The 72,089-nt window shown below is 36.2% G+C and overlaps 1 pseudogene; it reads left to right on the top strand.

Moving 5' to 3' along the window:
* The first annotated feature begins 32,057 nt into the window (after window positions 1-32,057).
* LOC110208011 (small ribosomal subunit protein eS8 pseudogene) lies at window positions 32,058-57,397 on the top strand (annotated as a pseudogene).
* Window positions 57,398-72,089: the final 14,692 nt, after the last annotated feature.

Below are 72,089 nucleotides of genomic sequence, written 5' to 3'. Positions count from 1 at the left end.
TGATAGACCTCTGGAGAAAACTGAATGGGGATAGAAAGGAATATACTTTTTCTCAGCAGTACATGGCACATACACAAAAATTGACCATGTACTAGGGCATAAAAACCTCACAATCCAATGCAGAAAGGCAGAAATATTAAATGCATCCTTTTCAGATCATGATGCAATAAAAATTATATGTAATAAAGGGCCATGGAAAGATAGACTAAAAAATAATTGGAAACTAAATAATCTAATCCTAAAAAATGATTGGGTCAAACAACAAATCATAGAAACAATCAATAATTTCATTCAAGAGAATGACAATAATGAGACAACATACCAAAACCTATGGGATGCAGCGAAAGCAGTTCTTAGGGGAAGTTTTATATCTCTAAATGCTTACATAAATAAAATAGAAAAAGAGGAGATTAATGAATTGGGCATACAACTAAAAAAACTAGAAAAAGAACAAATTAAAAATCCTCAACTAAACACCAAATTAGAAATATTGAAAACCAAAGGAAAAATTAATAAAATTGAAATTAAGAAAACTATTGAACTAATAAATAAAACTAAGAGCTGGTTTTATGAAAAAACCAATAAAATAGATAACCTTTGGTTAATTTAATTAAAAAAAGAAAGAAGAAAACCAAATTACTAGTATCAAGAATGAAAAGGGTGAAGCTACCACCAAGGAAGAGGAAATTAAAACAATAATTAGGAATTATTTTGCCCAACTATATGCCAACAAATTTGACAATCTTAGTGAAATGGATACATATTTACAAAAATATAAATTGCCTAGATTACAAGAAGAGGAAGTAAAATACTTAAATAACCCCATCTCAGAAAAAGAAATTGAACAAGCCATTGATGAACTCCCTAGGAAAAAATCTCCAGGGCCAGATGGATTTACATGCGAATTCTATCAAACATTTAAAGAACAATTAATTCCAATACTATATAGACTATTTGGGAAAATAGGTGAAGAAGGAGTCTTACCAAATTCTTTTTATGATACAAATATGGTGTTGATACCTAAACCAGGAAGAGTCAAAATAGAGAAAGAAAATTATAGACCAATTTCTCTAATGAATATAGATGCAAAAATTTTAAACAAAATACTAGCAAGTAGATTGCAGCAACTTATCACAAGAATAATACACTATGACCAGGTAGGATTTATACCAGGAATGCAGGGTTGGTTCAATATTAGGAAAACTATCAGCATCATTGAGCATATCAACACAAAACCAACAGAAACCACATGATCATCTCAATAGATGCAGAAAAAGCTTTTGATAAAATACAACACCCATTCCTATTAAAAACACTAGAAAGCATAGGTATAAATGGAGTCTTCCTTAAAATAATAAATAGCATATATCTAAAACCTTCAGCAAGCATTATATGTAATGGGGACAGGCTAGAAGCATTTCCAATAAGATGGGGGTGAAACAAGGATGTCCATTATCACCACTGTTATTCAATATTGTACTGGAAACTTAGCTTTAGCAATAAGAGAAGAAAAAGAAATTGAAGGCATTAGAATAGGCAAAGAAGAAACAAAGCTATCACTCTTTGCAGATGACATGATGATATACTTAGAGAATCCTAGAGAATCAAGTAAAAAACTACTTGAAATAATAAACAACTTTAGCAAAGTTGCAGGCTATAAAATAAACCCACATAAATCATCAGCATTTCTATATATTACCAACAAAGCCCAACAGCAAGAGATAGAAAGAGAAATCCCATTTAAACTTACTGTAGACATTATAAAATATTTAGGAGTCTACCTCCCGAAACAAACCCAGGAACTCTATGAACACAATTACAAAACACTTTTCACACAAATAAAATCAGATCTAAATAATTGGAAAAACATCAGTTGCTCATGGGTAGGCCGAGCTAATATATAAAAATGACAATCCTACCTAAGCTAATTTACTTATTCAGTGCCATACCAATCAAACTACCAAAAATTATTTTATAGAGTTAGAAAAAATAATAACAAGATTCATTTGGAAAAACAAAAGGTCCAGAATATCAAAGGAACTAATGAAAAGAAATGCAGGGGAAGGTGGCCTAGCAATTCCAGATCTTAAATTGTATTATAAAGCAGCAATCATCAAAACTGCTTGGTACTGGCTAAGAAATAGGGAGGTGGATCAGTGGAATAGGTTAAATATGCAAGACACAGTAGTCAATGACTATAGTAATCTATTATTTGATAAACCCAAAGACCCCAGCTTCTGGGATAAGAACCCACTCTTTGAAAAAAACTGCTGGGAAAACTGGAAAAGAGTATGGCAGAAACTAGGCATAGACCCAAATCTCACACCATATACCAAAATAAAGTCAAAATGGGTTCATGACTTAGATATAAAGGCTGATACCATAAGTAAACTGGGAGAACAAGGAATAGTTTACCTATCAGATCTATGGAGAACAGAAGAATTCATGACCAAACAGGAGATAGAGAACATTATGAAAAGCAAAATGGATAATTTTGATTACATTAAATTGAAAAGTTTTTGCACAAACAAAGCCAATGCAACTAAGATTAGAAGGAAGGTAGAAAATTGGGAAAGAATTTTTACAACCAGTCTCTTGACAAAGGCCTCATTTCTAAAATATATAGAGAATTAAGACAAATTTATAAGAACACAAGCCATTCCCCAATTGATAAATGGTCAAAGGATATGAACAGACAGTTCTCAGATGAAGAAATTAAAGCCATCTATAGTCATATGAAAAAATGCTCTAAATCATTATTGATTAGAGAAATGCAAATCAAAACAACTCTGAGGTACCACATCACACCTATCAGATTGGCCAACATGACAAAACAGGAAAATGATAAATGTTGGAGAAGATGTGGGAAAATTGGAACACTAATACATTGTTGGTGGAGTTGTGAAATGATCCAACCATTTTGGAGAACAATTTGGAACTATGCCCAAAGGGCTACAAAAATGTGCATACCCTTTGATCCAGCAATAGCACTTCTAGGGCTATATCCCAAAGAGATCAAACAAATGGGAAAAGGACCCACATGTACAAAAATATTCATAGCAGCTCTTTTTGTGGTGGCAAAGAATTGGAAATTGAGAGGATGCCCATCAATTGGGGAATGGCTGAGCAAGTTGTGGTATATGAATGTAATGGAATACTATTGTTCTATAAGAAATGATGAACAGGCTGACTTCAGAAAAACCTGGAAAGACTTATATGGTCTGATGCTGAGTGAAGTGAGCAGAACCAAGAGGACTTTGTACACAATAACAGCCATTATGCAATGACTAAGATTGTTAAACTGAACCCTTCTCAGCATTATGAGGATCTAAGACATCTCCAGAGGCCTCGGATGGAAAATGCTGTCCACATCCAAAGAAAGAACTATGGAAGTCGAATGCTATCACTTATTTTTACCTTCTGTTGAATTTTGTTTCATCTTTCTGATAGTTCCTCCTATTGGTTTTAATTTTTACTTACAACTTCACAAATGTGAAAATATGTTTAATGGGTATGTAAATGTAAAGCCTATGTCAGATTGTGCGCCATCTTGGGGAGGGTGGGGGAGGAAAAGGGAGAAAAGATTTTCAACTCAAAAGCATATGAAAAAAAATTGAAAAAAAATTAAATTAAATTAAAAAATAAAAAAATAAAAAATAAATTAAAAAAATAGTCCAGAAATTTAACTGGACTACAGCATAAAAATGAATCAGCGACATTATGTGACAGCCAAAGAAGTTCATGCAATCTTAGACTCACTTAAAAGAGCTATAGCTTCTTTTGTTCAGTTGTTTCAGTCATGTCCTATTCTTCGTGATTCCATTTGGGGTTTTCTTGGCAAAGATGCTAGAGTGGTTTGCCGTTTCCATCTTCAGCTCATTTTGCAGATGAGGAACTGAGGCTGATGGGGTTGTCACTTGCCCAGGGTCACACAGCTAGTAACTATCAAAGGTTTGACTTGAGCTCAGGTCTTCCTGACTCCAGGCCCAGAACTCATTTCACTGTACAACCTAGTTGCCCATAGCTTCTAGGAATAGGTAAGGATTGTTCCACTGTAATATGTCCTTATCAGACCTCAAATGAAATAATGTATTTCGTTCTTGACAGCGGTCCAAGAAAGGTTGTATGGAGAGGTGTAGAGGAGGGCAAACGAGATGGTGAAGTTCATTTCATATGAAGTTTACTTGAAGGAAATGAGGAGGCTTAATCTGGAGAGAATACAAGGATAAGAGCTATCTTCAAGTTCCTGAATGCTTCTCATGAGGAAGAGTGATTAGGCTTGTTGCATTTAGCTCCAGAGGGCCAAAATAAGAACAATGGGTGAAAGTTGAAAAGATGCTGAATTTCACTTGATTTGAGGAAAGGCTTCATAATAATTAGAGCTGGCCCAAAATTGAATGGGATGTTTGGAAACTTCATTAGAGGTCTTCAGTCTAGATAATCACTTGTCTGGTATGTTTGGTATATGGATTGCATTAAATAACTGCTGAGATCCCGTCTGATTCTCAAATTCAATGTTTTTGTGGTAAAGGACTTTACTCAAAATAACTCCTGAGTGCAGGTATTATTATCTCCATTTGCCTCTAGGGCAACTGAGGTTCAAACTGATAAGTAGGTTGATCAGGGTCAAAAAAACTAAATGTCAGAGCCAGGACTAAAACACAAGTGAAAGAAATGATTATTTCTATCTTGTATTAATAACTAATTATTTAGTCAGAACCAAGGTTTTTTTTTCTTTGTATTTTCTATTTCTTCATCCAGAAATCAACCAGCATGGGAAATCTTTTTCAAAGATTTATGCAGGCCAACATCTAATAAGACAGTAAAAGAAATTCCACATTCAGATTAATGGGAGCACTCAGACTACTCTGGGAAAATGTTGATTCTCACTTTTGTCAGGCAGTTGATATGGAAATTGACAGGTTTCTTTGTGCAAGATTTCAGTGATACAAGTCATGTACCCCCAAGACCCTCATTGGAATACAGCCCATCCCTTCATTATAATATTCATTCTCTACACTGTTAAACAATAAGAGTTGATTGCCACCCTCAGGAACACCTGCTCTTCCAAGGACATATGTACTGTGAGCCCACCACTATAAGGGAATCTTTGTCATTTGAGAGAGCCACCAAGACCTCCTTTTATTAAAATATTGGCATTATTAATAAAACAACTAATTACTCAGAAATTATGTCTCTAGAACTTTTTAAATGTCACATAAGCCTACTCATTCTGAAACCAATGTTCTTGTCTCTACATTATATTCTTTCACATCTGGGAAAACAATTTGGTCAACAAATATTGTTAACTCCTAAAAGCCTTTCTCAGTATTATTTTCAACATATTCATTGGATTATAGTATCTTAAGTTTGAAGATGGAAGGGAACTTAGAGGCCTTCTAGTCCAACTCCTTAATTTTGAAGAAAAAGAAACTGCTGCTTAGGGAAGTTCAGTGATTTGCCCAACATCACATAAGTCATAATTGACAGATGCAAGGATTGATCATAGGACCCTGACTGCAAAGAGGCAGTTAGGAAGCACAGTAGGTAAAGTGCTAGGCCTGCTGTCAGGAAGATCTGAGCTCACTATCCAGATTCAGGTGCTTAGTATCTACATGACCCTGGGAAAGTCACTTCTAATCTTTGTCTGCCTCAGATTTCTGAACTGTAAAATGGGGATAATAATAACACCTACTTCCCAGTATTGGTGTTTGGTGTAAGGTTCAAATGAGATAATATTTGGAAAGCAGTTAGTATGGTGCTCAGAACAGACTAGGTGCTTAATGAATACTTGTTCTATTCTGCCCACCTCCTTTCCCCAAAGAGAGAATTTTTATCTTTATTTACAACATTGATTATCTTTATTCTCTTCATCCATAATATTTTTAGTCTTAACTATCACTTGTTGAGCCTGAGAATCAAAGAAATAAAAAGAATTACATAATAATATTAATACTGATATCAATATATTGAGTTATGGTAGAGAGTAGAAGTGGGAAGGAAGTACAGAAATCTCTTTTATTGATAAATTTGTTGGAAATACATTATCTGTGAGGCTGTTTTCTGATAGTGCAAAGGATCAGGTTTTCTTGGGACCAGAGTTCTCCCTGGAAAAATTATGAAGCAAATTAAGTTTCTTTATTGACATCTCATCTCCTATTCCATGCCCTTTCCCCCTTTTCAGTGACTTGTCTTTTCATTTATTCCTAATCCTTACAGTAATACTCCATTCTCTACTTAGAGATAAATTGATATAACAAACTAATCTACACTACCTTGTCACTAAATGTAACCTCTCTCAAAGAAAATTCCATTTTAAAATAGAAGATCTAGGGAGGCAATTAGTGAATCTTTTCAGTTATTCAGCATTACAATGGATCTATGATCTTATCCATGAAAGTAATCTTTCTGTCACTGTAAATTGTAGTCCATATGCTTCCAACTGACCCAATGAGATTTTTGTTCTTATTGTCCATAAATTCTACTTTGGAAATCTATTCAATGTGCTATGTCTTTTTAATATGTCAAAGGGTACCAGTCCAACCCCAGGGCTGTCCATTCATTATCCGATAGTCTTGTCACAATATGGTCCAATCTACTTTTTTTTTCATATATATATTCCCAATATATCTCTTTTTTTCCTTTTCTTTCTTTCTTTCTTTCTTTTTTTTGGGGGTGGCTAGGCAATGAGGTTAAGTGACTTGCCCAGGGTCACACAGCTAGTATGTGTTATGAGTATGAGGCCGGATTTAAACTCAGGTCCTCCTGAATCCAGGGCCAGTGCTGTATGCACTGTGCCACCTAGCTGTCCCTCAATATATCTCTTTTACAAAACTTCATGTGGGCCACACATCGTTGCAAATATGTTTCAGCCTATTTACAACCATTATGGCCTTTGTAATTACTCAGAATTTTGATTCTTTGGAGGTCATAATATTCCTAAATTTGCAGGCAAATAATATTTCTGCACATGCACACACACGTGCGCGCACACACACACACACACACACACACACACACGAATCATTTAAAGTTGTATATAATTTCCCAAATGTGATGCAGGCCCCTTTTTTTCCTTCCTATTCAATTCTGGATCCATCTGCAATACTTGTCCAATACATACACATTGTTTTACTAATTCAATAGATTGACAATTCACCCTGACATTGTAGAAAATAGGAATTCTTCATCTATGTGAATTTTACTTTATGAATTATTAAGGTATATTTAAAAGGTCATGGATCTCATTGAGGAGTCCATATGCATTGTATTATAGGGCTTAATGCACCCAATTCCACGTAGTCTTCAAACAAATATCTGGAGGATGTCAGCATATATAGGAACAACAACAATAACAGCAAACTTTGACAACTTTATTCCTTTCTGTTTTATGCCTTAAGTGATACGGTGAAACAGTGACTAAACAAAGTTATGTCTTTGGTTGCTTTTCACAGAGAATCATGTATGATTCAAATATATACGTGGAAGACAACTCACTATAAATGAGAATTTAAGTTTCTTTCTTTTCTTAATGTATCAAATGTGTTTTGTAGAATGAATAAGCAATAAACAAAGCAGAATCATATTATAGTTTCTACATTTTTATCAATGATTTAACCATGGGTGCATTGTTATAAAGACATAGCTAAAAATAATCTATTTTTATAGTTTTATCAAAGATACATGATACAAAGATACATGTATCAAAGATATATGGATTACTTATAAAAACTTTATAGAAAGATATGAAAAAGTAGATAGAAGGGCAAATAATTATTGAGATCCTCTCATTTTTTAATACCATGCATGATTTGTTTCCATTTATTTGGTATTTTGCTCTCTTTCAGGTATCTTTAAAATTGATTGCTTAGTACTTTCAGAATAGTTTTTCAGGCAGTATGCATTTTTTCACTTTTTTTTTCTTTTTGTAATATAAATTTATTTATTTTTAGTTTTCAACATTTACTTCAACAAGATTTTGAATTCCAAATTTTCACCCTATCTTGCACCACCACCCCAAGATGGCATGCATTCTGAATACCCCTTCCCCTAGTCTGCCCTCCCTTCTATCTCTCCACCCCCTTCTCTTATCCCCTTCCCCTTCTATTTTCCTGCAGTGCAGGATAGATTTCTGTACCTCATTTCCTGTATTTCTTATTTCTCAGTTGCATGTGGAAACATTTTTTAACATGTGCTTTTAAAACTTTGGGTTCCAAATTTTCTCCCTTCCTCCCACCCCACCCACCCTCATTGAAAAGGCAAGCAAGTCAATACAGGCCATACATGTGCAGTTATGCAAAACACTTCCATAGTAGACATGTTGTGAAAAACTAACTCTATTTCCTTTAATCCTATGCTACCCCCCATTTATTCTATTCTTTCTTTTGACCCTGTCCCTCCTCAGAAGTACTTCCTTCCCAATCTGCCCTTCTCTCTATCATCCCCCTGCTCTCTTGTCCCCTTCCTCCCCTATTTTCCTGTAGGGTAAGACAGATTTCCATACCCAATTGAGTGTGTATGTTATTCCCTCCTTAAGCCAAATCCTATGAGAATAAGATTCCCTCATTTCCTCTCACCTTCCCCTGTTTCCCCTCCACTGTAAGAACCTTTTCTTGTCTGTTTTGTGTGAGATAATGTACCCCATTCTACCTCTCCCTTTCTCCTTCTCCTAGTATAATCCTCTCTCACCCCTTAATTTTATTCTCCAGATATCACCCCTTCATCTTCAACTCCCTGTGCCCTATCTATCTATCTATCTATCTATCTATCTATCTATCTATCTATCTATCTATCTATCCATACACATATAATTTTTTCCCCTCCCACTACCCTAATACTGACAAAGGTCTCATGAGTTATAAATATCATCTTTCCATGCAGGAATGTAAACAGTTCAGCCTTAATAAGTCTCTTATGATTTCTCTTTCCTGTTTACCTCTTCATGTTCCACTTGAGTCTTGTATTTGAAAGTCAAATTTTCTATTCAGCTCTGGTCTTTTCATCAAGAATGCTTGAAAGTCCTCTATTTCACTGAATGACCATTTTTTCCCCTGAAGGATTATACTCAGTTTTGCTGGGTAGGTGATTCTTGGTTGTAATCCTATCTCCTTTGCCCTCTGGAATATTATATTCCATGCCCTGGTCCCTTAATGTAGAAGCTGCTAAATCTTGTGTTATCCTGATTGTGTTTCCACATACTTGAATTGTTTCTTTCTGGCTGCTTGTAATATTTTCTCCATGACCTGGGAACTCTGGAATTTGGCTACAATATTCCTAGGAGTTTTCCTTTGGGGATCTCTTTCAGGGGAGATCGGTGGATTCTTTCAATTTCTATTTTGCCCTCTGGTTCTAAAATATCAGGGCAGTTTTCCTTGATAATTTCTTGAAAGATGATGTCTAGGCTCTTTTTTGATCATGGCTTTCAGATAGTCCAATAATTTTTAAATTCTCTCTCCTGGATCTATTTTCCAGGTCAGTTGTTTTTCCAATGATATTTCACATTGTTTTCTAATTTTTCATTCTTTTGGATTTCTTCTACTGTGTCTTGATTTCTCATAAAGTCACTATCTTCCAATTGCTCTATTCTAATTTTTAAGGAAGTATTTTCTTCAGTAATCTTTTGGACTTCCTTTTCCATTTGGCCAATTTTCTTTTTAGGGCATTCTTCTCCTCATTGGCTTTTTGGACCTCTTTTGCCATTTGGGTTAGGCTATTTTTTAAGGTGTTATTTTCTTCAGTATTTTTTGGGTCTCCTTTAGCAAGCTGTTGACTTGTTTTTCATGATTTTCTTGCATCACTTCTCATTTCTCTTCCCAGTTTTTCCTCTACTTCCTTACTTGCTTCTCAAAATCCCTTTTGAGCTCTTCCAAGGCCTGGACTGATTCATATTTTTCTTGGAGGCTTTGGATGTGGAGCTTTGACTTTGTTGTCTTCTTCTGGTTGTATGTTTTGATCTTCTTTGTCACCAAAGTAAGATAATATAGTCTGACTCTTTTTGCAAGGTTTGCTCATGATCCCAGCCAATTTCTTGAATTTTAAACTCTTTGTTAAGGTAGAACTCTGCTTCCAATGTGGAGAATGCACTGTCTCAAGCTTCAGGGGTTTGTAAAGCTGTTTTCAGAGATACTTGTAGGGACCTGTAAATTTTCAGTTCTTCCAAGGTGGTATGATAAGGGGTGACATGTTTACTTCTTTCCTGGCCTGTGCTCTGGTCTTTGAGTGACTGGCCACAAGCAGTCTTTTCTCTCTTGGAACTGTGAGGAGGGTTTTACTCTCCATTGCCACAACAAGCTCCATGGTGCCAGCGCTCCTCCTCACTGCAGGACTGCCCCTCAGAACTGTGACCCAGATCCAAACACAGGCAAAGCAAGAGATTCCTGCATCAGCACTGACAAAGAGATCCCTGCAATCCCTCTCTGATCAGCCACTTGATTCCCCCTCAGTCTGTGGGCTCAAAGCTCAGGACACAGCCACTCCCCACCTCCCTGCGCCCTTCCCCCCCTGCCACTCCCTTGTTCTGCACTCTGTGCTCTGGAGCTGGCTCTGAGCTAGCTCTTCTCTCACTGAAAAAACAGACTTTCCCACTGACCTTCTAAGCTGTCTTTGGCGTTCGTGGATCGAGGAGTCTGGAAACCTCCTCAGCTGCCTGTGATTCATTCCTCTGAGGCCTGCTCCAGGTTTGCTGTGATCCGCGTGCCCACGCCAAACTGTGCTCCTCTTTCTGCCCAGCGCTATATGCCTTTCTGATCAACCATCCAGACTATCTTGGGCTGGAAATTTGTTTTACTCTGTCTTTTTATGGGTTCTTCTCCTTTAGAATTTGGTTAGACACATTTTTTTACAGGTATTTGGAGGGATTTGGGGAGAGCTCAAGCAAGTTACTGCTTTCATGCTGCCATCTTGGCTCCACCCCAGGCAGTATGCATTTTGTCTGTATGTATTTTTTCAGGTCAAGATATTTTTTCCCATTTAATCTTCTTTCATTTCCTTTCAACATGTTCATGTAGAAGATGGAATACTGAGCTGTAGAAGTCCAAATGTGGTAGATTCACTGCTGTCAAGTGAATATCATTTTTTATTGAAAATTGGCATAATTGTTATATTTTGTTTTTATTTGCTGTACTTCTTCCAGTTGCATCTACTATAGAATTTGCAATAAGTTATCTAAATGAAGATTTATACCAACAATTTTGCTCATATTTCCATACTCTACTTTATGCTGTTTTGTGAAGTAATATTGCTCATCATCCACCATTTTCTTCCCTAAAGCTTTGCAATGCAGTCTATTGTATAGACTTCTATTTTTACTTCCTGTCATATCTCTCTGATTGACAAATATATTATTAATAATATTTATTGTTAATAATAATGACCTTTTTTTTGCAAATACATTTTGTTGGTTAAACCCCTGTAGGAAGTGCTGATAATCAGAACTATTCTCTGTTCTTTTATCTATTTCTGATTTTTTCAATCAATTATTGAATAGCTTTTAGTCACCTACTATCTGCAATGAATTGTACTAAATGTTAGAGATACAATATAAAAAAGAAGTTCCTGCCTGCAAAGATCTTATAATATAGTGGAGGAAGACAAAATGTAAAAGGTACCTGCAAAGTAAAGGGGGGTGGAGAAGGAACCACATGCAAAAATATAATGTAGAGAAATGATGAATATTACTAACTTGATTGGTCAGGTTGGAGCTACTGTATTTAAATGCAGTTTCTACTTATCCTCTTTTGCCTTCCTTTTAATTTAATTTACATTTTTCCTTATAGTTCATAACCATTCATGTTCTGAGTGTGCATTTAAAAAACTTTTACAAATCTTGATTTGTAAATGAACCTATATCAGTAACAAGTTGATAACTGTATGTTAAGATGTAGTATTGTGCTGTTTTTTGTTTTTTTTCATTATTTTATTTGGAGCTCACCATATCTATGCCCTTCAACTCTCTTTGTGAAGTATTAATGATATTTGACTTGCTGGCTTTAAGCAATTGACAGGTCTTCAGTATCTTTCATTTTTTAACCAAACTGCAAACTTCATTTTCCAACTTTTCCCCCAATGATTCTCCCACATTGCCCACAATATTTTTGAAGTGAATCTGTCAGTCAATAAAAAAATTATTAAGCACTTACTATGTGCCATAAATTGTCATATGTGTGGAGTATATTAAAAGAGGCAAAAGACAGTCTCTGTCTTCAAGGCGCTCACAATCTCATGGAAGAGACAAATAAACTACATACATGGTGCATAGGAAATAATGGAGGAGAGGTGAGGAAAGTTTCCTCTAGCAAATAGGGTTTTAGTTGGGACTTAAAGGAAGCTAGGGAAGTGAGTAGACAGAAATGAGGGAGGAGAACATTTGTGGCATTAGGAAGAACCAGAGACTATTCCCAGATCCAAGAGATGATGTATTGTTTGTGAAACAGCACATAGGTCAGTGTCACTGGAATTAATATTAAATAGCAGAGATTAAGATGTAAAAAGACTGGAAAGGTAGGAGACTACGTTGTGAAAGGCTTTGAATGTCAAACAGAATATTTTGTATTTGGCTCTGGAGGGGATAGGGATCCTCTTGAGTTTACTGAGTAGAAGGATAATATGTCATATAGTACTTGAGCAAAATCACTTCACAGGCTGAATGGAGACTAGATTGGAGAAGGAAAAGGCATGAGGGAGGCAGACCCATCAGCAAGATATAGCAATAGTTTGGGTGTAAGGTGATGAATATTTGCACCAGAGTATTAGCAATTTCAAGAATGAAGGGGGCTTATTCCAGAAGTGTAACAAGGGTGAAATTGACAGGCCTTAACAATAGATTGGATATGGAGGAAGGAGGAAGAGAGGTTGTGAGGAATTGAAGATATCACCTAGGTTTTGAGCATGAAGGAATAAGAGGACTGTGTTGTCCTCTATGGTAATAGAAAAGGTAGAAGTTGGGGAAGGTTGGGGTGGGGGAAGATATTGAATTCCATTTTGCTTATGTTAAATTTAAGTTATCTGATAAAACGCAGTTTGAGAAGGCTGAAAGGCAATTAGAAATGTGAGGTTGACAGTGAGCAGAGAATTTTGGGCAGGATAGATAGACTTAATAATCATGAGCATAGAGATGGAAATTAAATTCATAGGAGCTTATGAGACCACTAAGTGAAGTAGTATAGAAGAAGAAGACAAAAGGGTCCTGAATAGAATCTATGCAACTGTTAGAAAAGAATTAGAAGGCATGACATTGATTATGATCCAACAAAGGATTATGAGGAGTGAAGATAGATAGGAGGAAAACCACGCGAGTGTAGTGCTGCTAAAACTTAGAAACAAGAGATTATCAAGGAAGAGAGGTTAATCAACACTGTTACAGACTACAGAAAGGTCAGTAAGAATGAGAATTAAGAAAATGCCATTAGATTTGGCAAGTTAGTATCACTGGTTACTTTGGGGTGAACCGTTTTAGTGGAATAATAAGCTGTATTATAAGGAGTTAAGAAAAAAGTGAGAGGAGTGAAAATGGAGACACCTTTTCTAGATGGTCTTTTCATGAAGTTTAGTCGCAAAGGGCAAAAGAGTTATAAGGCATTAGATAGGGGAGATGGAAGGATCAAGTGAGGGCATTTTTGGGATGTTTATAAGCAGTAAGAGTAAACAAGTAGATGGAAAGATTGAATATAAGTGATCTTTTGATTTACTTACAACTTCCTTATTTCTTTGAGTTTCATTTATAGAAATATCAACGTTGATATGGTTCAATTTCTCCAATAGTAAGTCAATTCAGGTGATGGCTGAGGGTCTTATATGGAAAATATGGAGAGATTAATTAATATTTTGGAAAGTATAAAAACTAGGTTCAATGTCTTTCCTCTCTCATTCTATTTTGCCAAAATCATGAAGTAGAAGGAAACTTCAAAAAGAACAGAGTGTATTTGGAATTTTTCTTTGCTTCATTTTTTTTTTATTATGCTGAGAATGAACAGACTGCACCCATAATTATATTAGAATGGGAAATTCCCAATGCAGAAACTCACCAACGCAAGTAAGCAACTAACTGTAGCTTAAAGTCACATAAAGTCACAAAATGTTGTCTATGGGACTACTGAGAGATTTGGTGACTGACTCATGTCTAAGTAGCTTCAATATGTCAGAGAAAGAACTTGATCCAAGGTCTTCCTGACTTCTAGGCCAGTTTTCTATCCATTAAAGCAAGAGTTCTTAAAATGTCTTTGTGTCATGGACCCCTGTATAAATCTGTTAAAGCCTATGAGCTCATTCTTAAAATAATATTTTTAAATATTTACATAAAATGAACAGGTAGGTGACACAGTGGATAGAATGCTGTTCCTGGGGTCAGGAAGATCTCATTTCAAATCTGACCTCAGAAACTTACTTAGCTGTGTGAACCTGAACAAGTCACTGAACTTATGTTTTTCTCATTTTCCTCATCTGTAAAATGTAGATGATAATAACATCTATCTCTCAGGATTGTTGTGAGGATCAAATGTAATAAAAATTATAAAGCACTTAGCAGAGTGACTGGCACATAGTAGGTGCTATATAAATTTTAGCTATTATTATAATTACTATTGTTATTACTACTACTATTATTATACTGTGTAAAATTTCAAAGGAAACAGATTATATTAAAAGTCATCTTTTTTTTTTGTCTTAAGTTAATGGACTGCAGGTTAAGAATACCTTAACTAGAGGACCATGTTTTTCTATTTAGGGCTGGAAGAGACTGGAGAGTCTATCAAATCCAAGCTCCTCATTTTACAAATAATAAAGCTGATACACAGAGAGATTAAGCAACTTTCTGAAATGCATGGTTATTAAATATCTATGGCAGGATATGAACCCAGGCTTTTCTGAATCTAAGTCCAGGGTCCTAGCCATTACACCACACTATCAGTCTTCATTTTCTGGGCCTCCAAAGCTAAAAACAAGTCACCATCTTCTGGTCAAGCTACTGTTAATGAGCTCCTGTTTATAAATAGGCTTGTCTTCAAATTTTAAGTATATCTTCCAGAGCTTTTACACTGTGGTGAATGAAGAAACAACTGCATACCACAATGAAGCATCATAGTAGAACTTTTGTGGATATAAATTTCTAATTCTAATATTTCAAGTGGTATAGCCCACTGACAGGGATTACAGATAGAGACATGCTGGTGTCCCTCCCATCCTAACACTTAGTGGTTGTATGCTATAACTATTTTGTTTTTGATTATTAAAGAATCAATATAAATTTCAATGAATGAAACTATTAAAATGAATTCTATTACCTGTTGTGTTAAGAAGAGACTGTCTTTGTAATGGTAAAAGTAAGTGAATGGGCCCTAGATGTATAGAGTGGCCTACCTGTGGCAAGAGACCTATCATCAAATGGAAGGGGGGACGCAGAATAGACATTTCTAGCTTCTCTTCTCACCCATCTCCAAGGGAAACATTTATTACTGCCAAGAGGGGAAACAGGAGGTTGGGGCCAGAGCCTGATACTCTCCTCTCCTCAGAGACATGGGTTATCAGGCAAAAGCATATCTATCTACTCACTTAAATATTGTCTTTCTAGAAGATATAATGGCAATACATCTAATGTTCTATCATTTTGTCATTGCTAGGAGGGGCAATAGCAACCCCAAGCTTTATAGCCAAGGCTTGAATCCTTCTCCCCCAAATATCACTTACATCTTGAACATAATGAACACAGTGAATAGCACATAGCATCTATCTGAATCATAGCAAAACAGAAATCAGATAAGGTATAAATAGGAGAATATATACCAGGTAGTATAGAATGAAGGAGTTCTGTCATCAGGAATGAGACACCTCAGCCCAACCAAGAGAAAATGTCCTGGACCAAATGGAAATTCTCTGATGTTTCTAGAATTAACAATCTAGGAATAGGGGCATAATGGAGACTACCTGTTCTGTCCAAGTCCTCCCCAATTCTTTTCCTTTAGTGACTTAGAGTGAAGTTGACCTCATATGTTCTCTCCCTTGACGCTGGTTACCAGGAGCCCCTGAGTAGTAAGTCCCCAAAAAGAAATTTTCACTTGAAGAGGCCTGAAAGAGAAGCTGAAAGGGGACTCTTACTTCAAGAGTTTCAAATGAGGACCATCAGAGAATCTTGCCAACTCATTCTACCTCTCATGCAGGGTAGGGCCTTTGTCTCTATCAATAAGGAGAGAGTGCCATAGCAGTGGGCTTTCGGACAGCTGTTATATCTTACGCTCTTGAATGCTTCCCCTCAATCTGCCTGAGGGTATAAACAAACACTTTTTTTTCTTTCAATCCCCAAATCATTGCATCATTTTAACTGCAAAAGGAATTGTAAAGGATGTATGGCCAACAATATGCAAAATAAAACATTCTTCCAACCCATAGGTGATACTGCTGCCCTGCATTCAACTCTAAGAGCACAGAGGAGGCTGAGGAAGAAGGCCAGACTGTTTTTCTCTGTTTTTAATTTAGCTGAAGAAAATAATCAATTCCTTAGCATCAGTTTATGTGGGAACATCAGTGACAGTCAAAACAAATCCTCTCACTGATTGTGAAGCATGAGGTCATTTATCTAGTACTGCTGAAGAGACAGCAAATTCAATTGTGCATTTGCAAGACAATTTTCTTTGAGTGCAAGTGAAGTAGGGAGCAATGAAGGCCATGTTTGGCCGGGTTAGGGTCTATTTGCTTCTCCTAGTCTCAGCATTTCTAAAAGAACTTGAAACTTTGGAGGCTAGAGTTCATTCACTCTTGGCAGAATACCACTTCCTGTTTCAACGAGAAAAGGCCCATAATGCTTCTTGGATGTCAAATGCTCTTACGCAACAGCACTTGATAAATTGAGTGTCAGTGAATGAGAAACACATGGAATAAGTTTCCATTAAAATCCACATGGGTTTAATAATTAAAGGGAAAAGTGCTTGACAAAACATGTTTTCTTGGGTTTTGCTGGGCTGAAAATATGTGAAAAGTGCTTCAAGACACTCATTGTGAACCTCAAATGTGGCTAAGATTACCTAAGCAGGCCAAGAGAAAAGCATGCTCATTGTCTCAGATTGTGCTCATAATCTTTGTTTCTCCACTGGACCACTGATACCCAGAAAAACATGGAGTCTAGGATGAGATGACCCATGCCTCAGGCACCATTTGTCCTCCTCAGAGGCCATTTGGTGTAACTGATATGTATCATAGATGAGATGATTGATGTGATTATACTCTCTCATTTCTCACACTTTAATAACAAACATAATTTCTCAAATCATATACACTTTAAATAATATGTGTAGTGGAGTAGAAAGATCATTAGAATGAGAATCAGGGGACCTTAGATCTAGAGCTTGGTGGGGCCCCCGATACCCTTTTGTCCAGTGGCTTTAAGTTCTGCAACTGACTCAATTTCTTCATCTGTAAAAGGAAAGCAAAATTACCAAATTCCATGCCTTAGCAGGATCTTGGTCATCATTAGTCATAAATGATACAGTTGGAAACTTCAAGGTACTTTAGTGATCATGTAATCTAAATCCCTCTTTTTTTAGATGAGGAAACAGTGGCTCATTCACAAACTGAGGCTCAGAGGAAGTAATTTGCCAGAAAGTGAGTGGTAGAGTAAAGATTAGAGCCCAGGTTTCCTGAAATCTAGGACAGTGGGTTTTTTTTCCCCTAAAGTTCTTTGATTTATCTATTTCATTGAGATGTGGTAAAGAAGTAAATGAGAAAATAGAGGTAAAAATATTTTGAAATAGAAATAAAATGTTCTGAGAGGTAGAATAGTCTGCACACATCCAAGAAGATAATTCATTACAGAAAAGTTTAAACACTTATCATTGATATTTATTAAACACCTCCTACATGCTTTTGATAATAGTAGGTGCCGTGGGAAAAAAAAATAGTAAGTATAGCACAGTTTTTATCCTCAAAGAACCTCTTGTGTGTCTGTGTATTTGTGTGCTGCTGCATGAGTGTATGTTTGTTGGGGGACATGTGGGGTAGGAAAAAAATTAACACACACAAAATAGTGAACAGTTTATGTAACAAAGTTGGAAAGGTTACTGGCCTTTGAGAAATTTAGGAGATCTGGGTAGGTTATACCCACTAGGAACCTACCTGTATGGAATTAGACAATTCTTTTTATCTCTCTGGGCTTTGGTTTCCCTAACTATGAAATAAGGGGTGTGAACTAAGTAAGCTCTAGGGTTTCATCCTGAGCAATTCTAATGGATTGTCATGAGTTTCACAATTTAAATACAGTAAAAATTCAGATAAAGTCAACATGCAAAGTCAACAAATGTTTAATAAGTGACTACTATACATCAGGCGATGTGCCAAGCACTGGGGAAACCAAAGTAATCTTAGTATTCATAGAGCAGGATACAGAGTTGTTGTTTCTAAATCCTAATTGGTTTCCTTTATCCTTCTACTCTAATGATTCCTCTGAGCTCTAGCTCCCAATATATGTTGCTTTTGGGTAAGATAATATAGATACATACTTCACCTAGACTAGTTCATGCATTTTATAAAAGGGTTTGACAGGTATTTGCAACTAAAATTTCGATTTCACACCATGGGTAGTAATATCTATTATATTAGAGATACCATTTCTTTTGACCATGAACTCTCCAAATACAAACACACAAAGAAAAAATTAGTCATAATTGAATCCTAAAAACTTTAGTGGACAAGCAAAAGGCTTTGTGCTATTTGTACCTTTTTGTTTCAAAAGATGATCCTGAAATGTGCTATACACACCAGTAATGTTTCTTAAATAACAGTGTGTGTGTGTGTAGTTGTTTTCTCTCTTCTTTATTTTTCCCCAAGAAAATTGACTTTCTATTTAAATTTAGAACTGATGAAACAACTGAAAACATGAGAAAGAAAGTAGAATAGCAAGGTTAAATCATTCATTATTATGGGAAGGAAAATAATCCTCTTATTTCAATGAAACACAGGTAATGTCTATATGGCTGACTTTTGCTAGGTTATTTTCAGTGGTGGGTCCATAATAATAAAACTTTTATACAGTGCTTTGCATGAACTCATTTATAAGATGGGCAATATAGGAATCATTATCCCCATTCAACCTATGAAGAAACTAAGGCACATAGAGATAAAATAATATTCTGAGGGTTACATGCAAGTGTCAAAGGCAAGATCAGAACCCAGTGATGGGCTACTTTAGAAATGATGTGTCTGGGTTTTGTGGGCTTCCAAAAGGTTGTACAAGATAGCCATTCACTACAATAACAAATACTGTGTGGAGACAAGTCAGGATAGGATCAAATCAAAAGGACCTTTGTAAACAGTTTTGTACTTCTAGGTCTCTTCTGCATGGAATACCTGCCAACTCTCAAATATCTCCAATAGGTTGCTACTCCAAATTTCATTTTCTTTTATATAGGATAATACATTGAGAGCTAGAAGGGGTACCTAGTCCAACTCCTTCTTTCATAGCTGGGCAAATGGAGACCCAAGGAGATAAAATATCCCTGTCACTCAGGTAGCAAGTGTCAGAGGCAGAATTTGAACACAGGTCTTTTGATTATAGCACAATTCCACTTTCCACCAAACCATTCTGCCTCCTGTTTTCTACTGGAAAAAAGTCCTATATTTTAACCTTTAAACTAGGTAAATAAAATATGCATGCTTGTGTGTATATATCTGTAAGGCATTTGCATGGGGCAAGAGTATGTGTGATTTCCCTACATTTCCTAGCTTCAATTAATGAAGTTATAGAATGTATTCTTGTATGATAAGGTTTTAATATGATAACAAGGTGTGCCGCCCTATGATCTCTTTATGGGTACAAATATAACTGTGATTGAGTCAAAAAGAAAACAACAAAACCTAATGAGCAAACAAATGAGCCAAAACTCTGGAGGCTTTAAATAGCCAATCTCTAGGTGAAATATTCTTGCCAATTGGGAACTACCTATAAAGGAGACTGCTGCAAGGTGGGTATGAGGAAGGGGGGGGGAGACATTTTCCTCTCCTCCACAATAAGCATAGATTTTCAAGGGGAACTAGTGGATTGTTTGGAGATACCATATGAGTCAGGGAGGAGAGACACAGATACAGAGATACGGTCACCTGAAGGAAGAAGCAGATATAATGAATATAACCACAGCCATCAGAGAAGAAAGTAGCAGATCCTGAAAATCTAGTTGAGCAATCTGACCTGCAGAAATACTGAACTCTAAAAGAGTTGCATGAAAACATTATAAAAAAGAAAAGATTTCCAGGCCCTATAGTACAAGGAATCATGAGTTATCTTTGTCACACATGCATCCTACTTGTGTACTTCTCTACAATTGTTCTGAAATTTTGAACTTAGTCTTCCCTCAGATGCTATGGATATTTGTGGAAGAAACATTCAAGGTATATGAGAGGGGGGAGGCAGAAAGGGGATGTTTTGTAGTTACTGTGTTTTTCTATGTCACCATAGTAAATGCCTTACCAAGAACTAATTATTTCTACTGGCTGATTGTTATTAGAAGGCATACAGGTGGGAGCTCATACACTCAGCTTTTCCCAAGTATAGCCAGGTAGCAGCCAATATCTGCAGACCTTACCACTAGTAAAGGTGGAAGTTGCTCAGAGGAAGTATTACATATGTATGACACAAACAGACTCTGTATCCAATGTGACTCTGTGCAGCAGTAGAATCAACATCTGCCTATGTGGTATGGTTTCAAAGATGTCATCCCACTAAAAAACCATCCTTATATAAGCACTCTATGGTGGCTAAAAATATTTGCCTTTAAAGATGCATTCCTTGGCATGAGGGGTTGCTCTTTTGTAAAATGCAGATATTTTGGTGCTCACTGTACTCCTCAACAGTGATTCTGCTCCAGAGGAGAGGTATTTAAAGTAGAAGAGGATTTATGTGGTTACTGGACGTCTCATATGCATAGCAGGTACCCAGAGAAGGGAAACCTAGATGCATTACAGTTTTGCCAAGGGTCAGCCTATCTGTAATAGTTACAACTAGAATGGAATCACTGCAATGTTCTTCCATGGTAGAAAATTTTAAAGGATTTGATAGTATTATGGGGGAGAGTGGTGCTTCCTCCCCTCCTACCCCAACTCACTACTCTCTTGACTGGCCTTACAATCAGCAGTTGTCAAGATGCAAATAATGCTCCTTTCTCTGAACTACTGCATCTAAGGAGAACCTGGAATCTCCATATCCCTTAATCCTTCCACTTTGCCTCAGATATAAAGCTTCCTATTCACAGCTGTGTTGTCTGTTACCCTATTAGTTAACCACCTGTAGTCTTCATTTACTTCAACTCTGCAATTTGCTACTTGTATGACCCCAATTGCTTCACTGGGAAAGTTGGATGGGATTATTCATTATATAGCATTGTATTTTGAGGATAGATTTTTCATTGCTCTCCCTGCCCCAAGTCTCTTCCCTCAGTAATGTCTTCTCCACATAGCTGTCAAAGTAATTTCTCCAATGTTGAGATCTAATCATGTCATACTCCACTCTCACTCACCATAATACACACATATTTAATAAAATTGCATGGATGCCTATTAACTCTAGGATCAAATAAAAAAAATTCTTCAATATTTAATGCTTTCTACAGTATAGGTCTTTCTGGCATTCCTAATCATCCTACATTCTCCTCCCCTCCACAAAATCTATATTCCAGAAATCCTGGCTTACTTGCTATTCCTCATGAATTATCTTCATTCCTTTGTACTAGCTGGTTCCCATTCCTAAAATGAGATTATGTCAGTTCTCCTCTCTGAGAATTCCTGACTTCCTTTAAGAATCACCTCAAGCCTAGAGCTGTATCCCAAATAGATCATATAAATGGGAAAAGGACACACATGTACAAAAATATTTGTAGCAGCTCTTTTTGTGGTGGCAAATAATTGGAAATCGAGGGAATGCCCATCAATTGGGGAATGGATGAACATGTGGTATATGAATGTAATGGAATACAATAGTATTTTAATGATGAGCAGGCAGACTTCAGAAAAACCTGAAAGACCTCTATGGACTGATGCTGAGTGAAGTGAGCAGAACCAGGAGAATGTCATACACAGTAACAGCCATGTTGTGTGATGACTAAAAGTGATAGACTTATACCTTCTCAGCAATGCAAGGATCTAAGACATCTCCAAAGGTCTCATAACAGAAAATGTTATCCACATCCAAAGAAAGAACTATATGTTGGAATGCAGATCAAAGCATGATATTTGTTATTTTTCCTTCTGTTTTTTATTGTTTTCTCTTTCTGATGGTTCCTCCTATTGGTTCTAATTCTTCCTTACAACATGACTAATGTAAAAATATGTTTAATAAGAATGTACATGTATAGCCTGTATCAGATTGTGAGCCACCTTGGGGAGGAAGAAGGAGAAAAATTTAAAACTCAAAAGCTTGTGGAAGTGAAATAAATTAATAAATAAATTAATAAAAAAAAGAATCACCTCAACCTCTACCTCCTCTAGTAGGCCTTTCCTGTTCATCACAGCTATTACTGACATTCTATTTAAGGTTATCTTTTATCTATTCCATATTTATCTTATATATTTTGATTTTATTGTTGTTGTCTCCCCAATTAGAATGTAAGCTCCTTGAAGTGAGGATCGGTCTTACATTTATTTCTTTTTACTAGAGTTTAGCACAGAGCATCAAATATGGCAAGAGATTAATACACTGTTCATTGGATGAATATTTAAAAATTTGTGCTTAGTTCCATGGTGGGGAACAAAATTATCTATGATATGATTCCTGTCCTCAAAGATTTTTCAGTATATTACTCAGGAAAAAAAAACAACAACACATTTTTCTCCAAATCATGCCAGTATCAGAAAGATGCCTTCTAGCCCTTAGACCTATAATCCTCTGATACTTCACCTTCCTGCTTTCAGACACCTATTTATACCCTATATTCTGAATTCTTAAATATGGTGTTACCAATAAGACTACATTTTCCAGACTTATTTTATTTTACTGATTTCATAGTCATGATAATAGTGCACTGAATTTTGACATCACTTTCAACATTTTCAAAATATTTTTATGCATCCCTTTTGAATATATCTACTTGGTTTCCCTATAGTCTTTGCCTATGTTCAATGAAAACTTCATTTGATTTATCATCCTGTCATATTATTCCTTTACTTTAAGAAAAAAAAATAGTATTCTCTCTATAACCCCAAGTCTTTGGAATGTCCAAGTTTCTTTGAATTGTCCCGAATCTACTTGCATAGCCTCATCTCCCATTCTTCCTCTACCTATACTGTGTTCCAAATGAATTGGTTTTCTCGCTGTCTTCTAAACATGGTATGTGAGTTTCTACCTCTTTACCTTTGGCTCATGACATTATTTCTACCTAAAATACCCTCTACCTTCTTTGGCTACTAAAATCCTACATGTTTTCAAAGGCTATCTCCAAAGATGCTTTTGCATAAAATATTCCCAATCATCCCAGACAACTGTGATATCTCCATTCTGAGCTCCCATAAACTTAGTTTGCATCACTTATATATCACATATTTAATATGGCTGGTCATTACTATTTTGAAGGTATGTGTTTTATCTGACAAGTACCTGGTAATGTTTACTAGGACAACATCTATGTCATAAATTTGTTTGTTTGTTTGTTTTCCCATAGAGCATAGACTATAACAGACACTCAAGAAGATCATAGAGATAGAGCTGGAAGGGACCTTGGAGACTATGAAGTGGAACCCCCTCCTTTTATAAATGAAGAAACTGAGGACCAAAGACTTTATGTGACTTGTCTAAGGTTACAGAAATAGGAAGTATCAGAGGAAGATTTTGAACCCATGACCTTTAACTCTTGAGCCACTTCCCTTTCCATTGTATAATGCTGATCTCAATGCTTTTCTTAAAAATGAATGTTTGGGTTTTTTTAACCTTTTTTTAAATATTTTTTTCATTCAGAACTCTCTCTCTCTCCCTTTCATCCTCCCCACATGTAGAGAAGGTAAACAATGTGATATCAAGTGCACATGTGAAATTGTGCAAGAGCATATTTCCATGTTAGCCATGTTGGAAAAAAAGAAAAGCAAGAAAATTAAAGAAAGTGAAAAAAAATGATGTTTTAATATGCACACAGATTTCAAAGGCTCTCTCTCTAGAGATAGCATTTTTAATCATGAGTCTTTGGAATTGTCTTTTCAGTATTGTTTTTTAAATTACTCTGATTCATATTCCTAATATATATGCTGTCCCTTCTTAGAGTTAGAAGGAATCTTAAAGGGCATCTGATATAATACCTAAAATTCTAAGAACTGGAATTTAAAGCATTCAATAAGACCAAGCCCAACCTCGCAGTCAAGCCTTTACTTTTTTTTTTCAAGTACAACCCTATGAAATAATGGGATAGGTATTATTATCCCCCTTTCAAAGTTAAAGAAATGAAGGCTTATAATGCTTTTCCTCACCAACCTAGTTGAGGTATCTAGAATTCCAGCCAATAATAAAAATAATGGTTTTGACTGTTACTTGAGTAGTCTTTCACTCACTTGTTCCCGTGCTGCCCCATACACACAAACCCTTGTTTTTTTGGTTTTTGTTTGTTTGTTTGTTTGTTTGTTTTTTCCAGCAGGGAATAGGTTTGTCATGAATGTCATTGTCATAAGCACTTTATTGTACTTATTGCCTCAGAATTGTACCTAGAACCTCAGAGTTGAAGGGAAAGACAATTTCTTAAAAAAAGACAAGATAAAGAAAAATGAGTTCAAGTTGATATAAACATAAAGTAAGTGACAAAACAAACAGAAACATGTTACCATGATGGAAGAAAGCAGCACATTTCTGAGAAAAAATTAAATTACTTCTGTTTTATTTTAAGTTTTAAATGGCAACTCAATTACAAAATTTTGTGGGTTTCAACTAAGATATGATAGACAAGATTTCTTTGTACCTTTCCCATTGGCCTAGTAACTCCCTTTCCTGTGGACATGGAGGTAGAAGAATGACCTTGTAAAAATAGCACATCTTTGCTTAAAATAGTAACTTCTCTTATTTTTTCCAAGACCAACATAGCCAGAGAAGGGCCAGTTAATAAGCCACAGAAGCCTAAAACTGAAGTGAACCTTAAAAATCACCTAGTTATCTTTCTTCATACATGAGAAAACTAAAACTCAGATATGAGAAGCTATTTTCCAAAACTCACAAGTTAGTTAATAAGAGAACCAGAGAAGTAAACATCTCCAAAAGATTATAATTTTCCATTGTACTCATTTGAAAATAATAATTCTTACTGAATGTACTGGTCTCCAGTATATTTTTATAATTAATCTTTCTTTAGGATGATGATAAATTGGGGATGAGAAATAACTTTAAAACATTTTAGAAATGCATAAAGCTGAATAAAGCCCAATTCACACATTCTCATCTCTGGACAAGATTATTAAACACACCAGATTTGTATCTGACATATACCCTTTTATCTTCCTGCTGTGGATTCTTTTCTGTTTCAGCCACTTTCAAGTCTCCAACATTCTCCCAGGATCTAAATCTGAAAAGTAACCTTAAGGATAATCTTGCCCAATGCATACACTGTTAAAATGGAGATATACAGGCAAGAGAGGTTATGTGATTTGCCCAAGGCAGAAAAGATAGGTAGCAGTACATACAGGATTTAATGACAGGCATTTTTCTTGCAAATCTTGTGTAATTTTCACTATGTCATTCAGTGGTGCCCTGGTTTTCCCTTTCATTGAAGAAGGATATTTGGTATTAACTCACACAAATATGGTTTTTGGAATTGAATGTGTTATTTCTCCCACAATATACATTTAAAACAAGGACCACAAGGAGAGGCTCATGGATAAGCCAAAGAAATGAATCACTAATCATAAAATTTCAGGCATCAGTGAAGCAAACTTTCACTCACAACTTAGGCATAAGGAAAACCTAAAGGAATAAACAGAAAGGTACTGTTTCTCCACAATAATGTGTGTTGTGCCCCCTCTGGAGTTACTCTATGAGATCCACTCACATTTTAATGCTGGCTCTCCAGAATGATGGCTACTACCTCAAGTTTTAAGGGTAAGCTTTTATGTCTGCACTAACATTGTAACTCAAAAGTCCCCACCATTGTGCTTCTCATTACCAGTATGTCAGTACACAAAATTAGTTCTTAACAAGGCATTTGCTAAGATGGAATGATTTAAAACAAAACAAAGGAAAAAGTAGCTATAAAACATTCTGTCTCCAACTAGAAACTTGGAAATATTTGCCTACACATTTGCACACACACATTAATATACATATATACATACATACATATTTATGTAAAAGATAACATACTTCTGGTAAGTCAGAGTGCAAAAGTTCTTTATCTCTTCCTTAAGTCCTCATGTGGCTACCCTTAAGTCTAATATCCTTGCTGTGTAAACTATTCAGCCAGGTTTCCTACGGTTCTTCTCCAGCTATTCTCTGTCAGAAGAGTCACACTTTGTAAAGCTGATTCCTTCTTCAGTTGACTCCCTCCCTATATCTATGTCTGATTTGAATGTATCTCTGATCTTTCAATTTGGCTCGACCTCTTTCAGATTGACAAGCTCTCAAAGTGCTAGACAAGGCATCTACCCCTGAGCAAGTTTCTTGATGCTAGACACCATGAGTGATGAGAGGATAAGATAAAAATCATCTTCTCCTACTACCCTCTATAAAGGTCTTCTACAAAGGCAATCTTTTGGACTCTCCAACTACTCTTCCTTAGAGTGTGGACTTCCCCAATTCTGAGTATGCTACTCACCACCAATAAGTAAATGTTTGTGAATACACAATTTGGGGAGAAGGAGCCAAATCACATCATCCTCTTGTATATATATCTATATCATGTTTTGAGATGAAAAATTTACCTTATAGCTCCAAGCCTTTAGATTGTAAAGCCAACTTCTTTCTCCAAGATTTTCAGTTATCTTTTAATTATTAAACCCATTACCCCTTCCTTGTCCTGTATGTGACTTTTGATACTTTCAAGGCCAGCTTACACTCTATCCTAATATTCTCATTTCTCTGCTTTCTGCTTTCTATGACACTATTCTCTTACTTTAACTCCTACCTCTCTGACTGTTCCTTCTTAACTTGAATTTGCTAAATGCCATCTATCTCCTGCTCTCCTTTGTCTAGGAATTTTCCAAAAATCTGTCCTAATCTCCTTTTGCCATTCTCTAAACTCTCTCTCTCTCTCTCTCTCTCTCTCTCTCTCTCTCTCTCTCTCTCTGTCTCTCTCTCTCTCTGTCTCTGTCTCTCTCTCTCTGTCTCTGTCTCTGTCTCTCTGTCTGTCTGTCTGTCTGTCTGTCTCTCTCTCTCTTTCTCTCTCTCTCTCTCAATGATTTTATCAGCTTCTATATTATCTCTATGCAGATGAACACCAAATCTCTGTATCTATAGCTGACCCTTATCTCTCTGCTGAGCTCCTGCTCCAAACAATTGCATACTATAATTCTCCAAATGAATATCCTGCAAGAATTTTAAACTCAACATATTGAAATAACAAGTCATTATATTTACCCCATAACCCAACTTTTACCAAACTTTGCTATTACTGCTATAGTTTTAATTATTTTTTTTCAGTCACCTAGATTCACAAATATAGAATGATCTTTGACTTTCTCCTTTACTAAATGGTCATATCCGATCAATCAACAACTCTTGTTAATTCTTCATGGATATCATTTCTCACATTGGCCTCTCTCTCCATTGCTCTCCACAAACTTGGCTACCACTACCTGCCCCTATGGTTGGATTATTGTAATTCAATTATATCTTTCCAGATTCTCCCTTCCCCAATTCATCTTCCACAAAAAGATTCCAGATTAAAATAATCAAAACACATGGAAACATAGTTTAGTGCGATCTCCTACATGATACTTATTACCATTCTCTCCATGAAGTTACTTTGTATTACTTTGCAAGTAAATACTTTATATTTACTTGTATCTCATGTTAGAATATCTCTTCATTATGCCAAGAATAGTTCGGGGATTTTCTATAGCCATAAAACTTAATAAGGTGTTTTATACACAGTAGGTGTTCATAAATGCCTACTGAATGAATTAATAATAGTTCTGTTGATTGTTGACTTTAGCTGCATAAACTAAACTTTGAATTCTGTGGTGTTAGGACCTTCCAGGGGCCTTTTTTGTTCACCATCAGGTTTCTAATTATAAGTGCACAAAGGTGAATAGAAGTCTAAATAGTTAAGTGATTACTTTAAGCAATATAACTTTAAAACATGTATTCACTCAGTTCAGAATTCCATCACTAGCAATATAGCCTATAATCCAATGGAAACATGTATTCCATACTGATATCTAAGTTTTGGGCATGATTTAGTTGCCAAAGAGCTTTGATTTTAGTCATGATTTTAGTACTATTTATTTATTCAACTTTAAGCAAAACTCAGTTATTTACTAAATACAGGATCTTGGATCATCCATTTCTCTTCTCTAGGCTTCAGTTAGTTTATCTGTAAAAGTAGAGAGTTGGACTAGATTATGTCTATGATCTACTCTCTTTCTTGTTACTATGATAGTTTTTTTTTTTCTTGAGAAAGTACCTATGATTTGATTGGTATAGGCAAGCTCTCTTTATTGCTTTTTCAGCCCCAGTCTTGCAGACTAACATAGAGAGACAGCAGGAGAGTTGTGATGGTGCAGTCTCATTAACAAAGATCTAATAACAAAATTATGAGAATCTAATTATTAAGGTTACCACTGGACCACCAGTACCTTGGAAATAAATTCAGTACAGCACTTGTTTTTATCCTTGAGAAAAAAAAAGTCATTCATGTTGTCATTTTCCTTTTCTTTAAAAAAAAATTCAAATGACATTAAAAGAAATTTCAATGATAGCCCTACTAGTGTTACAGAGGCATTGCTCCTTTTCTTGAACCAACCAATCAGTTGATTGTTTTTTGTTAATGAGACTGTTACTATAATGCCTAGATCCCTGAGCATCCCAAAGCCCCCATGTTTTGCAAAGTAACCACCTCAGGGGCAAAACTTGGCATCTGTTTAATACCACATAGTAATGCAACCCAACTGCTGAGGAAAAGAAGGGGAAAAACACACACTCACATACACCACAGCCAATCGAAACTGCAGGGGGGAATTTCAGCTGGCAGAATGCAATTACGTAAATTGGAATTTGGCCAGGACACCCTGCAAAATAGCACAGCAGTGATCTGTATATCTTACTTTGCACAGGGTGGGAAAAGAATTTACTCATCATTTGCAACATACATGAGAGGTTTTCCAAAGGCAATTTGGGCCTGGACCTTAAGGAACCCACAAGAATAGAACTTGGGCTTTAAATATTTGCAAATCCAAAAATGTTGCTTAGTACTCAGAAATCATGTACTACAGAGTTTCTCATTTTTTCTCTTTTTTATTTTATTGTACCCACTTGCCAGACTAAGGAAACCAGTTAAATTTATGTGTGTGTGTGTGTGTGTGTGTGTGTGTGTGTGTGTGTGTGTGTGTGTGTGTGTATTCAAGGAACCTAAGTTAAGAATCTTTGATCAAGCCCAAGCCTTCATATTGTAGATGGAGAAACAAAAGCCCATAGAAATGAGTTGCTCATAGTCATATAACTAGGATACACCTGTCTTCATTTTTTTTTCTTTTTCTGAACATCAGCTTGAATGTTTGGGAGCTACTATACTACTCCCATTAGTGTTGCATTTATTACCAATTTAAATGCTAATTTTCCAATTGCTGCCATCCCTTTTTTTCCATTTCCATCACTCTTGATCAGGCCCTTTTTACCCAACAGCTAGACAAAAAGATTCTTAATTGGTCTCCCTGACTCTTGTACCACATGTGCCTTGTCAAAATCCTTGGGATGAAATTCAAGAACCCTAAACTCTGACTGCAGTGGAGACAGTTTAATGTAATAGAAAGAATATTGGTTCTGAAGTCAGGAACATTTTGTTTCTAAATCCTACTTCTGACCCTTACCAGTCATAGTGACCTAAAATTAACTTTTTTGATTCCTGTATCCTCATCTATTAAAATGAGTCAATAATACTTCCTTAACTTCTTCACACACTTATTGTTGTGAGGAAAATGCTTTAAAAATCTTAAAGTGGTATAGAAATGAATTATTATTATGGCAGCTCTCAATCTCTGCATACCAAACATTGTCTTTTCACACCTGCCTTTCACATTCATTCCTTATCAAAACTAATTGTGAACACTCAAGCTACAAGCATTCTGTGTCCTATACTTTGAGGCCCCATACCCAAAGTGATAGCTGATGAAGTCATCTGCACTTCTCAAAATGTTAGGGTTGGAAAGGAACTAAATCTGTCCAACTTATCCCTGATAGTTTTTAATGGAGTCTAATATTTTGTCCAGGACTCTTTGGAAAAGACCATGATGTTTGGAAATACTGAAAGCAAAAAGAAAAGGGGAAGGCAGAAGATGAGATTTATACATAGTATTATGAAAGCAATGAATATGAACTTGAACAGATTTTGGAAGATAGTGTTGGATAGATGGGCCTGCCATGCTACATTGCATGGGTCACAAAGAGTCTACATGACTAAATGACTGAATGACAACAATATATTCCAAACAAGTGCCAATTCAGTATTCATTTGAAAACTTCCAGGGAGGGGAAGAGCAGTAATATCTGAGACCACCTGTTTCACTTTTGAATAAGTCCTCTAATGATAAAGTAGCTCAGTGACCAGGGATAAGGGGACTGAACACTTTAAGAGAAAGAAATCCCAGGGGAATCTTGTAGTATTACTGAGAGCATGATCAGATGACATTTGGCAGCTCTGTTGCCCATTTCACAGTTCTGTGCCGCAGTTTCCAGGGTGGAGAAGAATAGGGGGTCTTGAGGGATTAGAGGCCCTAACTATGTAAGGATCAAGATGCAGACCAAGAGGACAGTAAACAGGCCTATTTCCAGATAGCACCAGGTTGGAAGCACTAAAAACTTATAGACTAAGTTCTTAAATTAGCAGCAGAACAACAACAAAAATAAAATAAAATAAAATAAAATAAAATAAAATAAAATAAAATAAAATAAAATAAAATAAAATAAAATAAAATAAAATAAAATAAACAAACAAAAACACCCAGAAGCTCAGGCCAGTCATTCTGTCCTCAGAAGTGAGCATATTCCAACTGTAACATAAAGTCTGAAGTCAAGAAGTAAGCTGGAAAAAAATAAGCAACCAGATTACCTTTGGTTCCAATCTCAATCCTTCCACTTCTATCTTATGAAGAAGTCACTTACTCTATGTGGGCATCAAATTCTTCACCTATAAAATGAATGAGAAGGAGTAGATGGACTCTAAGATATTGCCCAGGCCTAAATCTATGATTCTATGTTTCTAGATTGTATCCTGATTTGTGTCATTCATAACTCTAGAATTTGTCATATACATAGCTAGATATGTTACCTGGCATCTAACACTTGTCAAGATAAAGTGAATTAGATTAGAAAAATATCTAGATTTATATGGAATCTTAAAGAAATACTTATCAAATGATTGAATTGAATTACATTGAACTTGAGTGGATTATTCTGGAGACAATTTTTTCCCCCACCATGCTTTAGCAGGCTTCTTGGCTTGGAAGATTTCTGTGACTAAATCCCCTTCCTCTGATTAGTCAGTTCTTCCTGAAACCTTCATTTTAAGAACTGGCCAGGGCAAGTTATCTTCCCTCCTTCATTCTTCTCTAGGTTTTGCTCCTGTCTCTTCTTGTACTTCTTTCTCTACCATGGCCCTACATGGACACCTTCACATTAGAATTTTAAATCCTTGATAGCAAGGGCTGTCTTTCTTCTTTCTTCTATTTGCATTACCAACACTTAGCACAGTTTCTGGAACATAGTCATTACTTAAGAATGATATAAATTCTTCTAAACAGAGACAAAACTAGGGCCAGGTGACCGGGATTTCGCTGCAGGGTGCTGAATTTGGAGGACACTGAGAGTCCTTTCTTCCTTCTGCTCTTCAGCAGTATAAAAACAACAAAATATCAAACCAGTTTAGTAAGATAAGTTAGAATAAGGAGCTACCAGATGCTACTTCTTCATCCCCATGGGTGCAGCACCCCAGGTGAGTATTGCTCCCTGATTCTGCCCTTCTTCCCCAACCTGACTTGTACCAGGAATGATTCATGGTGCTTGTCTGCTCCAGGTCCTAAATTCTCCTTTATAGCTTTCATATAAATGAGCAAATAGCTACTCAGTATACCAGATAGCTCCTGAAAAGCAGATGAAAAAAAATCTCATATTTCAGCAATGCTAAGATTCTTAAAACACATTTCTCACTAAGGCCTAATGTGGTAGTTAGTACCAGTATCATTATTCCCAGTCATCAGATAATTGAACTGAGTCTCTTGAGGGGTGATATGAGTTGCCTACAATTGATGGGGCAGGGCCCAAGTCAAGATCTTAGCCTCTTGCCCCAAAGAGAATCTGGCTCCCATTTGTCTACAGTCCCCAGCTCCTCATCTCCCTTTGAAAGCCTTAGCCCTACCGTTTGATCTTATTTAGAAGCACCTTTGCCCCTTGCACTAAAAAGAATCTAACTCCCATTTGTCTACAGCATCCAGAAAACCCTTAAACTTTCAGGTTCCTTATTGACTCCCCTTTTCTCTCTTTGAAAGCCTTAGCTCTACCCTTTGATCTTAGGCCTTTCAAACTTCTTCCTTCCAGTTCCTCTCATTATCTATTCCCATTGTCTGTTCATTCTCTCAGACCTTCCAATTGGAATTCTCACCTAGACTCTTTTCCCAGCCCCCTTCTCTGGCCACCCAAAGCTACTTCAGTGTATAAAAATTCCACCCTGGCCCCCATTCAGATGCTGAGACTTTCTTATGCTCACTTGTCCTTATGGGAGTCACCTGGCCTATGTGTTTTATCACTAATAAACTTTTCCTCTGGCTAGAAAAAGATTTGAGTTGAATTCCTTTAGGCAGGGCCTGGTGCCCTGATCTCGGGGGTTCCCCCAGGAACATCCCAAAGTCTTAGAACTCTTCAGAATGACACAGTTAGTATACCTGAGCACTGAGATTCAAACTTTGTTTTTTTTAATACCCAGTCCTTTTTCTACTTCTTTCATTGCTTCTTGTGCCTTTCAGGAATGATTCTCCCAACACATTTCAGAAGACAGTTCTTCTCCTCTTAAATATAAGGTTATGAGATATGCTGAGAAATATGGGCTCAAAATAACTTGCTGAGTCACCATAGCTGACAAAGGAAGTTAGTTTCCCTTTGGTTTCTAGTTGGACAGACCCTCATGCAGCACATGCAGAAAGGAAAAGCCCTTGGTTTGTCAGATTTCTTTAACCCTCACAAACAAAATAAGTTTTTATTTTTAAAACATTTTTACTGATCCATCAAATAAAACATGATGAAAATAAAAGTAAAGATTCAGGCCTTCTAGTATCTCCTGGAAATGTCATCAGAACATAAAAAATGATATGAAAAACAGATTTGGAGTTATCACTTACTCTCTTCAATAATTTTCATGACCATAAAATTGCAAAGCTTGTGTGTGTGCGTGTGTGTGTGTGTGTGTGTGTGTGTAGCAGGGAATATGGGTAACATTGAAGTTCTGTAAGATACATGCATTTCCTGCTTCATAAAGATGTGCTAATTGTGAATGAGATTCTCTACCATTATTGAGCATTATATGCTTTACAAAAGGTGTAGAATTTATGCAGCCTACATATTAATGTGTCTAGGGGCAAATATATTAGTTTGTGTGTGAGGGAGCATCAAAAAGCTTGTTATTATTGGTAATCACACATGTTTTAATATAATATATGACACATACAAGATAAATTTTGATCATCAGAATTATGCTTGCTCTCATTGACTGAGTTGACATTTGTGAATACAGAAGAAAATAAACAATGCTGTATTCCATAGTTAAATGATGACTCATTATAGATAATGATAGAGGATCATTGTTATAATGAATAATAATTACACAAAACTAAATATAATACAAAATAATGTCCTATTACAATATAAAAGTGACATTCATAAAAATACACTAAACTTTGAAAAGTTCTTGATATGTGTAAGTTCATATAAGCTACACAACAACCTTGTGGGTCACCTGTTGCAGGTAATATTATCCCCATTTTATGGATGAGGAACTCAAAACTCAGAGAAGGTAAGGAGTATAAAAGGACACAGAAGATTTAACTACATGTAAAGGAGTTGGGAAAGTATTCTAAGTAAGTGTAATGGCATGAGTAAAGGGGCAGAGAAAGGAATGAAGTCATTACTGTTGTCACCATTACCATCATTATATCTAAGCTTTGTGAAAGGAAAAGCTTTCAAAATATAAAGAACTCAGAGAAGAAATCAAAACTATGTTGGAGAAGAGTGAGATAAATATACTTCCTGTTGACCTGTCTGCTATTGGAATTGTCCCAAAGATAAATTTAGTGAATTTACAGAACATAACTTTATATCCCATTATTTTCATTCACTTACCCATAAGCATTCATTTTTATTTTATCTATTTATGCAAAAGACTAAGAAATTTTATATATATATATACATATATATACACACACACACACATATGTACATATATACACATATATGTATATATACATATATAAATATATGAAATAACAATGTCAGGAGAGTGACTTGTCTCAGGACTGTTGTACTCCATTCTAAAAGATGAGAAGTAAAAAATAATTTAAAAAGATAATTAAATGAGATGAATAATTAAATAACAATTTGTCTCTTTGTACAACAATTCATGGAAGATTAACTATAAAATAATACTAACAGGATAATACCTGTCCTAGAACCATGTCAACTTAGTTGAACTAAGAGGAAATATAGTAATAGCTATAATAATTGACATTTATATACAGTTTAAACTGAGTAAAATGCTTTTCATATATTACATCGTTTGAGCCCTATGTTGGTACTACAGGTAGATGAAGAAACTGACAAAATCAGATGTCTTCTTCAGGATCCCACAGCTAGAATGTGCCAGAGATATGAAATGAACAAGTTCTTCCAGATTCCAAGATGGTACTGCATACTCCATGGACTATAGACCACTACCTGTCGATGAATAACTCCGAATAAATACAGCAATGAACTTAGAACTTAAAAATCTTAGAAGCCACATAGTTCACCCCCTCATTTTACAAATGAGAAAACTGAGATGCATAGGGATTAATTACCTGATTCAAGATCACAAAGGTAGCAAATGACAAGGTTGGAATTTAAACCAAATCACATCCTTTTCACTGCTATGATTCCACTTTCAAATAGAATATTTGGAAAGCCTTTCCTTCAATACAAAATCCTTTTATCTGGATCTAATTCAGGACATTCTTGAGAACTCAGGTAAAAATCTTTGGTGAATATGTACATTTCCGTTTAATATATGGCTTTATATGAATGCTCAGAAGAAAACAGAATTCACGGCTATGATTATTTATTGTATGCATAAAAATAATGTTCCTATTAATTAAATCATTTTAATTCCTGTAAATTCTATTCCTGTACTTCCACTTGTCTCAAACTGTAAGTTCCTTGCAGGTCAGGGGTCATGACTTCTAAGCTTGATTTGTACAGTGTATTTTATTTAGCCAGTCCCTTGATTTCTGAGCAGGAATCATCCCCAGAAATCAATTGTGTTGAAGGATTCTTAACCCTGTATCAAGTCCCTAGAACCTATTTAACAGATGCTGAATAATTACTTGCTAGCTTGACTTGATTTGACTGGGATCCATGGATGTCCAAAAATATTTTGACAGACTTCAGGAAATCCAGAACCTATATAGAAAATATATATATATATATCATTTTTGTTAATTTCCAATTTAAATTTAGCATTTCTTTCCATTAAAAATATAAGCAATGAAAATTATTCTGAAAAGATAGCTGCAGAATTCACAGATTGTGCTAAGAGGTACTGTAACACAAAAGAGTTCTTCAAGAACTACTATTCTTATATTTTACTCTAGCCCATATCGAAGCAGCACTCTCCTCTACCATGGTCCTAACAAGCACTGTTCTTTTCTCCAAGTGAATACCTTCAGCCATTTATCACTTCCTAAGGGAACTTATTCAACCTTTGTTCAACCCTGATTGTTTGTAAATCAGAGTGGAAGTCATTCTGAATCAACCACAGATACTCCTCTAGAATATATTTGCACTCCATTGGTCTCATAACATCTGAAAGAATGCTACCTAAGATGAAAGAAGTGGGTCAGACAGGAAGGATAGAGAATGTGGGGGAGAGACAATTTTGAGCCCCTCAACTTTTTGAACTTGTTCTGTTCCTTTATGAGGACAAATTGTTCCTAACTCAACCAGTTATTGTTAGCAATTGAAAGTTATCAAATAGAGTACTGTCCTAAGCCTCAGTTCCCCCTCCCCCTGCAAATAGTTCCTAGTTTCACAGCTTGAAACTCCAAATAGATTGATTTAACTTTCTTCTCTGACTAGACAGTTTTCATGATGAGCTTTCTCCCCCTTCCCCGACTAACTAGCCTTTGATGTTTTCTTTTTTTTTCTTTTTTTTTTCTCCTTTGGTAATCACAAGGCTTTGTAAGTTCCCCAGGCATGGGTATCTGCTGACTGTTGTCAGCTGCACTGTCGGCTTCCAGCTGCTGAAGTCCAGAATCAATGGACACAATTAAGAACTAGAGATGAGTCGACTTCAATTCTAGCTCATGTTGTGAATGGTGATCCTGTAATTGAGCACAATTTCACCCCTGATTATATACTGTCTCTAACTATTTTGTTTGTGGAAGTTTTGCTTCCCTAGGTACATTGTAAGCACCTAAAGGGCAGGGAATATATTTCTTCTTTCTGTATTCAACACAGCATGTGATTCAGTGGGAGGAAAAAAAAAACATAGTAAGAACTCAAGAACAATAATGTCATAGATTTATATAACCCTTTTCTATTTACAAAATGCTGCACACATTTTGTATATTCCTTCATTTCTTCTCTCTCTTCCATCACAAGAACCAACAATCCGTTGAAATAGAAAGGATAAATGCTTTATTCCATTTTCAAAGAGGTGCATCCAAGAGAGGTTAACTGACTTACCCAATATAATACAGGAAATGATAGAGCCAAGATTTGAACTACCATTATCTGACTCTAAGTCTGGAGCTCTTTCTAGCATACTAAATTGTGTTTCTGTAAATAAACACTTGCTGACATGGTATGTTTTGCTCTCATCAGTCAGCTGTAATGTTTATGAGTATTACCACACTGAATACAGTTTTTGAAGAAATACATGTGAATTCTCTTGAGCTAACATCTGAACCTATTTAATTGTTTATTTAACATAGGGATATTTTCAATAAGTTCCCTGCCATTTTTAATCCCTTTATGCTGGATTGTGTCGGTATATTCTTTTTTTATAGACCAAAGAAAGGAAGGGGCCATGATCAAGATACAGCAAAGGACAAAGATTAGGATTCATGGTACTGTACTGTACTGATGAGAAGATCTATAATTTAAGTCAATTCCTTCACTGGGTTCCCCTTAGTAGTCAATATGTGGTTAGCATCCAGTGTTAACTGGTATATGGAGAATAATTGAAAACTAATGCTGGCATTGATGTTCAGTTGTTTTTCAGTTGTATTTGAGTCTTTGTAACCCCATTTAATATTTTCTTGGCAAAGATGTTGGAGTGGTTTCCCATTTCCTTCTCCAGGTCATTTTACAGATGAGGAAACTGAGACAAACAGGGTTAAGTGACTTGCCCAGGGTCACACAGCTAGTAAGTACCTGAGACCAGACTTGAATTCATGAAGAGCAGTCTTCCTGACTCCAGGACTGGTATCCTACACACTGCACCACTTAGCTGCCCCAGTGCTGGTATGAGTTTAGTAAAATAAAATCAGGCAGAAATATCTGCATATTCTTTTTTTTTAATTCCGTCAATCTACTCATCAAATATTTAATGAAACTTTGCAATAGGTGAGACGATATCCTAAGTGCTATAGAGGAAGCCAAGACGTGTAACTCACCATTTCTTCTCAGGGAAGCTTCCAAATTAGTAAGAGGAACAATACATTTGAAAGAATGATTTTCAAATAGGTATGTATATGTCGAATGTTGTAAGAGTAATACAAATGGGGTAGAGGAGTTCAGGAAAGGAAGAAATTACAGCTTGTAGTAATAGAAGAATGTTCCATGGAGATGAAAATGTGATTGGAGATGGTTAAGTTATGGGCATAGGAGGTTGGGGAGTATGAGCAAAAGCAAGGACTGGAAAGTGGAAAAGCATACTTGCAGAATGCCAGATAGTCCACATGACTTAAACATAGGCTACATAAGAGAAAATAATTGGAGACCAAACTAGAAAAGAGACTTCACATAAAATTGTGGAAGGCCTTGAAAGTCAGTTTAAACTTCATTCAATAAATAATGCAGAGTCATTGAAGGTTTATAAGCCAAATAGACACATGATAAAAATGCTCTTTTATGAAGATCAGATGGCAGAGACATACCTGACGTATGAAAGAGGAGGAAGACAAGGTGTAGGAAAATAATAATAAATGGCATTCATATACCATTTTAAAGTTTCATAAGTCTTTTGTATATATTGTGTGATTTGTGAGGAAGGTAATATGGATTTTATTTAACCCATTTTATAGATGAGCAAACTGAGGCTTTTTTCCATTATTACACTGAGGTCAGTTGTGAATCCAGGTCTAATTATCCCAAATCCGGCACACTTATATATTATTCTATGCTCACAAATGTCTCTATTCAATGCCAACAAATGTCTCTATTCAATGCCAGATGTTATTTCCCTTGAATTTTTCAGAGTTTTGTAGTAGCCAGCACACTTAGTAAAATATGCCATATCCCCCTTACATGCTTGAAGGTAAATAATATTAATAAGCTTCAAATCCTGCCTCTGAAATATACTGGCTGTGTGACTCTGGGCAAGTCATTTAACCTCTCAGTATACCCAGGTAGCTCTCTAAAACTATAAACTGCAGAATAATGGCAGATCTTTGTTAGATGGCATCGAGGTTGGAGGCAAGATTTCCTCACCTGAATTTTCCTAAAGCAATGAAGTCACAGGCCTGCTTCTGCCTCTCCACCTCCTCCTCTCCCCACCAAAATAAATACACAGTAGTTCATAAGATCAATAGATTATGAGATTGTAGATTTAGAGCTGGAATAGTCATTTTGTTTGTTGTTGTTGAGTCACTTTTTTTCAGTAATGTCAGATTCTTCGTGACCATCTTTGAAGTTTTCTTCACAAAGATACCGGAGTCATTTCCTATATCCTTCTCCCGCTCATTTTAAAGATGAAGAAACTGAGGCAAAACAGTCTTGTCCAGGGTCACATAGCTAGTAAGTGTCTGAGACAGGATTTGAACTCATGAACAGGAATTTTCCTGATTCCAATGCCAGTGGTCTATCCACTGTGCCACTTAGCTGCCACAGATTAGAAATTACAGGTCATCTATTCCAACCCTTTCATTTTACAGGTGAGGATTTAGAGAGAGAGATATGCTAAGTTACTGTCCAAGTTCATACAGGTGGTAACAGAGGTAGAATTCACACCCAGGTCCTTTGACTCAAAATGCTAATTAATTTGATAAGTCCACAATGACGATTATTCCTCTAGAATAATTACAAAGTGATTGAATTAGTAAACAATTCACATTTTAATAGTTTCCAAATAATGCCCTATAACTAAGAACTATAATAGAAAGTCCTTATCCAAGTTATTAAAAAAAATCACTACATGTGCTTAGGCCTTACTGAGTGTCCCCTTCCTACCCCCAAAGCTTTCTCTCTCAGAGAATGACTATAAGTTGATTACATCTTTCCTCATAGTCTGCTTCAATTTCTAAGTGTTAAAGAACTGAACTTCAGAGCAAGAAAACTCAAGTTCAAATCTTCTCTCAGACAACTAATAGTTATGTTACTCTGAATAAGTTATTTAGCTTTTCTTTTTCTTTCTTTTGTCTCCTGCAGTTTTCATATATGATTCCTCTTTTTTTAAAATTTTATTAATTTATTTTGATTTATCAACAATCACTTCTGGGGAGCCAAGATGGCACAGTGAAAAGGTAGTCTCTCTCACTCTTCCCTATCAACGTCTGAAAACCCAGAAAATATCACGCCAGAAAAAAACCCCTGGAAAAGCTAAACTAGAAGAAAGATGGGGAGCAGCAGTGTAGCAGCACAGCACACGAGTTTCCCAGCGCCTCAGCAAAAACAAGGGAGGCAGGAGCTGGAGCCAAGATGGCAGAGTGAAAGCAGTGACTTTCGTGAGCTCTCCCCCAAACCCCTCCAAATACTCATAAAAAATGGCTCTAAACAAATTCTGAAGGAGCAGAACCCACAAAAAGACAGATTGAAGCAAATTTCCACCTGGAAGACAACCTGGAAGATTGATCAGAAAGGTATATCGTGTAGGGCTGGAAGTGGAGCCCAGCACTGTGTGGGCCCCCAGTCCCCAGCACACATGGAGCAGGCCTCAGAGGACTAAATCACAGGCAGCTGTGGTGGTTTCCAGACTCCTCAATCCATGAATGCCAAACACAACTTAAAAGGTCATCGGGAAGAGTCTGTTTCTGTCAGTGCTGAGACAGGAAGGCAGGGTCTCAGCTTCATTCCCCAAGAGTTAGGCCCTGGGGGGAGGCAACTGCTTCCCCAACTTCTGTCCCACACACTGAGGGGAATGCAGTGGCTGATGAGAGAAGGATTTCAGGGATCTCTTTGCCAGTGCTGAGGCAGGAATCCTTGTTTTGCCCGGGTTTGGATCTGGGTCACAGTTCTGGGTGGCAGTGCTAGGTTGAGGAGGAGCGCTATCATGATGGAGCTTGTAGTGGCGGTAAAGAGGAACCCTTCCTCACAGGTACAGGATAGAAAGGAGTATTTGTAGTCACAGGCCAGGAAAGGAGTAAACACCTCGCCCCTTATCATACCACCTTGGAAGAACTTAAAATTTACAGGTCCCTGCAAGTATCTCTGAAAACAGCTATACAAACACCCAAACCTTGGGACAGTACATTCTTCACATTGGAAGCAGACTCTTACCTTAACAAAGAGTTAAAAGCTCAAGTAATTTGCCAGGATAATGAGCAAGCAGCGCAAAAAGAGTCAGACTATATTATCTTACTTTGGTGAAAAAGATCAAAGTATACAACCAGAAGAAGACAACAGAGTCAAAGGTCCTACATCCAAAGCCTCCAAGAAAAATATAAATCAGTCCCATGCCATGGAAGAGCTCAAAAGGGATTTTGAGAAGCAAGTAAGGGAAGTAGAGGAAAAACTGGGAAGAGAAATGAGAGTGTTGCAAGAAAATCATGAAAAACAAGTCAACAGCTTGCTAAAGGAGACCCAAAAAATACTGAAGAAAATAACACCTTAAAAAATAGCCTAAACCAAATGGCAAAAGAGGTCCAAAAAGCCAATGAGGAGAAGAATGCCCTAAAAAGAAAAATTGGCCAAATGGAAAAGGAAGTCCAAAAGATTACTGAAGAAAATACTTCCTTAAAAATTCAAATAGAGCAATTGGAAGATAGTGACTTTATGAGAAATGAAGACACTGTAAAAGAAATCCAAAAGAATGAAAAAAGAGAAAACAATGTGAAATATATCACTGGAAAAACAACTGACCTGGAAAATAGATCCAGGAGAAAGAATTTAAAAATTATTGGACTATCTGAAAGCCATGATCAAAGAAAGAGCCTAGACATCAAGAAATTATCAAGGAAAACTGCTCTGATATATTAGAACCAGAGTGCAAAATAGAAATTAAAAGAATCCACAGATCTCCTCCTGAAAGAGATCCCCAAAGGAAAACTCCTAGAAATATTGCAGCCAAATTCCAGAATTCCCTCTTCAAAGAGAAAGTATTACAGGCTACCAGAAAGAAGCAATGCAAGTACTGTGGAAACACAATCAGGATAACACAAGATTGAGCAGATTCTACATTGAAGGACCACAGGGCATGGAATATAATATTCCGGAGGGCAAAAGAGATAGGATTACAACCAAGAATCACCTACCCAGTAAAACTGAGTATAATTCTTCAGGGAAAAATGGCCATTCAGTGAAATAGAGGACTTTCAACCATTCCTGAGCTGAATCAAAAATTTGACTTCCAAATAAAGGACTCCAGTGGAACATGAAGAGGTGAACAGGAAAGAGAAATCATAAGAGACTTATCAAGATTGAAGTGTTTAAATTCCTGCATGGGAAGATGATATTTATAACTCATGAGACTTTTGTCAGTATTAGGGTAGTTGGAGGAAAAAAAATATGTGTATGTATGTATAGATAGATAGATAGATAGATAGATAGATAGATAGATAGATAGAGGGCACAGGGTCAGTTGAACATTAAGGGATCTTATAGGAAGAATAAAATTAAGTGATGAGAGAAGATTATACTCGGAGAAGAAGAAAGGGAGAGGTAGAATGGGGTAAATTATCTCACAGAAAAAAAAAATAAAAGTCTCTTACAGTGGAGGGGAAACAGGAGGAGGTAAGAGGGAATAAGTGAATCTTATTCTCATAGGATTTGGCTTAAGGAAGGAACAATATACACATTCAATTGGGTATGGAAATCTGTCTTACCCTACAGGAAAATAGGGGGAGAAGGGGACAAGACAGCAGGGGGATGATAGAGAGGAGGGCAGATTGGGAAAGTACTTAACAGAAGTAAATACTTCTGAGGAGGGACAGGGTCAAAACGAAGAATAGAATAAATGGGAGGGCAGGATGGGATCAAGGGAAATAGTGTTACTTTTTTACAACATGCCTACTATGGAAGTTGCAGAACTGCACATGTACAAACTAAAGTGTGTTTCTTGTCTTTTCAATGAGGGTGGGTGGGTTGGGAGGAAGAGAGAAAATCTGAAACCTAAAGTTATAAAAACATATGTTTTAAAAAATGATTTCACGTGCTACTGGGAACTAAGAAATACAGGAAATGGGGTACAGAAGTCTATCCTGCTGTACAGGAAAATAGAAGGGAAAGGGGATAAGAAGAGGAGGGGGGAGATAGAAGAGAGGACAGGCTAGGGGAAGGGATATTCAGAATGCATGCCATCTTGGGGTGTAGTGAGTGGTGATATAGTGTGAAAAATTGGAACTCAAAAACTTATGGAAGTAAATGTTGAAGACTAAAAATAAGTAAATTTATATTTAAAAAAAATAAATAAGGGAGGCAGAACTACAAGGGGCCCCAGGCTAATTAGAACCCTGCTGCATTCATCTGAAAGGAGGTGAAGAAAACAACCAAAGTCCTCCTAAAGCCCCAGACTTTCTGGTTCCAGCCCAATACCAATTCTGAAGAAATCCTGAAGCCCAGGTGGTAGAACAGGCAAACACCAACACATTGACCTCCAAGTGCCTCAGTGAGGGTGGGGGAACTGATGGAAACCAGCTCAGAAAACCACCAGATCCTCAGCACTCTACCACAAAGGAATCTCCCAGTGCATTAGGAGAAACAAGGGACACAACACTGCAGGGGACTCCAGGAAGATAAACACCCTACAGCACCCATCTAAAAGGAGCTGAAGAAAGCTAAAGGAAAGGAAAAGCAGGCAACCTAGAATTGCCTGAAAGTTCCAGCCTTGCTGATGCCAGTCCATCATGAGGTAACCTGACAGAAACCTTCAGCCTCCAATTGCCAACATAACAGGCCCCAGCACACAAAGCCAGTGACCAAGACCTAGGCTCCCAACACAAGAAGTTTTGATCAGTGTGCTCTGTTCCCCACCAGGAGAGCTCAATCACTTTACAGGCCAGGGAATAAAGAAATACCATGAGTAAAAAGAAACTTACTATGGATTCATATTATGAGAAGACTGATGATCAACACAGAAATTCTGAAGCGGACAACATTGGCAACAAACCCACATCTGCAACATCAAAAGAGAATATAAACTGGTCCGAAGCCCAAAAAGCCTTCTTAGAAGAGCTCAAGAAGGATTTTAATAGTCAAATGAGAGAGGTAGAAGAGTCCTTCAAGAATACAATTGGCCAATTAGAAAAATAATACACTGAAGGAAACAAGTCCCTAAAAAACACAATTGTCCAATTGAAGAAGGAAGGACAAAAGCTAACAGAAGAAAACAATCTGTTAAAAACTAGAATTGGATAAATGGAAACTAACGTCTCTATGAGAGAGCAAGAATCAGTGAAACAGAAACAAAAAAATGACAAAAATAGATGAAAACTTAAAATACCTCATCAGTAAAACAACCCACCTGGAAAATCGATTCAGTAGAGACAATTTAAAAATTATTGGACTACCTGAAAATCATGAAGAGAAAAAGATTCTGTACAGTATCTTTCAGGAAATTATAAAGGAAAATTGCCCAGAGGCTTCATGGTGGAAAATACTATGGAAGTGATTGTTGATAAATCAAAATAAATTAATAAAATAATAAATAATAAAAAAAATCACTTTCATATGCTTTGGAGGTGAAAATTTTTCTCCCCCTTCCTCCCCACCACCCCCTCAAAATGCACATAATCTGAACCTAGGCTTTACATTTACATTCCTATTAAACATATTTTCACATTAGTGAAGTTATAGGTAAAAATTCAAACCATTAGGAGTAACCATCAGAAAGATGAAACAAAACTCAACAAAAGGTAAAAATAAGTGATAGAAATTCGACTTCCATAGTTCTTTCTTTGGACGTGGACAGCATTTTCCATCCTGAGCCCTCTGGAGATGACTTAGATCCTTGTAATGCTGAGAAGGGTTCAGTTTAACAATATTAGTCATTGAATAGCATGGCTGTTATTGTGTATCAACTCCTCTTGGTTCTGCTCACTTCACTCAGCATCAGACTATATAAGCCTTTCCAGGTTTTTCTGAAGTCAGCCTGTTCATCATTTCTTATAGAACAATAGTATTCCATTACATTCATATACCACAACTTGCTCAGCCACTTCCCAATTGATGGGCATCCTCCCAATTTCCAATTCTTTGCCACCACAAAAAGCTGCTATGAATATTTTTGTACATGTGGGTCCTTTTCCCATTTGTTTGATCTCTTTGGGATATAGCCCTAGAAGTGCTATTGCTGGATCAAAGGGTATGCACATTTTTGTAGCCCTTTGGGCATAGTTCCAAATTGTTCTCCAAAATGGTTGGATCATTTCACAACTCCACCAACAATGTATTAGTGTTCCAATTTTCCCACATCTTCTCCAACATTTATCATTTTCCTGTTTTGTCATGTTGGCCAATCTGATAGGTGTGATGTGGTACCTCAGAGTTGTTTTGATTTGCATTTCTCTAATCAATAATGATTTAGAGCATTTTTTCATATGACTATAGATGGCTTTAATTTCTTCATCTGAGAACTGTCTGTTCATATCCTTTGACCATTTATCAATTGGGGAATGGCTTGTGTTCTTATAAATTTGTCTTAATTCTCTATATATTTTAGAAATGAGGCCTTTATCAGAGAGACTGGTTGTAAAAATTCTTTCCCAATTTTCTACCTTCCTTCTAATCTTAGTTGCATTGGCTTTGTTTGTGCAAAAACTTTTCAATTTAATGTAATCAAAATTATCCATTTTGCTTTTCATAATGTTCTCTATCTCCTGTTTGGTCATGAATTCTTCTGTTCTCCATAGATCTGATAAAACTATTCCTTGTTCTCCCAGTTTACTTATGGTATCAGCCTTTATATCTAAGTCATGAACCCATTTTGACTTTATTTTGGTATATGGTGTGAGATTTGGGTCTATGCCTAGTTTCTGCCATACTCTTTTCCAGTTTTCCCAGCAGTTTTTTTCAAAGAGTGGGTTCTTATCCCAGAAGCTGGGGTCTTTGGGTTTATCAAATAATAGATTACTATAGTCATTGACTACTGTGTCTTGCATATTTAACCTATTCCACTGATCCACCTCCCTATTTCTTAGCCAGTACCAAGCAGTTTTGATGATTGCTGCTTTATAATACAATTTAAGATCTGGAATTGCTAGGCCACCTTCCCCTGCATTTCTTTTCATTAGTTCCTTTGATATTCTGGACCTTTTTTTTCCAAATGAATCTTGTTATTATTTTTTCTAACTCTATAAAATAATTTTTGGTAGTTTGATTGGTATGGCACTGAATAAGTAAATTAGCTTAGGTAGGATTGTCATTTTTATTATATTAGCTCGGCCTACCCATGAGCAACTGATGTTTTTCTAATTATTTAGATCTGATTTTATTTGTGTGAAAAGTGTTTTGTAATTGTGTTCATAGAGTTCCTGGGTTTGTTTCAGGGTAGACTCCTAAATATTTTATAATGTCTACAGTAAGTTTAAATGGGATTTCTCTTTCTATCTCTTGCTGTTGGGCTTTGTTGGTAATATATAGAAATGCTGATGATTTATGTGGGTTTATTTTATAGCCTGCAACTTTGCTAAAGTTGTTTATTATTTCAAGTAGTTTTTTACTTGATTCTCTAGGATTCTCTAAGTATATCATCATGTCATCTGCAAAGAGTGATAGCTTTGTTTCTTCTTTGCCTATTCTAATGCCTTCAATTTCTTTTTCTTCTCTTATTGCTAAAGCTAATTTTCCAGTACAATATTGAATAACAGTGGTGATAATGGACATCCTTGTTTCACCCCGATCTTATTGGAAATGCTTCTAGCCTGTCCCCATTACATATAATGCTTGCTGAAGGTTTTAGATATATGCTATTTTATTTTAAGGAAGACTCCATTTATACCTATGCTTTCTAGTGTTTTTAATAGGAATGGGTGTTGTATTTTATCAAAAGCTTTTTCTGCATCTATTGAGATGATCATGTGGTTTCTGTTGGTTTTGTTGTTGATATGCTCAATGATGCTGATAGTTTTCCTAATATTGAACCAACCCTGCATTCCTGGTATAAATCCTACCTGGTCATAGTGTATTATTCTTGAGATAAGTTGTGCAATCTATTTGCTAGTATTTAAAATTTTTGCATCTATATTCATTAGAGAAATTGGTCTATAATTTTCTTTCTCTATTTTGACTCTTCCTGGTTTAGGTATCAACACCATATTTGTATCATAAAAAGAATTTGGTAAGACTCCTTCTTCACCTATTTTCCCAAATAGTCTATATAGTATTGGAATTAATTGTTCTTTAAATGTTTGATAGAATTCGCATGTAAATCCATCTGGCCCTGGAGATTTTTTCCTAGGGAGTTCATCAATGGCTTGTTCAATTTCTTTTTCTGAGATGGGGTTATTTAAGTATTTTACTTCCTCTTTGGTTAATCTGGGCAATTTATATTTTTGTAAATATGTATCCATTTCACTAAGATTGTCAAATTTGTTGGCATATAGTTGGGCAAAATAATTCCTAATTATTGTTTTAATTTCCTCTTCCTTGGTGGTAGCTTCACCCTTTTCATTCTTGATACTAGTAATTTGGTTTTCTTCTTTTTTTTTTAAATTAAATTAACCAAAGGTTTCTATTTTATTGGTTTTTTCATAAAACCAGCTCTTAGTTTTATTTATTAGTTCAATAGTTTTCTTAATTTCAATTTTATTAATTTTTCCTTTGGTTTTCAATATTTCTAATTTGGTGTTTAGTTGAGGATTTTTAATTGTTCTTTTTCTAGTTTTTTTAGTTGTATGCCCAATTCATTAATCTCCTCTTTTTCTATTTTATTTATGTAAGCATTTAGAGATATAAAACTTCCCCTAAGAACTGCTTTCTGCATCCCATAGTTTTGGTATGTTGTCTCATTATTGTCATTCTCTTGAATGAAATTATTGATTGTTTCTATGACTTGTTTGACCAATCATTTTTTAGGATTAGATTATTTAGTTTCCAATTATTTTTTAGTCTATCTTTCCATGGCCCTTTATTACATATAATTTTTATTGTGTCATGATCTGAAAAGGATGCATTTAATATTTCTGCCTTTCTGCATTGGATTGTGAGGTTTTTATGCCCTAGTACATGGTCAATTTTTGTGTATGTGCCATGTACTGCGAAGAAAAAAGTATATTCCTTTCTGATCCCATTCAGTTTTCTCCAAAGGTCTATCATACCTCAGTTTTCTAATGGTCTATTAACATCTTTAACATCTTTCTTATTTATTTTGTGGTTATATTTATCTAGTGCAAGAGGGGAGGTTCAGGTCCCCCACTAGTATAGTTTTGCTGTCTATTTCTTCCTGTAACTCCCTGAACTTCTCCTCTAAGAATTTGGATGCTATACCATTTGGTGCATATATGTTTAGTAATGATATTACTTCATTGTCTATGGTGCCTTTTAGCAGGATGTAGTTTCCTTCCTTATCTCTTTTGATTAGATCTATTTTTGCTTTTGCTTTGTCTGAGATCAGGATTGCTACCCCTGCTTTTTTTACTTCAGCTGAAGCATAATATATTCTGCTCCAGCCTTTTACCCTGTATGTGTCACTCTTTTTCAAATGTGTTTCCTGTAAACAACATATTGTAGGATTATGGTTTTTAATCCATTCTGCAATCCATTTCTGTTTTATGGGAGAGTTCATCCCATTCACATTCACAGTTATGATTACTATCTGTGTCTTTTTCTCCATCCTTTCCCCCCATTTATGCTTTTCTTTCTCCTTTTTCCTTTCCCCCTTCACTAGTGTTTTGCTTTTGACCACCGCCTCCTTCAGTCCCTCCCCCCCTTTTATTATCCCTTTCCCTTTTCTTCCCCTTTACTCTTACTGCTTCTTCTCCCTTCTTCCCTCCCTTCTTTCCCCCCTCCCTTTTCATTCCCCTTTTCCCTCCTACTGCCTATAGGGCAAGTTAGATTTCTAAAGCTAACTGATCATGTTATGTCCTTCTTTAGCCAAATCTGATGGGAGTAAGGCTGAAACAATGCTCCCCCCTCCTCCCTTCTGTAATAGGATTTTCTGTCTTTTCCTGTAATGTAATTTACCCTTGTCTGCCTCCTCCTTTCTCAGTACATTTTCTAAGATCAGATTGATCCACTTATTTTGATCCATTTAACCCACTTGATTAGATTTTTTTTATCATTATATCAAAGTCAACTAATATCCACCCTCTTTATGTATACTCCTTTAACAAGGTGGAATAACAATACAGTTCTCAAGGGTTGCAAGTGTCATATTCTCTTCTATGGTTTAAACAGCCCCCCTCTTATTAACAACATATTGTATCTTTCTGTTCCATTTACCTTTTTATGTCCTTCTTGAGTCCTTTATTTGAAGATTAAATTTTTAGTTGAGCTCTGATCTTTTTATCAGGAAAGTTTGGAAGTCTCCTATTTTATTTAATATCCATCTCCTCTCTTGAAAAATGATGCTCATTTTTGCTGGGTAATTGATCCTTGTCGCCATTCCAAGCTCCTTTGCCTTATGGAATATCATGTTCCATGCCCTGCAGTCTTTGAATGTAGAAGCTGCAAGGTCCTGTGTAATCCTGACTGTGGTTCCATTATATTTAAATGGTTTCTTTCTGACTGCTTGCAGCACCTTCTCTTTCATCTGGTAATTTTGGAAATTTGCTATTACATTCCTTGTCATTGTTAATTTGGGATCTCTTTCAGGTGGTGATCGGTGTATTCTTTCTTTTTTTTTAAATTTAAACTTATTTATTTCTGGTTTTCAACATTCATTTACACAAGTTTTTGAGTTCCAAATTTTCAACCAGGCTCACCCTCCCCCCACCCCAAGATGGCATGCATTCTGAATATCCCTTCCCCTATTCTGTCCTCTTTTATTTCTCTCCCCCCTTCTCTTATCCCCTTCCCCTTCTATTTTCCTGTATGGCAGGATAGACTTCTGTACCCCATTTCCTGTATTTCTTATTTCCCGATAGCATGTGAAAACTTTTTTTAAACATATGCTTTTAAAACTGTAGGTTTCAAAATTTCTCTCTTCCTCCCTCCCCACCCACCCTCATTGAAAAGCAAGCAACTCAATATAGGTTTTACATGTGCAATTCTGCAGAACACTTCCATAGCAGACATGTTGTGAAAAACTCACTACATTTCCCTTAATCCTATTCTGCCCTCCCATTTCTTTCTTTCTTTCTTTTGACCCTCTTCCTCCTCAGAAGTATTTACTTCTGATTACACCCTTTTTAATCTGCCCTCTCTCTATCATCCCCTTGCTTCTTGTCTCCTTCTCCCCCTATTTTCTTGAAGGGTAAGAAAAACTTCCATACCCAATTGAATGTGTACGTTATTACCTCCTTAGCCAAATCCTGTGAGAATAAGATTTACTCATTCCCTCTAACCTTCCCCTGCTTCCCTTCCACTGTAAGAGATTTTTCTGTTTTTCTTTGTGAGATAATTTACCCCATTCTACCTCTCCCTTTCTTCTTCTCTGAGTATAATCCTCCATCATACCTTAATTTTATTCTCCATATATGACCCCTGAATCTTCAACTCACCCTGTGCCATCGATCTATCTATCTATTTATCTATCTACATACATTAATTTTTTCTTCCAACTGCCCTAATACTGACAAAGGTCTCATGAGTTATAAATGTCATCTTTCCATGCAGGAATTTAAACACTTCAATCTTAATAAGTCTCTTATGATTTCTCTTTCCTGTTTACCTCTTCATGTTCCACTTGAGTCCTGTATTTGAAAGCCAAATTTTTTCATTCAGCTCAGGTCTTTTCATCAGGAATGGTTGAAAGTCCTCTATTTCACTGAATGACCATTTTTTTCCCTGAAGAAGTACACTCAGTTTGGCTAGGTAGGTGATTTTTGGTTGTAATCCTATCTCTTTTGCCCTCTGGAATATTATATTCCGTGCCCTGTGGTCCTTTAATGTAGAAGCTGCTAAATCTTGTGTTATCCTGATTGTGTTTCCACAGTACTTGCATTGCTTCTTTCTGGTAGCCTGTAATATTTTCTCCTTGAACAGGGAATTCTAGAATTTGGCTGCAATATTCCTAGGAGTTTTCTTTTGGGGATCTCTTTCAGGAGGAGATCTGTGGATTCTTTAAATTTCTATTTTGCACTCTGGTTCTAACATATTAGGGCAGTTTTTCTTCATAATTTCTTGACGTCTAAGCTCTTTCTTTGATCATGACTTTCAGATAGTCCAATAATTTTTAAATTCTTTCTCCTGGATCTATTTTCCAGGTCAGTTGTTTTTCCAATGAGATATTTCACATTGTTTTCTCATTTTTCATTCTTTTGGATTTCTTTTACAGTGTCTTCATTTCTCATAAAGTCACTATCTTCCAATTGCTCTATTCGAATTTTTAAGGAAGTATTTTCTTCTGTAATCTTTTGGACTTCCTTTTCCATTTAGCCAGTTTTTCTTTTTAGGGCATTCTTCTCCTCATTGGCTTTTTGGACCTCTTTTGCCATTTGGTTTAGGCTATTTTTTAAGGTGTTATTTTCTTCAGTATTTTTTGGGTCTCCTTTAGCAAGCTGTTGACTTGTTTTTCATGATTTTCTTGCAACACTCTCATTTCTCTTCCCAGTTTTTCCTCTACTTCCCTTACTTGCTTCTCAAAATCCCTTTTGAGCTCTTCCATGGCATGGGACTGATTTATATTTTTCTTGGAGGCTTTGGATGTAGGACCTTTGACTCTGTTGTCTTCTTCTGGTTGTATATTTTGATCCTTTTTTTTCACCAAAGTAAGATAATATAGTCTGACTCTTTTTCCTCTGCTTGCTCATAATCCCAGCCAATAACTTGAGCTTTAAACTCTTTGTTAAGGTAAGAGTCTGCTTCCAATGTGGAGAATGTACTGTCCCAAGGTTTGGGTGTTTGTAAAGCTGTTTTCAGAGATACTTGCAGGGACCTGTAAATTTTAAGTTCTTCCAAGGTGGTATGATAAGGGGCGAGGTGTTTACTCCTTTCCTAGCCTTTGACCACAAATATTCCTTTCTGTTCAGTAACTGTGAGGAGGGGTTTCTCTCCACAGCCACTACAGGCTCCACCATGATAGTGCTCCTCCTTACCCTAGCACTGCCACCCAGAACTGTGACCCAGGTCCAAACCCGGGAAAAACAAGGATTCCTGCCTCAGCATTGGCAAAGAGATCCCTGAAATCCCTCTCTCATCAGCCACTGCATTCCCCCTCAGTCTTTGGGACAGCAACTACTTCCCCCCAGGGCCTAGCTCTTGGGGAATGAAGCTGAGACCCTGCCTTCCTCTCTCAGCAGTGACAGAAACAGACTTTTCCCACTGACCTTTTAAGTTGTGCTTGGCATTGATGGATTGAGGAGTCTAGAAACTGACACAGCTATCTGTGATTCAGTTCTCTGAGGCCTGTTCCATCTTTGCTGTGGCCTGTGCCCCCAGACAGCGCTGGGCTCCACTCCCAGCCCTGCATGATACACCTTTCTGATCAATCTTCCAGGTTGTCTTGGGCTGGAAATTTGTTTCACCCTACCTTTTTGTGTGTTCTGCTGCTTCAGAATTTGTTTAGAGCCATTTTTTATGAGTATTTGGAGGGGTTTGGAGGAGAGCTTAAGCAAGTCACTGCTTTCACTCTGCCATCTTGGCTCCTCCCCCTGGTGTATTCATTCCATGTTTATTTTCCCTTCTTCTTCAAGGACTTCTGGACAGTTTTCCTTTTTGATTTCCTGAAAGATACTATCCAGGCTCTTTTTTTCATCATGATTTTTTGATAGTCCAATAATTTTTAAATTGTCTCTCCTCGATTGATTTTCCAGGTTGGTTGTTTTACCAATGAGGTATTTTATGTTTTCATCTATTTTCTCATATTTTTGTTTCTGTTTGACTGATCCTTGCTCTCTCATAGAGACATTATTTTCCATTTGTCCAATTCTAGTTTTTAACAGATTGTATTCTTCTTTAGTTTTTGTCCTTCCTTCTTCAATTGGCCAATTGTGTTTTTTAGGGACTTGTTTTCTTCAGTGTATTTTTTTTCCAGTTGTTCAATTGTATTTTTGAAAGACTCTTCTACCTCTCTCATTTGACTATCTAAATCCTTCTTGAGCTCTTCTAAGAAGGTTTTTTGGGCTTCAGACCAGTTTGTTTTCCCTTTTGTTGTCGCAGATGTGGGTTAGTTGACAATGTTGCCCTCTTCAGAATTTCTGTCTTGATCTTCACTCTACTCCTAATATGAATCTTTGGTACATTTCTTTTACTCATGGTGTTTCTTTATTCCCTGGCCTTTAAAGAAATTGAGCTCTCCTGCTGGGGAACAGAGGGCACTGACCCAAGCTTCTTGTGTTGGGAGCCTAGGTCTTGGTCACTGGCTTTGTGTGCTGGGGCCTGTTATGTTGGCAAATGGAGGCTGTAGGTTTCTGGCAGTTTACCTGGTGTTGGACTGGAATCAGCAAGGCTGGAACTTTCAGGCAATTCTAGGTTACCTGCTTTTCCTTTCCTTTAGCTTTCTTCAGCTCCTTTTAGATGCGTGCTGTAGGGTGTTTATCTTCCTGGAGTCCCCTGCAGTGTTGTGTCCCTTGTTTCTCCTAATGCACTGGGAGATTCCTTTGTGGTAGAGTGCTGAGGGACCTGGTGGTATTCTGAGCTGGTTTCCACCAGGTCCCCCCACCCTCACTGAGGCACTTGGAGGCCCATGTGTTGGTTTTTGCCTATTCTACCACCTGGGCTTCTGGATTCCTTCACAATTGGTGGCTGCAAGGCTCCCACAGCTCACCTGGTGTTGGGCTGGAACCAGAAAGGCCAGGGCTTTAGGAAGCCTTTAGGTTGCTTTCATCAACTCCTTTCAGATATATGCAGCAGTGTACTTATTAGCCTGGATCCCCTTGTAGTTCTGCCTCCCTTATTTTTGCTGAGGCAGTGGGAGACCTGTGTGCTGGGCTGCTGCACTGCTGCTCCCATCTTTCTTCTAGTTCAGCTGTTCCTGTTTTTTTTTTTCTGGGGTGATATTTTCTGGGTTTTCAGAGTTTGATAGGGGAGAGTGAGAGTGACTACCTTTTCACTCCACCATCTTGGCCCCCAAAAGCCTCATTTACCTTTTCTAAGCCTTGGGTTTCTCATTTATAAAACAATGATGACAATAAAATTTGCTCATAGGGTGTTTGTGAGGATTAAATAAGGATATATATACATATATATATGTATATATATATATACATATGTATATATATATTATATATATACATATATATATATATATAGAAACTGAAAGCTTCTATTACTCTATACATATTAGCTTATTATTATGATGATTATAATCATCATTCTCTAGAAGGCAGATTGTACACATCTAGGTCATCTCTGGCACAAATTCAAGGCTTAGCATATGTCCATGTTCCCTCTGTCTTCCAGAGATATATTTATCTACTTTTTTCTAAGACAAGAATTATTAAGCAGCAGTGTGCTGTGGGAAAGTAGGGAGAGAACTTGCAAAAGCATCAGTCCACCTGAATTTAATTCCTTGCTCTTACACTACCTAGAAAAATAACTCTGAGCAGACAACTACACCTCCCTCTTTCTGTGTGTACTCATCTGTAAAATGAGAGGGCTGGATTCAACTATGCCTACCATCCCTTAGCTCAAATTCACTGATTCCCAGGAACATTTTCACTTTGTTGTGCTGAGTTGGAGGTGGGGTAGGGGTAGTGTGGCTACCCCACCCAGAAGCAGTCAGGGTCAAACCAGCCAAATAAAATAAAAGCAACAGAAAAGATAGGAGGGAGGTATGACACACACACCAAAAGATGCAGGGCTCAATAGCTTCATATGGGAAACTTTTGACAAATTGTCAGTACCTCTGGGAAAATCACAGGAGACAAATGAAAGCATTCTTAACTATGGCAGAATGAGCTGGGTTTACAAACCTTCAAGAGACTCTTAAGAGAAATCAGGCTTTTCATGTTTAACTGCACAGTTCTACCTTAAGATGTTAAACCAATCTCTTCTTAAAATTAGAACAGTTGCAGGTTGGGGGAGTAGTTTGAAAAAAAAACAGAAACAAATGACCTCTTCTCAATCCTCTTTGGACTTCTTGGAAAAGCACAAAACTGGCAGGAGAAGGATCTTCAAAAGATTTCAGGTCAAACTGGTGACAAGTGACTCTATTACAGCTCCTTGTTCTTTACATTTCTCAGAATCCAGGTCATGACAGGGGTTCAGCTTTCCTGAGCAGTATTCAAAGCTGCCTTCTCAATAATCTCATTAACAAAATAAAATAAACTCATAGGTCAGCTTCTTTTTATGTCTCAGGCCTGTGACGTGGTTGCAAGTGATACAAGAAAGGTAATGGAAATCGTCTGAAAAACTTGCTAAAAAGAGAACTGGCCCATGAATAATTAAAGTTAGCTAGAAGAATGCAACTCAGACTGTATTGCAATGATAGGAATGACATTCAGGGCTTCTTAATTGCCAAAGCTGCAGAAGCAGACTATTACTCAGAAATGTTTCTTTCTATTTATCTAGTACTTCATATTTAGGTAGAGCTCCTCATTGTCAACCACAACACTTCAAGCTTTCTCTGGCTTCTAAACCTTTGCTAACTTGGTTCCTTATCTTTAAATTATTTCTCCAATGCTCTACCTATCCAAAATCCACACTGCTCTCAAGGTTCAATTCAAATACAGCCTCTCCCATACCTTCCCTAACAAATGAAGTTTACTCTACTCTAACCCAGTTTGGTACAATGGAGAGCATATTGACTCTAGAGGCAGAATATTTAAGTTCATATCTCCGCTTACTGCATGTGTGATGTTGGGCAGATCTCTTAACTTAATGAGGTCTGTTTCTTTACCAGGAAAAAAAAAGATTGAGTTGGGCTAGATGGCTTTTGACATCCCTTTGAATTCTAGTATTATAATCTCTTCACTTGTGATTTTAACACTTTAAGAAATGTTGCTTTTTACCCAATGAATGTTTCATATGTATGTCTCTTGTATCTTCAAGGAGATTATGAACCCCTTGATAGAAAAGACTTTGCCATACGTGTATATATATATATATACACACACACACACACACACACACACACACACACACACACACACACACACACACATATATATTCACATATACACACACACACACACATATATATATATGCATATATATATACACACACACACATATATATATATGCATATATGCATATATATATATATATATATATATATATATATATATATATATCTTCCCATTTACCCATTTGGGGCAGCTAAGTGGATAGAATGCTAGGTCTGGAGTAAGGAAGACCTGAGTTCAAATCAGGCCTCAGGCATTTACTAGCTGTGTGGCCCTGGGTAAGTCACTTAATCTTGTTTTCCTCGATTCCTTACCTGTAAAATTAGCTGGAGAAGGAAATGGGAAAACACTTCAGTATCTTTGCCAAAACAACAACAAAAAGAAATGTGGTCACAGAGTTGAACACAGCCGAAATGACTGAACATCTTACCCATTCTACATTCCAGGCAAACTTGTCAAAATATTCCTTAATAGCTTGGTGGCAGAGTGGATGAAGCCCTGTACCTGAAGACAGGGAAACAAATAAAATATAGTCTCACACAATTACTGTGTGAACAGGGACAAGTAATTTAACCTCTGTCTCAGTTTTCTCATCTTTAAAATGGTGATAATAGTATACCTCCCAGGGTTATTGTAAGGAAAAATAATGAGATATCATTTGTAAAATGTTTTGCAAACCTTAAAGGGCTATTAAACGTTAATTAATGTTGCTGTTGATTCTACTACTGTTCCTCTTCTCAATATTCCCTTATCTTGGCAGACCATCTCCCATGTCCATGCATTTGTAAATTCATCTCCCATATATGAAATACATTCCTTCCTCTTTTTTGAACCCTAAGATCCCTTGCTTCTTCCAGTGCTTAGCTCATCTGTCACCTCTTTGGAAACATTACCTGAGCTTTTCTCTACTATTTCTGACCATGAGCATCTCTTCATACAACTGATACAAGCATCACACGACTGAATCAAGAATAATCAAGAAATACAGAAAGCGTAAGTATGAGCTGAACTGCAAGCTGCCAACACCAAGATCAGTTCCCACCACATCCTCACTGTGAGAGTCTGAGGAGGCAACTAAAAGTAACAGTCACTGAGGCTAGAATGGGGCAACTTAGGGCTCTGAGTGATGTACCCAGAAAAGGAATATTGATGTGGTCTACAATGCATCCAACAATGAGCTGGTCCAGAGCAAGACACTGGTGAAGAATTGCATTGTGCTAACTGAGAGCACCTAGTCATCAGTACTATGAGTCTCACTGTGCCCTGCCATCGGTCTAGGAGAAGGAACAAAGCTGACTCTTGATGAGGAAAGCAATTTTAAATAAAAAAAAATCAAAGAAGATCCAGAAGAAGTATAAAGAATAGAAGAAAAAAGCTGAAATCAGCTTCCTTCTGGAAGAAGAATTCCAACAGGGCAAACTCTTTGCCTGCATCTTTTCAAGGCCAGACTAGTGTGGCCTAGCAGACTGTTTTGTGCTCCAGGGCAAAGAGCTGTAGTTCTGTCTAAAAAAGATAAAAGCCTAAAAGGGCAAATAAGTCCTAAAGGAGACATAGCCTTAATTCTGACATTTTTTAAGGGAATTAACCCCCTTATTGTAAGGCAAGGCAAGGCAAGGCAAGGCAAAGCAAGGCAAGGCAAGGCAAGGAAAAGATTAAATGATCCTTCCAATTTTTAAAGCTCTCTCTTCTCAAATTATCATATACATATACATATATATGCATATATGTGTATATGTACATGTACATGTATATATGTATATATGTACATATATACATATATATGTACATATGTACATATATATGTACATACATATGTGTATATATGTGTACATATGTATGTATATATATTGTATTCTCTGGTAGAAAGTAAAGTTCTGAAATATAAGGATGCTTTTGTCCTTATTTTTTGTCCTTTGAATATCTAGCACTGTATACAGTACTTTTTTCGTAATGTACATGATTTTTTAATGGATTAAATTGACTTGAATTAGAAGGACATCATGTTATTATGGAAAGAAGGTAAAGGTCAAAATATGGAAGGCTGAGGTTTGAATCTTGCCTTTGATACTTAAAAGCATATATTTAATGGCTAAGAAAGTAAAAACCTTAGAGGTGTTCTAGTTCTAACCAATTTATTTTAAAGACAAGGAAATTAAAATATATAGAGGTAGAATTATTAACATAAAGTCACAAAGGTGGTGAGTATAGATGTTTAATAAAGGACAAAAACCATAATATCTTTGATCCTCCTCTTTTCATCTAGAAAATGGAGATAATGATGCATGTCAATTCTAGCTGACTTACACATTTGTTTGATGGCCATTGATAAACAAAAGCATTATGACTCTATTATACCACTCCATATCCTCTAGAATCAGTAGATCTGTTAATCTATTTGGGGAAGGGGGAAAAGGTTTGGAAACACTCTCATGAACTGAATAAAAGCTTAGTAATTAATACATTCATTTATCTGTGAATTTAGGGGAATATATAGACCTATCATGGGGAAACATTGCTGTGAATCATGAAGGTCAAAGCTTATATATTCAGAATAATTGGAAAAGGGAGACATTTAAAATTAGTGAAAATGATAAGAACAGAATATTTTTTTAAGGAATGAGATTTTATTACTAAACTACAGATAGTAATAGGAAGAAGTTGATAAATTGTAACAAAAAAAAATTCATGAGGCACTGGTCTTAATGAGTAGATGGGAAAGAGTGGTAATTGCCTATCCAAATGCCAGCTAGACAGATGGTTGGTGTCCAATGAACACTTGTGGAATTGAGTTGAATTGAACCAAAATGGTGTATTATTTCTTTATATTTACTATGTGTTTCTAAAGTGCTTGATCAAACTTTAAGTAACTTTACCACTTCCCAATTTTCCTGATTTCCCACTGTCTGACTGACCCTATACTTGAAATTCACTTTGTCTTCCTTTTATGTCTCTTGTAATCTTGGACTTCCATTAAGGCTCACCTGATTTGCCACCTTCTTTTCATGGCTTTTTCAAGTCTACTGAAATCCTCCTCACTACCCCACACCCTTAGAGCTTCTTTCCTATTCAAATTTCATTGAATTTACTTCTCTATTTACATATTGTATCCATCAACCCTTCCCCAAGTTTATTGGAAACTCAGTAAAGGCAGAAGTTGTGGTTTGTTACTTTTGTATCTTAGGGCAGCTAGGTTGCACAGTGGTTGGAGAACTGGTCTTGGAATCAGGAAGACCTAAAATCAAATCTGGCCTCAGACACTAACTGTGTGATCTGGGGCAAGTTACTTAATGGTGTTTGCCTCAGTTTCTTCATCTGTAAAATGATCTGCATAAGGAAATAGTATACCTCTCTAGATTCTAAAACAACTGAAAACTGACTGGTCAACAAATCTCCCAGGTCTTGCGCAATAGGGATTGTGCACTTAAGGAATGTTTGTTACATTGCATTAAATTATTCATCCATCAGTTGTTTACATAAATGTTGATGTGTCTAATGACAAACTTCCATTTTCTATACATTGTCAGGTATGGCCATTCTTTGTTATCACTTAATGATGTATTCTATGCAATCTGAATTTTAAGACTTCTGTGATTTAGGTGTTTCATTAATTTGGATCAGCCTCTCCCTGAATTAGTCCAGAATACTAAAATTAGTAAGTGCAATTGGTTTAATTGTTTTTCTTCTAGGACACAATCATTCTTTCAGTTACTTAGATTGAACAGATAGGAGTCACTGTCTGTTCTTTCCTCCATATCAGCATGTCCCAAACCTATATCCAATCAGTTCACAAATCTAGTGATTTTTATGTCTTTAAAACCTCTGTCATAGACTTCCTCCTCTGTATTCACTCCACACTGTCTCCTTTAGGCTCTTATCACTTCTCACTACTGCAATGGCTTTCTTTGTTTACACAATCTATCCCTTTTTTGATCTACACATAGGTTGTGGCTGTTGTTAAACCATTTCAGTCCTGTCTGAATGAATATCTTTGACCCCATTTAGGGTTTTTCTTGGCAAAGATGCTGGAGAAGTTTGCCATTTCCTTCTCCAGTACATAGGTTACAAATTAATATTTAGAAATTGCACATTTAGCTATGTCTTTCTTCTGCTTCATAACCTTCAATAGTTGTGTATTGCCTCTAAATTAAAATAAAAGCTCCTATGTCAATTAAAGACATTAACAATGTGACTCTAACACATCTTCCTATGTTTTTAGTACATATGATTTCCTCCTGCACTTTATGTTCTAACCAAACTGTTCCACTTGCTATTCCCTGTCCATAGCATTCTATTTCCCATCTTGTGCTTTGATGGAGCATATTCCTTCCTCACTTCTACTTCTTGAAATCCCATTTTCTTTCAAGGATTAGAACCAAAGTTACTTTCTATAAGGATCTGTTATGGTTACCCTATTTATTAATGCTTTATCTTCCACAATTACCTTGATTTCATTTTGCATTTACTTATCTGTGTAAATATTGGCCCTTCCCCCAATAGAATATAACCTTCTTGTCATTAGAAACTGATTCATATTTGTCTTTGTATCCCAAGCACTTAGCATAGTGCATGGCAAAAAACATACACTTAATAAATTCTTATCGAATTTAGTTAAAGTGAAATGATAACATAGGCTGTCAAAATGCCTGGTGCAGGGTTAAGATTCTGTATTCTCAGCTTAACTTGACCCCTAACTAATCACATTTTTTATGCTGAAGATTTACTTGGCCTTTCTGTTTCTACTTTTCTCTCTCACTAACAATCTCTATTGTCTTCACAATTTTGTTGTCAGGATGAAATGAGATAATTAGAGAAAACATTCAGGGTAATTAGTATTCTGGACCTAATTGTAGCCAAATAGGAAGATATGTTTCCCTCAAAAAAGAAATGATGGGAATTTTAGGAGAAATTGATTATTTCACATTCGAATGTGTAATAGCTAAGGCATGAAAAGCACTCTACAATCTCATATATATATATATATATAATATATATATATATATATATATATATATATATATATATATATATATATATGAACTGTCTCAAGAAACCAATATGGATACATAGGAAACTTGTCAATTAATTTAGACTTTTAAAACAATAGGCACAGAAAATAGAAACATAGAAAATATCTCAGTTTTCTTTGAAAAATCTTGGAGAAAGAGGAAAGTACTACCAGTTGTGATACAGGTAAATAAGTAGAGTCTGATGTCTTCAAAATACAGTCTAATAAGTTTAGTTCTGTTGTGGGAAGCATTGTAGAAACTTTTCATAGGAATGGTTTATGGACATAAAGAGAATGGAAAGGTGATCATTAAGCATGAACATATATTTCCTTTTTTAAAAGGCCATAGCTAAGTATTTTTATTTCCTTCTTAGAGTGGCTCTACAGAAATACTAAGGAAATGCCATAAAAAAGTATAAATGAATTTCATATTTTTGTTTGTATATGTATGTATATGAATTTTATTCAGTAAGACAAGTGACAACATATCTCCTATTCCAATAAGATGAAGACATTAACTATATATGAGTATAGTTAGGTAGATTCAGAACTAGCTCAACTGTAGCCAAAGAATATTGATTAATGATTATGAAGGATTTAGTCTTAATCTTGATTTTCATTCCTCTCCAGGCCACAATCCACACTATATTTGAAGCTTTCTACAATGCCCTGAATCTAATACCTTTATCTCTTTCCCCCTTATCCCACCATTTTTCAGCTACTTTTTATATATCTTTCCTCATTAAGATATAAGTTCTTTGAGAGTAGGGACTGTCTTATTTTATTCCACTATTTGTATCCTCAGAATTTACCACAGATCCCGTCACATAGTAATCACAGTTCATAAATGCTTGTTGACTTGACTTGACTTGACTTTGTGTTTTGTAACTTAGTTAGCAATGACTTGGATGAAGACATAGGTGGGACACTTGTCAGATTTACAGATGACACAACTCAAAGATAGCTAATACACGAGATGGCAGAAGCAGTGTCTAAAGAAATTGATAATCTAAAACAATAGAAGGACTCTAAGAAGATGCAGTTTACTACAACTTGTGTAATTTATTATTATTATTAGCTTCATCCCATTGAATAAGCAATTGTAAAGAACTATAATTGGCTTAATCAAGTTCTCAGTTATAGAATGGGGGAGGCAGAGGTAGATGTGCATACCAAATGACTGTTCTTAAAGTAACTATGAAATGTTCAGCCTAAAAAAGAAAAGACTTAGGGTGTGAGGGAAGATGATAGCTAGTTTGAAGTATTTGAAGGGCTTTTACATGGAAGGTGAAATACACTGGTTTATTTACTCCTAAAAGACATAGTTAGAAATAAAGAGCAATAGTTGGAAAAATAAACATTCAGAATTAGAAGAAAGAATGTCTTAAAAGTTCTATACCAAAAGTTCATTGAAATGCTTTGGGAAACCATTCCTTTCCCCTCAGAGATCCTCAGGAAAATGATGAATTATCATTTGCTGGGAAAATTGAAACTCTGATTCTTTGTCAGGTATGGTTAAGTCATTTCCAACTCTGAAATTCTGTGATCCTGCACTAAGGAAAATACCTGGGTCTTATTTGTGTCTTTTAAATTCATTATCTTATCAGGGTGACATATTAGCACACCTGTCAAATGCAAGCTTGATGTTACTACAAGCAAATCACCCAGAATAAGGAAGATGACAGTACTCTTCCTTGATCAGATCATATCTAAAGTATCATGTAAAGCTGTAGGTACAATATTGACAAACTGGAACACATCTAGAGGAACGGAAATAGAACAGTCGGAGACCTGGGCATATTCTGTATATTTACCTAAAAGGCATTTAGCTTGGAAAGGAGAAAAAATGGGGAGAGGGGCAGAAATGGCACGACTACTCCTTTCACGTAATGGAAGTAAAGAAAGAGATTGGTATTTCTGTTTTTCTGCTTGCCCCCAGAGAAGAAAAGTAGGAACAATGACTAACATTTGCACAGAAACAGATTTAAGCTTAATTATAATTTTAAACTTACTTTATAATAGATCTGATGAAATGAGGAATGATTCAGGAGACAATGGATTCGCCATTTCTGGACATCTTTAAAAGAACATTGGGAGGTTCTTTATAAGGTATATTGTAAAGGTAATTTCTGTTTACATATAGATTTAACTCTTTTAGATTTAATCAAACTCTGATATTCTCTTGCTGTTTTTTTTTTCTCCACAGGCTAATATACCCTTAACTTATGCTACCTAGCCTCATTTTCCTAATCTATACAATATGAAACTTGGAATGAATTAGCTTTAGAAATCTTTTGAAGCTGTAATGCTCTACAATCCTGTGATCCTTTCTCATTTTAGAGAGTATTAGGAAAATAAGAATAATACAAAAATCTCAAAACTGAAAGGAAGGAAGCTTCTGTTTTGATCCCAGTTTTGATCCTGTAGGTGAAGAGTCCAGGACATTCAAACATGATTAGTGGTGTAACCAAGATACATAGCTTGTATTTATTAAATATACATATATAATATATATATATATATATATGCACATACACATACACATATACATACATATGTACATATCTCTCCTAACACTATTTTAAACTCCTTAAGGGAAAGGCACTGTTTTTACTTTCTTTGCTATTTAGAACAGTACCTGGCACAAATAATAGGCATTTAATAAATAAGTGATGTTTGACTAATTGAGCCCTTAAAAGAGTAATGGAGGAAGACAGTAGTGGGAGTAGGAAACATTAGTTCTAGTTCTGGTTTTTCTACTACCTTAGATCTGGTGTAACTTTGGGATAGTATCTTCCTGTCTCTATTTTACAGATTTTTCCTTATTAGATGAAGATTAATTTAATTGATGGTTATTTCATGAATAATTTGGGATGGAGGGGAGTGCTGATGGGAAGGTGATATTTCCTCTTTAATATGAAACTGTCTGATCTGACAGACTAATGTTTACTGTAGAGAGATCACCAAATCAGGTGATCATTATCAAAGTGACTGATGTTTGAAGGAGGGAGGTAGGGATTGTATGGCCTTTCTAAAGAAAAAGAAAGAAACCTGATGTCAGAATATGATTTTTCAAAATGAAAGTAGAGCTTCAAGGTATCATATCATAATTTTAATGGTGTTGTGGTGCTAGTCCCTTCCGGGTAAGGGAACAGGAAGATTCAAACTAAGGTGTATGTGATTGATACTAGAGGACTTTCTAAATGTAAGCTTGTTAGACATGTTGAAATTAAAAGGAAAGGAAAGTCTAACCAGATTTTCAACACTTAAAGGTTTGGAGATTGAGGGCAAGGAGGGCCAACAGCACAGGAAAAGGAAGGCTAGATGATAAGAATCGGAGTGCCAAATACAAATTCAGAATTAGCAAATTTTTGGTCTAGACCTTTCATTTGTGTGGTGTGTGTGTGTGTGTGTGTGTGTGTAAGGAACTCTCAGTGTGAAAACTTCCTCTATAAGTATATATTGGCCACTTTTCCATAATTTGTAGTCATAGAAAAACTTTGAAGGGTCTTGGGGAACAGGTGATTTTCCCATGAACAGTTAGAATGTGTCAAAGATAGGATATGAACACAAGAAGTTTTCCTGCTTGGAAGGATGGTCTTCTATGTATTATATTGTGAAACTTTCACTAATAACAAGGATAATAAAATTTTTATATGTCAAGGATTGATAATTCCATCACTATGCATTTTCCCTCCACCAACACAGATTACAAGTCTTCTGTGCCTTGGACAGTGAGCACAGTAAAGAGGAAGAAAGCACTGTACCAGCAATCAAAAGACCTGGGTTTAAATCTCACCTCAAAAGCTCATTACCTTTAGCAGCTTATCTAATATCCCTAGAAATAATTGCCACAACTATTAAAAATATCAGTTAAATATTTCTAATGGCCTGGTAGGTCCCTTGTATTCTAGATCTATGAACATTTCATCTTAATTTATGCTTTCCAAGGGTTGCTAATGTTGCAGAATTCATCATGAAATAGACAACCTGATGTTAACCTCCAATGACAAGACAAGCAGTCTCCAAATGGCCCCTTGTGTCATACTTTTCCACCTTGATAGGCTTCCCCAGAATCTTCTCTTTGCTGGTATAATTTTCAAGGACTCAAAGCTGCCACCTACATTTTTTTTTTTGGTTAGGCAATGCGGTTAAGTGACTTGCCCAGAGTCACACAGCTAGTAAGTGTTCTGTGTCTGAGGCTGTATTTGAACTCAGGTCCTCCTGAATCCAGGGCCAGTACTCTATCCACTGCACCACCTAGCTGCCCATTTTTTAAATTTTTTTCTTTTTATTTAGGCAATTGGGTTTAAGTGACTTGCTCAGAGTCACAGAGCTAGTAAAAGTCAAGGGTTTGGTCTGAGGCCTGATTTGAACTCAGGACCTCCTGACTTCAGGGCCAGTGCTCTATTCATTGTGCCACCTAGATGCCCCTCCTCCTACATTTTTAATGCAGATTAGAATATGATGTCAGTTGAATGGTGTTAATAGTTCCCATTTTGAAAGCACTTAAAAATTTATAAAATGCATTCCTTGAAGTGATTTTTTTTTGAGGTCAGTAGTATAAGTAGGAATATCTCTGTTTGAAAAATAGAGAAACTGGGACTCAGAGAAACAAAGTAACTTTCTAAGGGAAATGCTTTGCTGCTCTAATGTCCCAGAATCCAGGGTCAGAACTCATGTTTTGGCCCAAACCTTGGCTTGAACACCTTCGAATTGAAGAGAAGACAAAGGAAGAGCTTCACTTCTGGTCCCTCCTTTTCCCAAGCATCTCCCCATGGTGAACCCAAATCTATGAGATTAGCTGGCTACATGCTGAATAGACATTATTATCATCCCGCTCAAAATGATTCAACATATGGACATCATCAAAACCCAACTGACTTTATGTACCACATTTCTAGCAAACAATTAGAGAAATCTAATTGAGCCACATCACTATGTCAAGGGCTAGGAAATTCAGAATTAAATGTTCTGTAGTGTTGTGCATAGAGTTAGATACAAAGGCATTGCAAATGTATTTTAATTTTGCAGAGACAAATTGAAAGACCCAAGCATTTTTCTTCAGGGTGCAGCTGTCATAAAATAAATAAAGAATAAAGGAAATGACAAAAAAAGTCATAATAAAAAAACAGAAGTGACATCATCAATTCACACCCATATTGGCATTTCACAACTGTAGCCTGATTGTATTGTTAATTAATTCTCTAAATGCACAATAAGCCAAAGGGACAATTTGGGAAGAGTACTTGTCATTTAATTAGTAAATTAACTTTTTATCTCAAATGTTTCTCCATTTAATTAGCACATACTCTAGGCCAAGATCACATACCAGCTGGATTTTTTCTTTTCAGGATAAATGGCTTTGTTGATTTCTTCATTTGTCAAGTTGGTAACTTTAGGGAGTGGGGCTGAGGTTGGGGGAGGGATGTGGGTGCAGAAAAGGGACACAGATTTTATGGCAGGGTGTAGAGGTGGGTGCTTGGATAAGTATAAGAGTAAATATAGCTAGATGAGGCTATACCTGTTTTGTGGGGCTGTTTGGGAATGTCACCAATGAAGTCCTACTTAATTTATCATCATAATATTGAGGAAACTGAGACTGGGTTCTGGAAGGCTATAGTATTAGATTAACAACTTGGCTAGGTTTTATAAAGCTGAAAAGCTGTTGAGGCTAGTTCAGCAGTGGACCATATGCACATCTTCGAAAGTCCAGCCTGGTATATTGCAGAAAGGCCCAATAACAATTTGACCACAAAAGGCTGAATTTTCTGGCCCTAACATTTGACAAAGAGAATCTACTATTAGATTATTTAATAATAGATGATATTTATATAATATTTTAATATTTGCAAAGTATTATATGTCCATTATTTTATCTTACCCTCACAATAGCCTTGTGAGACAAGTGTCATTGTTATATCACCTATTTTAAGGAGATGAAATAAATCATAGGATTACAGAGGGTTATAGGTGAGGAAATTCTCAGAGATAATCTAGTACAATCCCTCCACCTACTTTGCAGATGAGGATACTGAAGTTGAAGCAAATTAAATGTTAGAAATGAGATTCAAACCCAGGTCTTATGACTTGAAAACCATTAGTCATTACATTGTACAATGCTGGCTTGCCCAGAATCACACAGGAATAGAGGAATTAATGAATGATCATTTAAGTGTTTATTATGTGTCAAGCACTAACCTAAGCCATCCTAGGGCTAAGTCTTTTGATTAATGAAACCCTATGTTTGATGCCATTTCATGAGGAGTCCCAGCCATGTTCACTCCACTCTTGATGCTCGCTGCACTCTTGGTTGAATTCAGTCTCCATATTTCTTCACCAAATTCTTAACAGCATTATCCCACTCTTCTTCCAGCTTCCCTCTATTTGTTGTTTTCCTCTGTTAGATTGTAAACTCTTTGAAGATACTCTGTTGCTTTTGTTTGTAGTCCCAACAGTTAATACAGTGCCTCACACATAGTAAATACTTTATAAATGCTTTATCTATCTCTCTATTTATCTGGCTACATATCTATCATCTATTGGTCATCTTTCTTTGTCTTTTCCGTCTTTTTTTCTTTCTTCCTTTCTTTTTTCATTCAAAAGGGACTTAGCACAGTGCCTGATACTATTAGGCATTATGTAAATTAGTTACATTTCATTTTTTTCCCCTAGCTGTCTAATTATCTAAGTATGCAGGATACAGATATAAGAATGCTACAGTTCCTGCCCTGAAAGAGCTTCCACTCTAATAGACTGAGACAACACATATAGGAGAGTCTTCTGGTAGAGCAGTGTTTTGGTTACAAAAGTCACAGAGACTGGGAATAGAGTGATAAGTGAATAGATTGACTTACGTTTTCATGTATAGCAATGTCAGTCTTGAAGGAAATATGATATCAGACCTGGAAAGGCAGATAGGTTGGAGAGTGAATCAGATATAATGTGGAAGTATGGCTGAAGTAAGCTAGATATAGTATAACATATTCACTAGCCAGGTGGGAGATCCAGAGCTGGATGCTGAGATTGAAACCCTAGTGTTACTGCCTCTAAATTCACCACTATATCCCCTATATCATGCCACCTCCCAATGTATAAAAGGATTATCCTCTAGGTGAAGATACATAAAATCATGGATCCTTAATATATTAATGCATTGACTATGTTAGGCAAAATATATTGACTTGAGAGAACTTGGAGGCATATATGTCTGAAAGTGTTTTCTAAGAGAATTTGTGAAAAGTTTACATCAAGCAATGCATATGGATTTTCTGTCAATGAATATAACTTTATTTATGATTTAATTTACCTTTGTAAAGCCTTTAAGTGTATTAATTTGGACTTTAAAACATTACCAATTACTAATTCAAATCTTTAAATGAAGAATCATCAGCTCATTTCACTTTATATAGTGGGATCATTTTGTCATTTTAGAATGAGGTTTTCTGAATGTTTCTTAATATAGTCTAATACAAGGCTCTGGTGCCTTACTGTTAACTCATTATGTATAACATCTATTTTTCTTTCTTAATTAAACACAATATTGGCCAATTAGGGGATGGAAATACAATTTCATAAATTTCTTGCCATCAAATTTATTTTCAAGCTTCAGATGTCAAAATTGTCAAATACACATTATCCTCCCTTTTCTCTTCCTTGAAGATACAAGATGCTGAGAAAAGCATAATAGGATGTGTAGGGGTGAGGGTGAAGGAGAAGTGGCAACAGTAGTGGAGAGATAATCCCATTCCTGTTGAGTTAGGATATGAAGCCCATGTTTTATGTTATTCTGAGAGAATAGCTGGGTTAGGAGTCAAGAAGTCACCAAACCCTTCTGCATTAGGGCAATGCTGACTGGCCTAATTAGTGAGAGTCTACTAGATCCACCTGGCACCAAAACTAACCATGCTTCTTTAAGCCAGACTTTATGAATATGCTTCTACTTCTCTGCTTGCTTTTAGAACTAATATTAGATCAACACAACTTTTGCTTTTAGAAAGGGCATATAACTCAACTGTCCTATTGTTGTATTCACTAACCAAGTGACTTCCAAGTCTAAAATACCCTTTCCTCATGACCACTCAACTCAATGTTTTGTTTCTTCCCCTTGGAATGTTGGCTCCTTAAAATCAAGAATGATCTCATTAGTTTTTCATTTACTTATACATCTATAGGAATCATTTTAACATCTTATGATAGCACTTGATTTTTTTTTCATCTATACATCCCAGGCAGTGTTTTAGGTCATGAGGGGTAGTACATAGTAGTTTATATTATGTCCCATCACACAGAAACTAAATTTTTATTTATTCTCTATTTTGTACCCCACTCTCTTGTCACTACCTTAGCTCAAGGACTATTCTTTTCACTATGACTATTTTTAAAATATCCTAACTAGATTTTGTCTGTCTAGTCTATTCCTTGTCCAAACCATCCTTTATATTACTGTCAGAATAATCTTTCTAAAGCTCCACTGCCCACTCTCATTACTACTCTTTATGCTCAGAAATATTTAATGATCCCACATTCCTTTCCAAAAGTATATCAACTCCTGATGTTAACATTTAAGGTATTCCATACTTTGAATATCCAGTGTTTCCAATCTTATCTCATACTATTACCTTCTTTTCCTCTTTTCTAAACTTGATATCTCTTCTCCATCTTTTTTCATACTTCCTCATTTATTTTGATGCCTTTGTTCATATCATCCTTTATTCTTACAATAGATTACTATCTTTCCCTTAATAGCTATCTATTAAAATGACTCTCTTCCCTCAAAATTCAATTCAGGAGCCATATATTTGATGAACATTTCTCTGAACCACTCAATGTAAATCCACTCATCTCTTTTCAAATTTATCTTTATGCTTTCTGTGAGCCATCTATTTGTACTTATACTTTTTCCTGTATTATAGATACATGTGTATGTGCCCTTTTCCCTGCTTTATTTAAGCTCCTGAAAAGTATAGTCCTTCTAAAAAAATCTACTTTTCAGCAAATACTTTTGTCAAGTTAAATTGCCAAAGAGGAAAGATAGCATGTATATATGGAAAGTTAAATTGTAATACAAGGCACTATATATTTGTTAAATAAATAATACACACAGTTAGTGCTGGTGATACTTAGCAGAAAAACCTAAATGGAAAGTAAATATATTGTGCGTGGAATTAAAGTATCTAGGATTTATTCCTGCCCTTTAGAAAGTCATTCCTGATGCTCAGAGCCAAGGTGGGGAAGTAAAGACAAAGATTCACCTGAGCTTTCCCAAATCCTCCTCTAAACAATATTAAAATCATGCATCAAAATATATTCTGGAATGACAGTACTAAGAAAAAGCCAGATCAAAAAAATTTCCCAGCCCATAACGACATAGGATGTTGATAGGGAAAATTTGTCTTTCTGGGATGACAGTGGAGCACAGTACAGCATATACCACATCAGTGTAGGCAATACCCAATAAGCCAGCATCAGGCCTTGGGTGTGACTGAATTGATGGCAGCAGCTTCAGGAGCTCTCAGGCCACAGACAACAAGGGGCTTGTACAACTGCTTAGAAGGAAATTATAGAGGATCCTTTGCTGACACTGGGAGCAGAATGCTATTGCATCACCCATTCACAGTTCTAAGTTAAAGTCCTAGGGCAAGGAAGAGCAACAGCAAGAGCTAGGATCCTAGCCAGGGTTCTAAAATAGAAGAGAGTGCTTGTGGTCACTCATAGACCACAGCACAAAGCATCAAGGAGTCACCACAGATCTCCTTAAATTATACCACCTTGAAAGCACTGAAAACTTATAGATTCTCAGAACTAGATTTGAAGACAGCAACAAGAAATACCTGACTTGGAATGGTGCTTCTTTGACTCAAAAAAGCAGAGCTCAACTTTAATGCAAAGTGAAAAATCAAGAAATAGGCTAGAAATTTTGCAAAAAATGTTGATCATAGAGAGTTACAATGGTGACAGGACATATCAGAACAAACTCAGAAGAATACAACAAAATCAAAACAACTACAAACAAAACCTCAAAGAAAAATGTGAATTACTTTCAGCATTTGGAAGAACACAAGCTAGATTAAAAGTAAAAAAAAAGGTAAATGAAAATTGAGAAGTGAAATGAGAGTGATGCAAAAAAAAAATCACAAAAGAATAGTCAGTAGCTTGGTAAAGGACACACAAAAAATACTGGGGGAAAATCACCTTAAAAAAAGAGAGAATCACCCAAAAGGTAAGAGGCATAAAGATCCACTAAATAGAAACTCTTTAAAAAACATAATTGGCCAAATGGGGGGGAGGTAAAAAATTCACTGAAAGAAAAAAAAATTTACTTTAAAAGTAGAATTGGTCAAACGGGAAAGGAATCACAAAAGCTCACTGCAGAAAATAATTCTTTGAAAATTAGAGTTGTGGAAGCAGAAGGTAATGACTCCGTGAGACCTCAAGAAATAATAAAACAAAATCAAAATAATGAAAAAAAATGGAATAAAATATAAAATATCTCATTAGAAAAAATAACTGAACTGAACAATACAGGAGATACGATTTAAGAGTTATTGGAATACCTGAAAGCCATGATAAAAAAAACAAACAAACATGTAGACATCATATTTCAATAATTTATCAAAGAAAATATAAATTAAAAGAATCCACCAATCACCTCCTGAAAAAAGATCTCAAAATGAAAACTTCTAGGAATATTATGGCCAAATTCCTGGTGTCTCAAGTCAAGTAAAATATACCACAAGCAGCCAGAGACACAGTCAAGACAATGTAAGATTTAGCAGATGAGTGTTGGCAATATGATTCTCCAGAGGGCAGAAGAGCTAGCATTACAAGCAAAATCACCTATTCAGAAATATTGAATTTAATCCTTCAAGGGAAAATGGATGTTTAACGAAATAAAACACTTTCAAATATCCCTGATGAAAAGACCAGAGCTGAACGAGAAATTTTATTTTCAAATAATCAAAGGAATAATAAAAAAGGTAAACAGGAAAGAGAAATCATAAGGGATTAATTAAGATTAAACTGTTTACATTCTCACATGAGAAGAAGATACTCATAACTCCCAGCTACTTTATTAATATTAGATCAGTTAGAAGGGATGTATATAGACAGAAGGAACAGGAGCAAGTTGAGTGTGATAAGAAAATATTGGGGGCAACTAGAGTGCACAGTCGATAGAGCACCACTCCTGAAGTCAGGAGTACCTGAGTTCAAATCCAGCCT

This window comes from Phascolarctos cinereus, unplaced genomic scaffold (assembly GCF_003287225.1).
Source record: "Phascolarctos cinereus isolate Bilbo 61053 unplaced genomic scaffold, phaCin_HiC Scaffold_4;HRSCAF=312, whole genome shotgun sequence".
Classification (NCBI taxonomy): Eukaryota; Metazoa; Chordata; class Mammalia; order Diprotodontia; family Phascolarctidae; genus Phascolarctos; species Phascolarctos cinereus.
The sequence above is the reverse complement of the archived record's forward strand: the minus strand, read 5'-3'. Positions and strand labels throughout refer to the sequence as shown.